Source organism: Pan troglodytes, chromosome 20 (genome assembly GCF_028858775.2).
Source record: "Pan troglodytes isolate AG18354 chromosome 20, NHGRI_mPanTro3-v2.0_pri, whole genome shotgun sequence".
Lineage (NCBI taxonomy): Eukaryota > Metazoa > Chordata > Mammalia > Primates > Hominidae > Pan > Pan troglodytes.
The window spans coordinates 22552898-22624986 of NC_072418.2; the positions used below are offsets into that span (position 1 = coordinate 22552898).

The 72089-nt window shown below is 42.2% G+C and overlaps 1 protein-coding gene across 3 annotated transcripts; it reads left to right on the forward strand.

Annotated features, from left to right (window-relative positions):
- The first annotated feature begins 4008 nt into the window (after nucleotides 1-4008).
- ZNF93 (zinc finger protein 93) lies at nucleotides 4009-38391 on the forward strand. Of its 3 annotated transcripts, XM_063801427.1 has the most exons (5): nucleotides 4027-4226; nucleotides 18405-18531; nucleotides 19687-19782; nucleotides 35993-37522; nucleotides 37612-37831. In XM_063801427.1, the coding sequence occupies exons 1-5, from the start codon at nucleotides 4224-4226 to the stop codon at nucleotides 37710-37712; spliced, it is 1857 nt and encodes a 618-aa protein (XP_063657497.1). In that variant the 5' UTR covers nucleotides 4027-4223; the 3' UTR covers nucleotides 37713-37831. The 3 variants fall into 3 exon arrangements, with proteins under 3 accessions (XP_063657495.1, XP_063657497.1, XP_063657496.1); XM_063801425.1 differs by having other exon boundaries at nucleotides 4009-4226; nucleotides 35993-38391; XM_063801426.1 differs by lacking the exon at nucleotides 4027-4226 and adding an exon at nucleotides 17865-17953 and having other exon boundaries at nucleotides 35993-38391.
- The last annotated feature ends 33698 nt before the right edge of the window (nucleotides 38392-72089 follow it).

The window sequence follows — 72089 nt, forward strand, 5'->3', positions numbered from 1 at the left end:
CCTGGCAAGAAACTCAGATGAGAAATGCTGTATATCAAAATAGATTAGCCCTCGACTACTTGCCAGCAGCTGAAGGAGGGGTCTGCAGGAAATTTAACCTTACTAATTGCTGCCTACACATAGATAATCAAGGGCCAGTTGTTGAAGACATAGTTAGAGATATGACAAAACTGGCACACGTGCCCATGCAAGTGTGGCATGGATTTGATCCTGGGGCCATGTTTAGAAAATGGTTCCCAGCGCTAAGAGGATTTAAAACTCTTATAATAAAAGTTATAATAGTAATAGGAACCTGCTTACCACTCCCTTGTTTGCTACCTGTACTTCTTCAGATGATAAAAAGCTTCATCGTTACCTTGGTTCACCAAAATGCTTCAGCAGAAGTGTAATATATGAATCACTATCGATCTGTCTTGCAAGAAAACATAGGTAGTAAAAATAAAAGTGAGAACTCCCACTATTGAGTGAGAGTCTCAAAGTGGGGGAATAAGGGAGGAGACCACCCCTCATATTGTCTTATGCCCAATTTCTGCTTCCAAAGAAAGAAAAAGTAAAAACTAAAAGGCAGAAATGAAATCCACAAGCAGACAGCCCAGCGCCACACCCTGGGCCTGGTAGTTAAAGATCAACCCCTGACCTAATCGGTTATGTTATCTACAGATTACAGACATTGTATAGAAATGCACTGTGAAAATCCCTATCCTGTTTTGTTCTGATCTAACTACCGGTGCATGCAGCCCCCAGTCATGTACCCCCTGCTTGCTCATTCAATCATGACCCTCTCACACACATCCCCTTAGAGTTGTGAACCTTTAAAAGGGACAGGAATTGCTCACTTGGGGAGCTCAGCTCTTGAGACAGGAGTTTTGCCAATGCCCCTGGCTGAATAAACCCCTTCCTTCTTTAACTCGGTGTCTGAGGAGTTTTGTCTGTGGCTCGTCCTGCTACACCCTCTCCAGGATCATGGGCCATAGTTCCAGGGGAGAACCCTACCAAACTAAAGCTAAGAAAATTTACCTATCTTCCATCTGTTCTGTTACTCCTTCTCCTTTTCCCCTTCTATTGCTAATCCTCTCGTTATTAATGTAACTAGGTTGGGCTCACCCCAAACTATTTCCTTTAGTGCTTGCCTCATTATGCCCTGTGAAAATCTCCAGAGTCAAAAACAGCTCTCAGCCTCAGAGAAATATCTCTGTCACTTTTGGACAAGAGGCTCCCACTAACACGACTCCTGTTCTTTAACAAATGTAAAAAAAACAGGCCTGCCACAGCTGGAATGATGTTTTATAAACAATCGAATATCAGGGCTGGACCTCATCAACAAGTGGTTGTATGTCCTTAAAGCCATATATTTGCTTTGCTAAAGGAAACACTCCTTCCAATTGCCAGTTTAACCGATGTAATCTGGTGCAAATTTCTATTCTCACCCCCACTTCTATGGATCCTAACCCCACTTTGATTTGAGCTGCTTCTATGGCATAAGACCCAACTTGGCTGGCACAAATCTCATAGGGTCTTTCAAAATGCGTCTAATCATCCCTCATGCTCTTCGCTCCCTTCCCTCTCTTCTAAGCTCTTTTCTAACCAGACTGTCATATCTTCTATGCCCAGTGATAAGACTAAAATAGATATTGTAAAAGTAACTAATTTAAGGCAAACTCTAACAATTAAAACAAGATACCAAGATACAAATGCCTGGTTAAAATGGATCAAATATTCTGTGCACACATTAAGCAAAAGCAATTGTTATGCTTGTGCACAGAATTTGTGCCAGAGGCCCAAATTGTCCCTTTCCCACTCAGATGATCTTCTAGTTGACCAGGCATAAACTGTATAGTAGCTCTTTTCCAAGACCCCACAGCCTAGGGTAATAAATCCTGCTGAGCTCTCTCTCTGCTATTTCTTAAAGTCCAGCACCCTGTGGGTCAGGCCCCAAGAGCCATCCAGCCTCCATCTCCTAGCGTCAATTTTACCTCGTGTCTCTCACGACAAGGGGAAAACTTGGCATTTCTTGGAGACCTAATGGGATACAGTGAGCTTAAGCCTTTCCAAGATCTTACCAGTCAGTCTGCCCTTGTTCATCTTTGAGCAAATATATGGTGGTATTGTGGTGGACCCTTACTGGACACTCTGCCAAGTAACTGGAACGGCACTTGCACTGTTGTCCAGTTGGCTATCCCTTTCACTCTGGCATTTCATCGACTAGAAAAAGAAAAACCACAACACTGTAAAATAAGAGAAGCCCCTTATGTGTCTTTTGACTTTCAAGTTTATTTAGACACAACTGGAGTCCCACAGGTGGTACCTGATGAATTCAAAGCCCAAGATCAAATAGCTGCAGGATTTAAATCAATATTTCCACGGGTAACTATTAATAAAAATGTAGATTAGATAGATGAATCACATCTATTATAATCAATATTGGTTTATTAATTACACCAGAAATGCTGTCAAAGAAATAGCCGACCAATTAAGGCCTACTAGCCAGATAACTTAGAAAAACAAAATGGCCCTGGACATAATATTAGCAGAAAAAGGTGGAGTTTGTGTTATGATTAAAACTCAATGTTGTACCTTCATCCGAAACAATACTGCCCCCAATAGGAACATAAGAAGGGCCTTACATGAACTTACCACTTTATCCAATGAATTAGCTAAAAATTCTGGGGTCAATAACACGTTTTCAGAATGGCTAGAGAGGTGGTTCAGTAAATGAAAAAAATCATAGCCTCAATTCTTACTTCTCTTATAGTTGTAATAGGTGTACTAATTCTTGTTGGGTGTTGTGTCATACCATGCATCTGTGGGCTAGTACAAAGACTTATAAAAACGACACTTACGAAAACCTCCCTTAGTTCTCCTCCACCTTATTCAGATAAACTTTTCCTTTTAAAAGATCAAGTCAAACAACAAAGTAAAGGTATGTTTAAAAAGTTTTAAAAAGCGTGTGGTCGCGGTGGCTCACGCCTGTAATCCCAGCACTTTGAGAGGCTGATGTGGGCGGATCACCCGAGGTCAGAAGTTAGAGACCAGCCTGACAAATATGAAGAAGCCCCATCTATACTAAAGATACAAAATTAGCTGGTCGTGGTGGCACATGCCTGTACTCCCAGCTACTTGGGAGGCTGAGGCAGAAGAATTGCTTGAACCTGGGAGGCAAATGTTGTAGTGAGCCAAAATCGTGCCATTGCACTCCAGCCTAAGCAACGAGAGCAAAACTCCATCTCAAAAAAAAAGTTTTTTTTTAATTATAAAAATTAAAAGGGGGAAATTGTAAAATACAATAAATTCCTCTTCAAAGGTTTAGTCTTAACTTTCTGGTTCTTTGTTCTCAAACTCAACTTTCTTGTTCTCCATGCCTCCTTGCCCCTAGTTACTGTAACAACCTTCCTTCCCAACAGCTCTAATCAATAATTCACATCTGTTCCCTTGATTACTCACTCTGCAGCCTTCCCACCCTTCAAAACCACACGTCCCACCACTGTGACTTATACATGCCCCTTCCCTTCCTTATTTGGAAAAATATTTACAAATAGCCAATCGGGTCAGTTTAGATTGTGGGGTCCGACCCTAGCCCATGGGGGAGTAACACAGAGGAAGAGACTTTACGTTAAAAATAAAGACCCCTTCCCTCCTTTGTTCAGGGTGCTCTTGCGATCGTGATTAATGCAAACAAAAACCTTTTGCAGAAGTAAATTGCCTTACTAAAAAAACTTTTGCCTGAGTACTGGTTTCACTTTGCGACACCGAACACTTTACTTCCAACAGTATTATTAATATGACAACAAAATACTTCTGTTCACCTTTTCAATACATTCAAAAAGAGAGAGTAAAAAAGAGAATGTTCCCATGCTCTGGGGTGGACGTGGCTCAGCTCAGGGAGGAAGCCCTGCTGAAAAGGCTGCAGCTTAGGCTGTTACTCTTCTTCACTCAGCCCAGCATGTGATCACATCTTCTGTCACTCAGGTCCTGAGGGGGCGGGGCCTTAAGAATTATCCAATCAGGGACGCTGGGCTGGAAACGTCCAATCAGGCAAGCAGCCGGACCGAACAGGGCGGCTTCTGGTTTGGCGGGTCCTTTGTCTCTCGGTGCAGCCGGAGCTCCAGGTCTCCTCTTCAGTACTCTGTGTCCTGTGCTCCTACAGGCCCAGCCTCTGTGGCCCTGTGACCTGCAGGTATTGGGAGATCCACAGCTAAGACACCAGGACCCCGGGAAGCCTAGAAATGGTGAGAGTGCCGGTCCGACATCCCAAGCGACGGGGAGGGGCTGGTTGGAACCGGTGGAAAGTGACGGTGGCGGGACTCAGGTATCCCCGTAGTCAGCTCCACTATCTGCGCCGGAGTTCTTGCGCAGCTCGGCCTCGGTTCCCTTCAGCCATAAGATGGCGGCTGCGCTCATAGCGCAGCCCCCGGGCGTCCTGTCTCTTCACTGTGCGGTGACTGTGCCCTGGCTTGGAGCCCTCGCTGGGCAGCTCCGCACTCGCAGCGCCGCTTCTCTCCCAGATTGTGCAGAGACCACGGGAGAGTCGTCAGGGGAGAATCCTGACTCGGAGTGCGGGTTCACGAATGGGAAGAGCTTTAGTGGGTTGGGTTCACAGTTTCTCTTTTCTCCTATTAAAAATTTATGGGGCTGGGCAAGGTGGCTCACTCCTGTAATCGCAGCACTTTGGGAGGCCGAGGCGGGCGGATCACTTGAGGAGTTGTTAGGGCAATTTAAGTTCCTCTTCAGAGACTCAACTTCCTGGTCATAAGTTGTAAAAATTGTAAATCAACCCTACCCCTTCTTTTTCCCCATTCTCCTTTTCTCAAAACATCGCGCGTTTACCCTATTTGGAAAAAGTTTGTGTCTAGCCCAACCAGGATCAGCTTAGATTGTGCGGTGGGACCCCAGCCAACATGGGAAGGACACAAAAACCGGAACTGCGTTAGGGTTAAATTCCCCTTCCTGGCCCAGCGCGGTGGCTGATGCCTGTAATCCCAGCACTTTGTGAGGTCGTGGCGGATGGATCACAAGGTCAGGAGTTCTAGGCCAGCCTGGCCAACATGGTGAAAGCCCATCTCTACTAAAAATACAAAAATTAGCCGGGATTGGTGGCAGGCGTCTGTAATCCCAGCTACTTGGGAGGCTGACGCACGAGAATTGCTTGAACCTGGGAGGCGAGGTGCAGTGAGCCGAGAGCTTGCCATTGTACTCCAGCCTTGGTGACAGAGTGAGACTCCGTCTAAAAAAAAAAAATAGACATCTTAAAATTTCCTTCCCTTATGTAAATACTGTGTTTGAGTAATTTCACGGATTTTTCAAACACTTAGTTTCAAAAACCAAGTGAATAACTATGACATGACAAAGCTTGAACCTAGTGACTCCAAGCTAAGGCTAATATTAAGCCTAAAACAGAAGGTTTTTTTTTTTTTTGGACAGAGTTTTGCGTTTTGCTTTTGTTGCCCAGGTGGAGTACAGTGGCGCAATCATGGCTCACTGAAATCTCCACCTCCTGGGTTCAAGCGATTCTCCTGCCTCAGCCTCTCAAGTAGCTGGGATTACAGGCATGCACCATCATGCCTGGCTGATTTTGTGTTTTTAGTAGAGACGGGTTTTCTCCATGTTGGTCAGGCTGGTCTCGAGCTCCCGGCCTCAGGTGATCTGCCTGCCTTGGCCTCCTGAAGTGCTGGGATTACAGGCATGAGCCACAGGGCCCAGCCAACAGGACTTTATAAAGTCCTATTTAGCTTTTTCTGGGGAGCCTGCCCTGCAGATGTCCCAGCCTGTTCACCGCAGCCATGGAAGGAGGCGTTATTCTGAGAGAAGGTACAGAGCCCCAGAAAGCTGGGGCCCCACAAGCAGATGCAGTTAAGGTTAAGATGAAAGGAAACTGGGAGGATCTTTTTTTTTTTTTTTTTTTTTTTTTAGACGGAGTCTCGCTCTGTCGCCCAGGCTGGAGAGCGGTGGCGCGATCTCGACTCACTGCAAGCTCCGCCTCCCGGGTTCAGGCCATTCTCCTGCCTCAGCCTCCGGAGTAGCTGGGACTACAGGCACCCACCACCACGCCCGGCTAATTAAAAAAATTTTTTTTTAGTAGAGACGGGGTTTCACCGTGTGAGCCAGGATGGTCTCGATCTCATGACCTCATGGTCCACCCGCCTCGGCCTCCCAAAGTGCTGGGATTACAGGCGTGAGCCACCGCGCCCGGCCTTTGGGAGGATCTTACTGACGATGAAGTTGTTATTGTTTTGAGGAACATTTTAGACTTTGTAAAATAAAAACGTTAATTTATGTAAAAAATGAATTTCAAGAAAGTATTACAACAGGAGGAAGTACCAACTAACTCTAAGATCTTTATGGCTTGCAAAAATGTAGGCAGAAAAGGGCTTTTCTCCCTAGGGAGGAGCAAACAAGATTAGAAAGGAGGTGGGAGGGGAATGGCAAATGGAGGGTGAAAAAGTCAGATTTTACATCAGAGAATGTCTTACCCTGAAATCACCATGTTCTTAGGAGGGATGTAAAGTGGGGCTGTATGTTGACTCAGAGTGAGGGTAGCTCAAAGTTCAGGAGCCTGAGGGAGGGAGATAAACCTAAGTAAAGTTTGATTAGGAAATATTTTATTTTAGGCTTGGCCCGGTGGCTTATGCCTTTGGGAGGCCAGCACTGGGATTACCAGTGCTGGTAATCCCAGCACTTTGGGAGGCCAAGGCGGACAGGTCACGAGGTCAGGAGATCGAGACCATCCTGGCCAACGTGGTGAAACTCCATCGTTACTAAAAATACAAAAATTAACTCAGCGTGTTGGCGCGCACCTGTATTCCCAGCTACTCAGGAGGCTTAGGCAGGAGAATCGCTAGAACCCGAGAAGCAGGGGTTGCAGTGAGCCAGATCAAGCCACAGCACTCCAGCCTGGCGACAGAGCAAGACTCTGAAAACAAACAAAAAAATATTTCAGGCCTGGCGGGTGGCTCACACCTGTAATCCGAGCACTTTGGGAGGCAGAGGCAGGCGGATCACCTGAGGTTAGGAGTTCAAGACCAGCCTGGCCAACGTGGTGGAACCCTGTGTCTACTACAAATACAAAAACTAGGCGGGCGCTTGTAATCCTAGAAACTTGGGAGGCTGAGGCAGGAGAATTGCTCGAACCCTGCAGGCAGAGGTTGCAGTGAACCGAGATTGCGCCGCTGCACTCCAGCCTGGGCAACAGAGCGAGATTCTGGCTGGAAAAAAAAAAAAAGGAAATATTTTATTTTGACCACTGAAAACAAATACAGCTGATTTTTTTTTTTTTTTTTTTAATGAGAAATAGGAGAAAATGTGCAGAGTGTGTGTCTGGCTGTGTGATAGGTAAGAAAAGAGAGCACTAAGTCATAAGGGAAAGAGTGTTTTTCTATAAACTGTTTCTGGAGCACACAAAGGACGGCGAATTGTATTAATCACAAATATTTTCCAGGATTATCTATGTGTTTCATCTTTCCTCATCTCTTTTCTTTGTTCTATGCATTTCTTCCTTTTGGCTTTTCCTGGGCTGCATCTTATATATGAAACCAGTAAACATAACTACAGTGTTTTGCTGAGTTCTGTGAGTAGCTCTACCAAATTGTTGAGTTTCATGGAGGTGATAGGAGTCCCCAATTTTTAAACAGTAGCTCAGAAGCATAGATGGGCCCATGGTGTTTGTGTCTGGCATCTGCAGTGAGGACAATGTTGTGGGACTGAGCCCTGAATCAGGGTCTGTGCTGACTCTGGGTGGTGTCAGAATTCAAATGTTAGACAATGAGTTGGTGTTGGAGAATTGTTTGATGTTCAGCAAACTACAGATTTGGTGCCAGAAAAAAGATATCATGGAGCCCTGGCCTGGAATAAAACTCTGGGTGTTTGGGAATGGGAGGCTCTGGTCTCCTCTACACAGGCTGTCACGCTGCCCATTGTCCTGCAATTCCAGGTCTTCTCCCAGGGTGAGAGATGACTGAAAACTTAGAGAAAAGGAGCTCTGATGACAGACTCCCTTTTCTCACAGCTGCCACCACAGGATTCCCACCCACTCACAAAAACACACACACTAGACATTGACATGTCCACACTTCTCCCTGAACTACGCACTACCCTCAGGAACCTCACCGTGGCATTTTTGATCTGTGTTTTTTTCGAAGAACCCACAAGTGTCTACAGGTCCCCTGGCATATCCCCACCCCCAGACACTGAATCTGCACCAGCAACCTGTTTTCTCCACCAACCTAGGGTCTGGACCACCTGTTCATAATCTCACCTGCCTGCATTCGCACGGAAATAAATCAGGGTACAGCCCCACCTGGGCCACTATCTGTAGCAAAAATCAGTCCTTTCACCTACATTGTGCTCTCTCTCACTCAGGGATTTTTTTTTTCTTTTAGCTTTTATTTTTGGTTTGAGGTACCCATGTGGGTTTGTTATACAGCTGAAATTATGGGGATTTGGTGTGCAGATTATTTTTTCACTGAGGTACTAAACATAGCACCAAACAGGTATATTTTCTGATCCTCTTACTCCTCCCACCCTCCACCCTCAACTAGGCCTCAGTGTCTGTTGTTTTTCTCTTTGTGTTTATGTGTTCTTATTATTTAGCTCTCCCTTGTAAATAACAACATGCATTTGGTTTTCTATTTCTGCATTAGTTTTCTAAGAATAATGGTCTCCAGCTTCATCAATGTTATTGCAAAGAACATGATTTTTTTTTTAAATGGCCACAGAGTATTCCATGATGTTTATGTACCATATTTTGTTTTTACTAAATCTTTTATTTTTGGTCTCACTTATGGCCCAGGCTAGAGTGCCATGGCATGATATTGGCTTACTTTAGCCTCAGCCTCCCAGGCTCAAGGAATTCTCTCCTACCTCATCCTCCCAAGTAGCTGAAACTACACATATGCATTACCACACCTGGCCAGTTTTTTTTTTTTTTCCTTGGAGACAGAATTTTGCCATGTTGCCAGGCTGGTCTCAAACTTCTGAGCTCAGGCAATCCACCAGCCTCAGCCTCCCAAAGTGCTGGGATTACAGGCATGAGCCACCGCATCTGACCATACTGTATTTTCTTTATTCATTCTACCATTGATAGGCATTTATGGCCTGTCCATGTCTTTGCTGTTGTGAGTAGTGCTGCAATGAACATGAATGTGGATGTGTCTTTATAATATAATAATTTATATTTCTTTGGCCTGACAGGGTATATACCCAATTATAAGGTTTCTGGGTCAAATGATAATTCTGTTACTAGTTCTGTGAGGAATCGCCACACTGCTTTTTACAGTTGTTGAACTAATTTACACTCCCACCAGCGGAGTATAAGCATCTCCTTTCTCCTTTCTCTGCAACCTTGCCAGTATCTGTTACCTTTTGACTTTTTAAAAATAGCCATTCTGACTGGTGTGCGGTGGTATCTCATTGTGGTTTTTCTTTAATTTCTGTAATGATTAGTGATGAACTTTTTTTTCATATGCTTGTTAGTCACATGTATGCCTGCTTTTGAAAAGCATCTGTTCATGGTTTTTTTTTTTTGCCTACTTTTTAATGAGGTTGTTTGGTTATTCTTGTAAAATTGTTTAAGTTCTTAATAAATTCTGGACATTAGACCTTTGTCAGAGACAAAGTTTGCAAATATTTTCTTTTATTTGGTAGGTTGTCTGTTTACTCAGTTTCTTTTGCTGTGAAAACCTCTTTAGTTTAAATAGGTCCCATTTGTCAATTTTTGCTTTTGTTACAGTTGCTTTTCGTAGCTTCATGGTGAAGTCTTTGCCAGTTTCTGTGTCTAGAATGGTATTTTCTAGTTATCTTTCAGGGTTTCTTATAATTTCAAGTTTTTCATTTAAGTGTTTAATTTGTCCTGAGTTGATTTTTGTATATGATGTAATGAAGGGGTCCAGTTTCAGTCTTCTACATAGTGCTAGGTAGTTATTTGAGCACCATTTATGAAATAAGTAATTCTTCCCACATTTCTCTTGTCAGCTTTGGCAAAAATCTGATGGTTGTAGGAGGGTGTCATTATTTCTGGGCTCTCTATTCTGTTGGTCTTGTGCACTCATGGAATTTTTAAAAACATCTTTTTCTCTTCTGCTTTTTCCCCCATAAAGATTCTTTCAAGTGCATCTAGTGTGCAAAATTGAGGTGTCCAAGAGTTCAAAAATTCTTTAAAAAGTTCCCCCCAAAATTTTGCTATTCTCTCTTCTCCTTAGGGTTTTAGATTATATATAGATGTTTTTTCTGCTTTTTAAAACATATATGTAAATCATATTAACAGCTAAATAAACTTTTTGTAATTTTTTCTGACCCCAGATTGTCTTTATCTAGTACTTCAGATTTATTGCTTTGTTTTGGCTTCTGAAAAGTTTATTTTTTCCATTTTTAGTCCTTCAAAGTAGACACAGATTTGTTTAGATAAAAGCTCATTTTAGGAGCACACAGAAGCTTAGCACAAAAATAGGATTAAATTTAGCAATACCGAATGATAAAGACTAAAAGATACTAAGTTCCATTGACAGAAACCTGATTATTCAAGTTAATTATCAAATATTTGCCGGCTGAAGTGCTTATACTGCAAAAGCAAAAACAGTTCAGTGTGTAAACTGAACAGTGGAGTCTGTAGTTGTGCCTTGCTTTCTATTTATTACTTCAGAACAATTAGCATAGTTATGTGTAGTATTTGCAGACAACCTGCATTCATATAAATTTAACAGCATTTTCTTTCTTTTTTTTTTTTTTGAGACAGAGTCTCACTCTGTTGCCCAGGCTGCAGTGCAGTGGCATGATCTCAGCTCACTGCAACTGCTGCCTCCTGGGTTCAAGTGATTCTCCTGCCTCAGCCTCCCGAGTAACTGGCATGCATCACCACACCTGGCTAAGCTTTTGTATTTTTAGCAGAGATGGAGTCTTACCATGTTCGCCAGCTTGATCTTGAACTCCTGACCTCAGGTGATTCACCCACCACAGCTTCCCAAAGTGCTGGAATTACAGGTGTGAGCCATAAACAGTATATTCTACAATAGTATGAATATAAAGCTGCAATACTTACTTTGAATGAATCACTTAAATGGTTATTTTAATATTGTTATTTATACTTTTGAAATATAAAGTGTTTGAAGTATAGTTGCAATTTTTTCAAATGCTACATACATTACTACTAGTACATTAAAATATTCATACTTATTTATATCTAATATCCAAAGAAAATTTACTACCAAAGTGTTACAGTTAGTCTGACATGTTTGTTACTTTATTCAATAGGGGTCATTATGGGTAAACACAATTTTAGTATCTTTTGTTTCACTAAATTGGAACGCTGCTATTACAGGACAAATAAAGACAGGTGATGTGGCCACCAAAAACCATAATAGCTCTTCAGTTAACTGTGTTACAAGCTCTAATATGTTCCACTGTATGAACACAGTCAGATTCTATTTCTTCATGAAAAAGTGTTGTTGGAAGTTGACGGATGATTTCCATATAGAACCCCCATTCAATGGCTAGAAAATGAGACTGCAGCAGAGATGGAAAAGAAACTTTATAAAATTTTTCTGAAAATCTGCCCTCTTGCTTCATAATGCTCATGTTTCTCATACTGAGAGTAGCTGTGCACTTTGGGTGTTTAGAAATAAATTGCTTTTAGGGGCGTATTTTCTGGCTGATGATCAATCTTATATCTAATCTGAGCTTTTTCTTAAGATCTTTTTACCTTTTTTCTTTCAAAATAATCTTGCTGGCCGGGCGCAGTGGCTCACGCCTCTAATCCTAGCACTTTGGGAGGCCGAGGTGGACAGATCACCTGAGGTCAGGAGTTCGAGACCAGCCTGACCAACATGGAGAAACCCCTTCTTTACTAAAAATACAAAAATTAGCCAGGCATGGTGGCACATGCCTGTAATCCCAGCTACTCCAGAGGCTGAGGCAGGAGGATGGCTTGAACCCAGGAGGCGGAGGTTGCTGTGAGCCGAGATCACACCATTGCACTCTAGCCTGGGCAACAACAGTGAAACTCTGTCTCAAAAAAAAAAAAAAAAAAAAAAAATCTTGCTCAGATGGAGATTTGGTTTTCTCTCTAATGCTTTGGGTGTCTGTTTCAGAAATCCTATTAGTATCCCGTGGTGTCTGAATGAGGTGGGCTGTCATAGTGAGAACTTTTGAAGATATGTCTATCTGGACTCATGCTGAAAATTCAGAAGTATTTTTTCCATGTCATCATTATAAGTAGAAACTGAGGCTGAAACACTGCTTACATTCTGATTATTGTGAAGGTGAAATTCTATCCATGACGCCTGCAGGCTCTCCTCCTGCAGCTCAGACGTCACTCTCTGATGTGATACTAGAGTGCTGCTGTGGCAAATGGGGTTCACATAAAATGTGAGCTGTGCTCTGGGCTGTGCCTCAGTGGCAGATGGTAGCGGTAAAGAGAGGACACTAGCAACTAGGAGAAAGTAAACAGGAGTGCTGTAGCCCAGTGCCAGGGAGTACAGAGCCACTGCTCTAAAATGTAAACAGCCAAAAAGATAGAACACTATTCAGCCATTTTTGTAGCAGAGTGAAAGCCTAGCTTCACCTGGCTTCAAGCTGCTAAACCAACTCCTGTTATGATGATGTGAAAAGTTTATTTGTCATTGAATATAAGCAATTAGTATACACAGATGGCCTCTTCAATATCCAGGTGAATTTAGGATGAACTATATATGACATGGTGCTGAAAATTATTCTACTTGTGGACTAATTATGATGACCATCTTTCTGACTTTGCAGTCTCTTAAGCAGATTGATGATGATGTATGTCACATTCAAGTTTAATTGTGTAATAAGACCATTTTCTTTCTGTTCTATTATTGTGGAGTTTCTCTGAAAATAGAGAAAATTTTTAATTATTGTTTCCACAGAGTGTCTAGAATTACCAGACATGATATAAACACATAAGGTGCCAACCAGAATTTACTGTAGAGGGGACTTTCCCTCTCAGACTTTGAGTCAGCCCATACTTGCGCAGCAAAATGCATGCTGTCCGTTAAATATGCACGTGGAATTTTGTCTCTGCCTATTTGGTATTGATAGTTCCTCTACTGTCACTTATAGAGAGGCTAGACCCAATTTCTACAAACTTCACAGGGCAGCAATTAATTAATCATTTAACCTTTTTCAGTGACTCTTGTATCTTCAGATTTGAAACTGATTCAGAAACTATGGAGCCCAGAAACCCAATCAGAGTAACATGTGTGCACTGAGTAGACAGAGACATGAGAATCTCCACATTCCCCTTCCTCCTCTTGCTAAGTGCTCACAAATGTACAGGTAAACACCTGTGGCTACTCCAGTCGTTCAGGCCCTAAACTTGAAGCTCCAAATTTTGAATCCAGGTCTTGAGATTTGGGGAAAAAAAAACTTACCTAAGAAATGCAAGTCCCTTTGGTTATCAAACTCAGACATTAAAATGAAAGTACTGTTATGTCTTTCTCCCCCCTTTGAACTATGTATTCATCTCTTGAAACTGTTCACTATTGCCACAAGTACTTATAAATTAAACTAATAATGCCACATTAGACACTATATCCCATACCCTAAACCATAATAATATATATGTAATCAATAATCGATGTTATTTCTGTAAATAAATAAAAATTTCTGACAATCAACTTTGTATCAGCCCACTCTCTGTCCCTGTCTTGTTGTCTTTACAAATTGTCTTGTAACTGCTGGTAATCAAAATGTAGATTCCAGGCAACTTGAATCTTTGCTCCCAGGTTATAATCCTTAAGCTTGACCCAAGTAAACTATCTACTTATATTCATGTTCTTTCAGCTTTTTTTTTTTTTCATGTAGACTTACCATTTAGAATGTGCTAGAGTAGTCTCTATGAGGGGATCTCTCCTTTGATTGTATTCCACTTGCTGTAACACCAAAGGATGCAGAGCCAGGTGGATCCTACCTGGAATCTGCAGACAAGGTCTGGCCTCTGCCTGGGATTTACAAGAAAGGACCAGAACTTGGATTGAGAATGTACAGAAAATGAACAAAAGTCATTTTCTGCATTGTGAATGTAAACATAGACATCTTACAGCCCCCATTTGGGAATGTGGCTCTTTGAGATTTTCACATCTTGTTCATTGACCTGCTACAGTTATGTGAGGGGCTCCAGGAGAAATAGACTCAGATGGCAGAATCTGTAAGTGTAAATAAGCATCTTAGGAGTGAGAGATCGAGGCCACAAAGTATCCAGAGCCATGACCACAATTATATTTAGCTGTAAAATGTAATACTAGAGTAGAGTATTTTTGATCTTTCTCTTACCCAAGAGCTAGCAAATCAGAATGGGTGATCCAGGTTCTGGAGCTCCACCAGGGCAGTTCCATTTTCTATTTAGAGTTAGCCTGAGTCTCTCCAGCCTGGCTTATCATTGGGCCATGAGGCCTGGGTCACTGGGAATCTCTCACAATCACCCAGGTGTCTTTGAGGCATCTGAGGATGTCCAGAGCAGAATTTTGTCAGGCTGACAAGAGTGGTTAATTCTGCTTCTGTCTCAGTGTAAGAGAAATGAGTCATCCTGTGTTTGTTCATTCCCTCATACAAGAGATATCTTTGGTTGGTACCCCGATGACAGCTTCTCCAGTTTCCTGGTACTTGGATAATAAGGAGAAGATCTGGAGACCCAGATAGATAAACTAGCTCCTTCCACTTCATATGGGCATTAAAAAAATACATGAAGCAGTCATAGTTCCTACAATCCAGAAACTTTTAGTCTAGACTAGCTACTGGATAAGTAATTGAAGTGTGCATCATATGGTTGGTATAATAAATAGATGTGTTAAAAATCTTGGGCTTTAGACCACTTTCTTTATATTGTTGTGACTTCTGATGTCTACACCTGAAGGGAGATTTGTGAACAAAATAATTGTTATAAATTCTTTTTTTTTTTTGAGATGGTGTTTCACTCTGTCACCTGGTCTGGCGTGCAGTGGCACGATCTCGGCTCACTGTAAACTCTGCCGCCCGGGTTCAGGTGACTTTCCCTTCTCAGCCTCCCGAGTAGCTGGGATTACAGTTGCCTGCCACTGCACCTAGCTAATTTTTGTATTTTTACTAGAGGCAGGGTTTCATCATCTGGATCAGGCTGGTCTTTAACTGCTGACCTCGTTCTGCACCCGCCTTGGTCTCCCAAAGTCTTGAGATTACAAGCATGACCCACCGCGCTTGGCCGTATATTTTCTATTTCTTTTACCTTGCTAACTGTAGATATTTATTTTCTAATAAAATTACCCTAGAAAACCTTAAGGGATTTGTTTAAGTTGCATACTAGTATATAGTATAAAGTTGTCAGGGCAGTGACTAGAAAAGATAAAAACTACAGAAACTCTGGGATTGAAGTTTCTTTTAGGTAAGCTTAGAAACAAAACAAAACTGGAAGTTTCCTAGTTGCGTAGAGAACAGAATTCTACATCGGGTTCTCACCCTGCCCCAGACGTGTTCAGATTCATCCTTTTTGGAGACCTTAGTTAGGTCTGAACCTACCCTGGAGTATTGCCTCACAGAACTCGTTAAAGGAGATCAGAGTTTTGGCTGCTGAATCCTGCTGCCTTTCTAGAGCTGGTGCTCACAATTTCTTGAAATTCAAAAGCAGATAAATCGGGAAAAAAAAGTATGTATTGTAAGGTGTTTGTTTTTAAATTTTTTATTAAAACCAGTGCTTGCAGAGACATTGTATTTAGCAACTTGTTTTCTATTCCTGTAGATCCAGTAGTTGCTGCACAAGTCAAAAAAGTAAATATAAACAATGAAATTTTCTCTAGATTACATTAAACTCTTCTGTATCTCTTTCATCTGTCTATATTTAGCTTTTATTCTATACAATTTTTTAAAAAATTTGATGACAGAGAAACAGAAGAAAAAATAAAAATGGGCCCTTTATCTAAATCCTGAAAATTAAGAAACATTTAGTACGAGCTCCCCGGGTGTTAAGAGAATTAAATCATATAATGTGTTATGCCCAGCACCGTGCTCTGTATCATACTCTAGCACATAGTGCCTGTTTAATAAACATTGCATTAGTACCTGTGTACATCTTCTTTTTAAAATACAGACTTATTCAGATATTGCTGTCTTCTGTTTCCTCTGTAAATTTTAAAGAGCCAGCAAAAAATATAAAACTTTTAAATGGAATGGGCTGTCCTTATTTTTACTAGAAGTATTTGGTTATTGCAAGAGTGCTAAGTGTAAGGGACCCTGTGCTGTTCCTGCTTTCTCTAACTAATGCTCATAATGAGCCAGTGGGGAGCAACATCAGCATTGGCAGGGGACTTGTTTAAAACACTCATTCATAAACCCTCTTCAAACATGCAGAATCACATTACAGAATGTGCGGCCACAATTATCAGGTGATTTATAAGCTCGTTAAAGCTTGAGAGGCAATGCTTAGCTTAGTGGTTATCAGCCCAGGCTTCTCATTAGGATCACATGGCCAATTTGCTGAAATCTCTTGTGCCCTCCCCACAGCTTCTGTTTATTGTTGTGGGTGGAAGCATCCATGTTTTTTTAATGAAGTGCCTCATGTGACTCTAAGGTGATTCCAGAATCAAGTATAAGGGCTTTAAAATATATTCATGAGAGTTAAATTCCACCTGTGCACTAGAGGGTGGTCACAGGGCCTATTCTATTTGGGTTTGGTAGGGACAGGTAAGTGTGGTACATATTTCCATTACTGTAGCAAAAGTTGCTGGTGTCTATGGCAGGGGAGGGCACCTGAGGACAGGAAAGGAGAAACTTATATTTTTATCTTCATGGAGCAGTTCATTGTTCCCGAATCTCTTCTGTTTTAAAGGACAGAAATGGGTGGCTTTTTCTGTCTTTTTCTGCCAGAAGATGTCATGGTAGCAGGTAAACATGTGGTACACCTTTAAAGGCATATTCTCCAGATGCAGGTGTAATTTGTACAGAGAATCTCATCTGAGAAGAAACTCCAGGGAAGGAGGAGAAAGAAAAAAAAATGGCTTTTCTTCAGGTAAACGTGTCAGATGAAGAGCTGTGTCCACTCTGCCTCCTGGACTGCCATGCGTTTAGTACTCACAAACCTTTACTTCTCTACTTTTGTTTTTCCTCCGTGAGTTTGATTTAACTACTTCTTAAAATTCCTATGATAGTCAAGGGTCTTTGAAAAATATTTCTTTTTTATATCCCACAGACTTCTCTACATTCTGTTTGTCATAGCTTCTTATATGCCATGCAGAATTATCAGCAAGAATTTATGATCCACAATATTAAAAATATTCCCTTTGTGGCTGTTGAACACAGAAAGATGTGGATACTCAAGATTCCTATTGGGGAAAACTGTGGTCCTTAGTAAATATGGTAAAGTAAAAGCCTCCACTCGTGTTCCATTAGCTGTATGCAGAAGATAATTCAGAAAATGCTTATTTAAATGGGATAGAATTTATTACCCAGAATGTTCTGAAAAAAATTATTAGGAGATACTTGCTCTCTAGGGTGCTAAATGAAGCCTATTTAAAATTACTACTAAAAATTACAGAACATAGGAGTTAACTGTATTTTGGAGTTTGCATAAAACTGATGTTTCTTTATGGTTAAATTCAGATTATAATTTACGTTATTTGGGAGGAATATTTCAACAGTGATACTGTGTTCTGTGTGCATTAACACATCAGAAAAATTTGTCCTAGTGCAGTTAATGGTTAATGATTCACTTGGTGAAGTAGCTCTCTCTCACAGATTTTTTCACTATAGTTAATTATTTTTCTCTTCATTATTAAGCATCCTTATCCAGCGGATTTGCATAAACCATCACATTTAATCTGTCAGTTGTCCTTTTTTCTTTTTTTTCTACATAGTTTTCTATGGAAAATGAAGGCTGTTATCTTTGTTTACAGGCCACAAAAACTTGGAAAAACACAGGCTCTTCCACTTACTGGATGTTTGACAAAATATCCTTCTCGGGCCAAAAACATTGACATTTTTGGTGAGCTTGTTAGAAATTCAAAAAATCAGACTTCATTCCAGATCTTCTGGGAAAAAACCCCCGCATAACAAGGTCTTCAGCTTATTGTACATATTAAAATTTGAGAGGTGACTTCTAACTCAACATGTCTTTTCCATATGAAACATATTCACATCTCATTCTGTATGATGTAAATATAGCACTCAAAAATGTACATGTTCATGCCCTTAATTTTATACTTTATTATCTAGAAAAATATCATATATGAACTGATGTTGTGGATCTAATGCTGCCCTTTTTTTCTCAGAGAATACATTAGAGAATATTTCTGTGTTGAAGATTATTTTATTGGATAATTTTAGTCAGTCCTATAAGTCAGAACCACTTCTCTTTACTCTCTCATTTCACCTGAAGTCAAATTAAAAATTCCACCCATGGCCACTTGGTGAAAATGTGTGTGTGTGTTTTTCAGGGACCATTGCAATTTAGAGATGTGGCCATAGAATTCTCTCTGGAGGAGTGGCATTGCCTGGACACTGCACAGCGGAATCTATATAGGAATGTGATGTTAGAGAACTACAGTAACCTGGTCTTCCTTGGTGAGGATAACTTGAGTACATAATTCATAATACACCCTAAAGGTTTTATTTCTCTTTTTTGTAGAATGTTTTTTAGTAATTTATTCTTTGCATAAAGGAGTTTCAGATCCATTTTTTCCAGAAAATCTTCAGAATTTGTTCATTTAGAAAAGAATTTCTTCAGTGCCTCTCGCCTGTAAATCCCAGCACTTTGGGAGGCTATGGTGGAGGAGATTGCCTGAGGCGAGGAGTTCGAGACCAGCCTGGCCAACATGGTCAAACCCCATCTCTACTAAAAATACAAAAAATTAGCCAGGTGTTGTGGCATGCGGCTGTAATCCCAGCTACTTGGGAGGGTGAGGCAGGAGAATTGCTTGAACCCAGGACACGGAGGTTGCAATGAGCCGAGATCGCGCCGTTGCACTCCAGCCTGGATGACAGAGCAAGATTACTTCTCGAGAAAAAAACAAAAATTTCTTCAAGATGTTTCATCTTAATCCAATCTTTCCACATTCCTGAGTTGAGCTGTATTCTTCACTCTAAATTAGTGGTAATTACAGAAATTTACTGACGTAAAATATTGTAGCCCCCACCTGAAAATCTAAATGCCACCACCAATTTTTGATTCAGTGGTACCAGGTAGTAAAATTAAGAAACCTACAAATTGGAAGTATTTTCTTTTTCCTTTTTTTTTTTTTTTTGAGACGGAGTCTTGCTCTGTCACCCAGGCTGGAGTGCAGTGGAATGATCTTGGCTTACTGCAACCTCCGACTCCCAGGTTCAAGCAATTCTCCTGACTCAATCTCCCGAGTAGCTGGGACTACAGGCATGCGTTACCATGCTCTGCTAATGTTTGTATTTTTAGTAGAGATGGGGTTTCACCATGTTGGCCAGTCTGGTCTCCAACTCCTGACTTCGTGATCCGCCCGCCTTGGCCTCCCCCGATCTCGTGATCCACCTGCTTTGGCCTCCCAAATTGCTGGGATCACAGGCGTGAGCCACTGCACCCGGCAAATTTGAAAGTATTGTTTAAATATCTATAAATTTCTGTTATAAATTTGTATTTTGGTATTAATTTACTAGAATATTTTATCACATCGTCTTTGCTGAGCACATTACTAGCTTGTAATTGGAGAATATGAGCAAGATTCACGTTATTTATTCTTAACAAAACAGGTATTGTTGTCTCTAAGCCAGACCTGATCGCCCATCTGGAGCAAGGAAAAAAACCTTTGACTATGAAGAGACATGAGATGGTAGCCAACCCCTCAGGTAGGTGTGAGTGAAAATGAATACAACAGACAACACAGTAAGAGGTCCCAAGGCTAAAGAGAAAGCCAGTCCTTAAAATGTGATTCGGGAAGCTGTGTTCCAAAGGAAATAGTTCCTGGGCAGCTGTTTTTTGTTTTTGTTTCTGTTTTTTAATTTTGTTCTCACAAAGGGACATCTTCCGTTTTATGCTTTTAAATTCTCTAAGGATTCTACTTTTGTTTTGGTGAGCTTCCTTCAAGTTCTCAGTGAGAGCCACAGTCCTCTTGATGGCATATAAGCGATTACACAATCTGGCTGCTTTTCCATTCTTTTGGGGACACAAAAATATTTGCATGATTTTGAAAAACTAAAACTACTTTTTAGTTCTATTTTTGCATCAGGTCTAAAATGTGTGAGAGTAGTTTCTGTTGCATTTTTTTGTTCATTTTTCTTTATAGTCCATTCTATTTTTATTACTACATAGTTTTTAAGTATAGTTTGCAATTATACATATGATATGCTTCTGCTTTGTTCTTTTTCCTCAAGATTGCTTTGGCTATTCACACTTTTATTGTAGTTTCATGTAAATTTTAGAATTGTATTTTCCATTACTGTGAAAAAAATACCACTGCAATTTTGATAGGAAGTTTATTGAATCTGTAGATTACTTTGGATAATATGACACTTTAATAATACTTATTCTTTCAAGTTATAGACATAAAATATTTTAAAATTTATTTGGATCTTCTAATTTTTTTATTGTAAAGATTTTTTATCTCCTTAGTTAATTTTTTTCCCAGTAGTTTTTTTTAATGCTACATTAAATAAGATTTTTCTTCCTCTATTTTGTCAAATAGTTTCTTTTAAGTGCATGAAACCATTCATATACTTGTGTGTTAATTTTCTATTTTGGTAATTTACTATTTACTGAGTGTATTTATTAGTTTAGACAGCTTTTTAAATTTTTTTTATTTTTTGACAGTTTCGCTCTTGTTGCCCAGGTTGGAGTGCAGTGGCGCGATCTCAGCTCACCACCACCACGCCTGGCTAATTTTGTATTTTTAGTAGAGATGGGGTTTCACCATGTTGGTCAGAGTGGTCTCAAACTCCCGACCTCAGGTGATCCACCCGCCTTGGCCTTTCAATGTGCTGGGATTACAGGCATGAGCCACCATGCCTAGCTAGACAGTTTTTAATATACTGTTTATGGTTTTTAAAATATGAGATTATATGATCTACAAACAGCAACTTTTTACTTATTTTTCTTCAATTTCAGTGACTTTCTTTCCTTCCTTCCTTCCTTCTTTCTTTTTTTTCTTTTTTTTTAATTATACTTTAAGTCCTAGTGTAGATGTGCACATTGTGCAGGTTTGTTACACATGTATACATGTGCCATGTTGGTGTGCTGCACCCATTAAGTCGTCATTTACATTAGGTATATCTCCTAATGCTATCCCTCCCCCATCCCCCCACCCCACAACAGGCCCCAGTGTGTGATGTTCTCCTTCCTGTGTCCAAGTGTTTTCATTGTTCAATTCCCACCTATGAATGAGAACATGCAGTGTTTGGTTTTTTGTCCTTGCGATAGTTTGCTGAGAATGATGGTTTCCAGCTTCATCCATGTCCCTACAAAGGACATGAACTCATCATTTTTTATGGCTGCATACTATTCCATGGTGTATATGTGCCACATTTTCTTAATCCAGTCTATCATTGTTGTACATTTGGGTTGGTTCCAAGTCTCTGCTATTGTGAATAGTGCTGCAATAAACATACGTGTGCATGTGTCTTTATAGCAGCATGATTTATAATCCTTTGGGTATATACCCAGCAATGGGATGGCTGGGTCCAATGGTATTTCTAGTTCTAGATCCCTGAGGAATCGCCACACTGACTTCCACAATGGTTGAACTAGTTTACAGTTCCACCAACAGTGTAAAAGTGTTCGTATTTCTCCACATCCTCTCCAGCACCTGTTGTTTCCTGACTTTTTAATGATCGCCATTCTAACTGGAGTGAGATGGTATCTCATTGTGGTTTTGATTTGCATTTCTCTGATGGCCAGTGATGATGAGCATTTTTTCATGTGTCTTTTGGCTGTATAAATGTCTTCTTTTGAGAAGTGTCTATTAATATCCTTTGCCCACTTTTTGATGGGGTTGTTTTTTTCTTGTAAATTTGTTTGAGTTCTTTGTAGATTCTGGATATTAGCCCTTTGTCAGATGAGTAGATTGCAAAAATTTTCTCCCATTTTGTAGGTTGCCTGTTCACTCTGATGGTAGTTTTTTTTTTGCTGTGCAGAAGCTCTTTAGTTTAATTAGATCCCATTTGTCAATTTTGGCTTTTGTTGCCATTGCTTTTGTTGTTTTAGATGTGAAGTCCTTGCCTGCCTATGTCCTGAATGGTATTGCCTAGGTTTTCTTCTAGGGTTTTTATGGTTTTAGGTCTAACACTTAAGTCTTTAATCCATCTTGAATTAATTTTTGTATAAGGTGTAAGGAAGGGATCCAGTTCCAGCTTTCTACATGTGGCTAGCCAGTTTTCCCAACACCATTTGTTAAATAGGGAATCCTTTCCCCATTTCTTGTTTTTGTCAGGTTTGTCAAAGATCAGATAGTTGTAGATGTGTGGCATTATTTCTGAGGGCTCTGTTCTGTTCCATTGGTCTATATCTCTGTTTTGGTACCAGTACCATGCTGTTTTGGTTACTGTAGCCTTGTAGTATAGTTTGAAGTCAGGTAGCATGATGCCTCCAGCTTTGTTCTTTTGGCTTAGGATTGACTTGGTAATGTGGGCTCTTTTTTGGTTCCATATGAACTTTAAAGTAGTTTTTTCCAATTCTGTGAAGAAAGTCATTGGTAGCTTGATGGGGATGGCATTGAATCTATAAATTACCTTGGGCAGTATGGCCATTTTCATGATATTGATTCTTCCTACCCATGAGCATGGAATGTTCTTCCATGTGTTTGTATCCTCTTTTATTTTGTTGAGCAGTGGTTTGTAGTTCTCCTTGAAAAGATCCTTCACATCCCTTTTAAGTTGGATTCCTAGGTATTTTATTCTCTTTGAAGCAATTGTGAATGGGAGTTCACTCATGATTTGGCTCTGTGTTTGTCTGTTATTGGTGTATAAGAATGCTTGTGATTTTTGCACATTGATTTTGTATCCTGAGACTTTGCTGAAGTTGCTTATCAGCTTGAGATTTTGGGCTGAGACAATGGGGTTTTCTAGATATACGATCATGTCATCTGCAAACAGTGACAATTTGACTTCCTCTTTTCCTAATTGAATACCCTTTATTTCCTTCTCCTGCCTGATTGCCCTGGCTGGAACTTCCAACACTATGTTGAGTAGGATTGGTGAGAGAGGGCATCCCTGTCTTGTGCCAGTTTTCAAAGGGAATGCTTCCAGTTTTTGCCCATTCAGTATGATATTGGCTGTGGGTTTGTCATAAATAGCTCTTATTATTTTGAGATACATCCCATCAATACCTAATTTATTGAGAGTTTTTAGCATGAAGGGCTGTTGAATTTTGTCAAAGGCCTTTTCCGCAGCTATTGAGATAATCATGTGGTTTTTGTTGTTGGTTCTGTTTATATGCTGGATTATGTTTATTGATTTGTGTATGTTGAACCAGCCTGGCATCCCAGGGATGAAGCCCACTTGATCATGGTGGATAAGCTTTTTGATGTGTTGCTGGATTCGGTTTGCCAGCTTATTGAGGATTTTTGCATCGATGTTCATCAGGGATATTGGTCTAAAATTCTCTTTTTTTGTTGTGTCTCTGCCAGGCTTTGGTATCAGGATGATGCTGGCCTCATAAAATGAGTTAGGGAGGATTCCCTCTTTTTCTATTGATTGGGATAGTTTTAGAAGGAATGGTACCAGTTCCTCCTTGTACCTCTGGTAGAATTCAGCTGTGAATCCATCTGGTCCTGGACTTTTTTTGGTTGGCAAGCTATTATTGCCTCAATTTCAGAGCCTGTTATTGGTCTGTTCAGAGATTCAAGTTCTTCCTGGTTTAGTCTTGGGAGGGTGTATGTGTTGAGGAATTTATCCATTTCTTCTAGATTTTCTAGTTTATTTGCGTAGAGGTGTTTATGGTATTCTCTGATGGTAGTTTGTATTTCTGTGGGATGGGTGGTGATATCCCCTTTATCATTTTTTATTGCGTCTATTTGATTCTTCTCTCTTTTCTTCATTAGTCTTGCTAGCGGTCTATCAATTTTGTTGATCTTTTCAAAAAACCAGCTCCTGGATTCATTGATTTTTTGAAGAGTTTTTTTGTGTCTCTATCTCCTTCAGTTCTGCTCTGATCTTAGTTATTTCTTGCCTTCTTCTAGCTTTTGAATGTGTTTGCTCTTGCTTCTCTAGTTCTTTTAATTGTGATGTTAGGGTGTCAATTTTAGATCTTTCCTGCTTTCTCTTGTGGGCATTTAGTGCTATAAATTTCCCTCTACACACTGCTTTAAATGTGTCCCAGAGATTCTGGTATGTTTTGTCTTTGTTCTCATTGGTTTCAAAGAACATGTTTATTTCTGCCTTCATTTCATTATGTACCCAGTAGTCATTCAGGAGCAGGTTGTTCAGTTTCCGTGTAGTTGAGCGGTTTTGAGTGAGTTTCTTAATCCTGAGTTCTAGTTTGATTGCACTGTGGTCTGAGAGGCAGTTTGTTATAATTTCTGTTCTTCTACATTTGCTGAGGAGTGCTTTACTTCCAACTATGTGGTCAATTTTGGAATAAGTGCAGTGTGGTGCTGAGAAGAATGTATATTCTGTTGATTTGGGGTGGAGAGTTCTGTGGATGTCTGTTAGGTCTGCTTGGTGCAGAGCTGAGTTCAATTCCTGGATATCCTCGTTAACTTTTTGTCTCATTGATCTGTCTAATGTTGATAATGGGGTGTTAAAGTCTCCCATTATTACTGTGTGGGAGTCTTAAGTCTCTTTGTAAGTCTCTAAGGACTTGCTTTATGAATCTGGGTGCTCCTGTATTGGGTGCATATATATTTAGGATAGTTAGCTCTTCTTGTTGAATTGATCCCTTTACCATTATGTAATGGCCTTCTTTGTCTCTTTTGATCTTTGTTGGTTTAAAGTCTGTTTTATCAGAGACTAGGATTGCAACCGCTGCCTTTTTTTGTTTTCCATTTGCTTGGTAGATCTTCCTCCATCCCTTTATTTTGAGCCTATGTGTGTCTCTGCATGTGAGATGGGTTTCCTGAATACAGCACACTGATGGGTCTTGACTCTATCCAATTTGCCAGTCTTTGTCTTTTAATTGGAGCATTTAGCCCATTGACATTTAAGGTTAATATTGTTATGTGTGAGTTTGATCCTGTCATTATGATGTTAGCTGGTTATTTTTGCTCATTAGTTGATGCAGTTTCTTCTTAGCCTCGATGGTCTTTACTATTTGGCATGTTTTTGCAGTGGCTGGTACCAGTTGTTCCTTTCCATGTTTAGTGCTTCCTTCAGGAGCTCTTGTAGAGCAGGCCTGGTGGTGACAAAATCTCTCAGCATTTGCTTGTCTGTAAAGGATTTTATTTCTCCTTCACTGATGAAGCTTAGTTTGGCTGGGTATGAAATTCTGGGTTAAAAATTCTTTTCTTTAAGAATGTTGAATATTGGCCCCCACTCTCTTCTGGCTTGTAGAGTTTCTGCCGAGAGGTCAGCTGTTAGTTTGATGGGCTTCCCTTTGTGGGTAACCTGACCTTTCTCTCTGGCTGCCCTTTTTTCCTTCATTTCAACTTTGGTGAATCTGACAATTATGTGTCTTGGAGTTGCTCTTCTTGAGGAGTATCTTTGTGGCATTCTCTGTATTTCCTGAATTTGAATGTTGGGCTGCCTTGCTAGATTGGGGAAGTTCTCCTGGATAATATCCTGCAGAGTGTTTTCCAGCTTGGTTCCATTCTCCCCATCACTTTCAGGTACACTAATCAGATGTAGATTTGGTCTTTTCACATAGTCTCATATTTCTTGGAGGCTTTGTTCATTTCTTTTTATTCTTTTTTCTCTAAACTTCTCTTCTCGCTTCATTTCATTCATTTGATCATCCATCACTGATACCCTTTCTTCCAGTTGATCAAATCAGCTACTGATGCTTATGCATTTGTCACATAGTTCTCGTGCCATGGTTTTCAGCTCCATCAGGTCCTTTAAGGACTTCTCTGCATTGGTTCCTTTAGTTAGCCATTCGTCTAATCTTTTTTCAAGGTTTTTAACTTCTTTGCCATGGGTTCGAACTTCCTCCTTTAGCTTGGAGAAGTTTGATCGTCTGAAGCCTTCTCTTAACTCATCAAAGTCATTCTCCATTCAGCTTTGTTCCGTTGCTGGTGAGGAGCTGTGTTCCTTTGGAGGGGGAGAGGCACTCTGATTTTTATAATTTTCAGTTTTTCTGCTCTGTTTTTCCCCATCTTTGTGGTTTTATCTACCTTTGGTCTTTGATGATGGTGACATACAGATGGGGTTTTGGTGTGGATGTCCTTTCTGTTTGTTAGTTTTCCTTCTAACAGTCAGGACCCTCAGCTGCAGGTCCGTTGGAGTTTGCTGGAGGTCCACTCCAGACCCTGTTTGCCAGGGTATCAGCAGCGGAGGCTGCAGAACAGCGAATATTGGTGAACAGCAAATGTTGCTGCTCCAGAGATCATTCCTCTGGAAGTTTCATCTCAGAGGGGTACCCGGCCGTATGAGGTGTCAATCTGCTCCTACTTGGGGGTGCCTTCCAGTTAGGCTACTCAGGGGTCAGGGACCCACTTGAATAGGCAGTCTGTTTGTTCTCAGATCTCAAGCTCCATGCTGGGAGAACCACTACTGTCTTCCAAGCTGTCAGAGGTTTCTCCTGCAATTTTGTTCGGCTATGCCCTGCCCCCAGAGGTGGAGTCTACAGAGGCAGGCAGGCCTCCTTGAGCTGTGGTGGGCTCCACGCAGTTCGAGCTTCCTGGCTGCTTTGTTTACCTACTCAAGCCTCAGCAATGGCAGGCGCCCCTCCCCCAGCCTCGCTGGTGCCTTAAAGTTTGATCTCAGACTGCTGTGCTAGCAATGAGGGTGTAGGACCCTCTGAGCCAGGCATGGGATATAATCTCCTGGTGTGCCATTTGCTAAGACTGTCAGAAAAGTGCAGTATTAGGGTGGGAGTGACCCAATTTTCCAGGTGCTGTCTGTCACCCCTTTCCTTGGCTAGGAAAGAGAATTCCCTGATCCCTTGCACTTCCCAGGTGAGGTGATGCCTCGCCCTGCTTCGGCTCACACTTGGTGTGCTGCACCCATTGTCCTGCACCCCTTGTCCGACAATTCCCAGTGAGATGAACCCGGTACCTCAGTTGGAGATGCAGAAATCATCCGTCTTCTGTGTCGCTCACACTGGGAGCTGTTGACTGCAGCTGTTCCTATTTGGCCATCTTGGAACTGTCCCCTCCCTCCCTCCCTCCCTCCCTTCCTTCCTTCCTTCCTTCCTTCCTTCCTTCCTTCCTGTTTTTTGGTGGGATTTCAGTCTTGTTGCCCAGGCTGGAGTGCAATGGCATGATTTCGGCTCACTGCAACCTTTGCTTCCTGGGTTCAAGCAATTGTCCTGCCTCAGCCTCCAGAGTAGCTTGGATTACAGGTGTTTGCCACAATGCCTGGCTAATTTTTTGTAATTTTTTAGTAGAGATGAGGTTTCACCATGTTGGTAAGGCTGGTCTGAAACTCCTGACCTTAGATGATCCGCCCATCTCTGCCTCCCAAAGTGCTGGGATTACAGCCGTGAGCCACCGCACCCAGCTGGATTTTTTTTAGTTCTGTGAATAATTTTCTGTCACATACTTCTAGTGCTACATTCAAATAGATGTATTGCCAATGGACACAATATAGTTTTGTATTGGTGTCTGAATATGATGGAGCAAACACCTCTTCAAGTTTTCATAAACCGATTTTTGAAGCATTTCCTCAGGTAACTGTGTGGGTTTCTTTTTTTCTTTCTTTTTTTTTTTTTCTCTTTTTTTGAGGCGGGGTTTCATTCCTGTTGCCCAGGCTGAAGTGCAATGGTGCAATCTAGGCTCACTGCAACCTCCACCTCCTGGGTTCAAGAGATTCTCCTGCCTCAGCCTCCCAAGTAGCTGGAATTACAGGCATGTGCCACCACACCCGGGTGATTTTGTATTTTTAGTAGAGAAGGGGTTTCTCCATATTGGTCAGGCTGGTCTCCCAACTCCTGACCTCAGGCGATCCACCTGCCTCAGCCTCCCAAAGTGCTGGAATTACAGGCATGAGGCACCCCGCCTGGCCCAACTGTGTGGATTTCTATGTAGACAGAACTGACCATAAACTGTGGTTCAGGCAACTGAAATTGAATCATTGATTTGCTTCAGGGAACACAGTAAAAGCGAAGGTCTGTAGGCCTGCCTACATGGCTGTACATGGATGCCTTTATTCAAGTCTCTGGAATGGCACGACCTCTCCCAGACTGTGGCTGGGATGAGTTTGGGATGGTTACAGAGTAAGTTCAGAATTCTCAGTGAGACCAAGTTGGCTGAACTCTATCCTGGGCTGTAGCCAAGAACAGGGGTCCTGTAGTTTCCCACCTGCATGAGGGCCTCCCTTCTGAATAGAACACTTCTCAATCTTCAGCTTTAACTGCATTTCACAACTCCCTCCCTGGATCTCAAATTTCTGTTAGAGGCACTTATTTTGGAGATGTCATCTTGCTCCATAATCCAGGCTGGTCTCAAAATCCTGACCTGAAGCAGTTCTCAAACCTTAATGTACCATGGAGCTGTCATTACAGTTGTGAACCATAATGCCTGGTTTTCTCACAAAGGCATGTTTGTCAAGGATGGTTGAGATCTTTTTTGCTGTAAGGGGATATGAAAATAGGGCACTTTTAATCTTTTCATCTTACTGATGTCACTCTCCCTGTAGATTTTTACTTTCTATTTTCTACTTCAAATTTGTCTGTAATTTGAGATTCAGATATTTAGGACAATATGCTAGAATTTGCATGGTATGCCTCAAGTAAATTAGATAATTAGTAGGCACTCCATATTTACGAAAATAGTTACTTGTAAATTTCAGTTTGCTGCAGGCAAAAAGGAATTAAAGGATTTTCATCTACTTACTTTAGCCTATATCTAAATAATAATATACTTTATTTTCTAATATTTGTTTTACATATCAGAGGGTCTAACCCTATTCTGCAAAATATATATTTTCTTTATTTAAAAATGTAAGACTACTCTTTGCTTCTAAAATTGGATTACAGCAGTTTCATTTTGTGTAAGAATAGCATATATTTAAAACAAAAGTAACTCTAGGTTCTTTTAAATGCTAATTTATTAAGTTTCTTATTAGAATCTTCTATTTATAATTATACGGCATATTCTCTGAAATTTTACTGCCATACAGTGCATACCAATGATTCAAAATACCTGCACTTCATGAGTACAAACTAAAAGCTAAATATTGCAGTTACCTAGAATTTTTTTTTTTTTTTTTTTTGATGGAGTCAATCTCTGTCATCCAGGCTAGTGTGCAGTGGTGCGGTCTTGGCTCACTGCAACCTCCACCTCCAGGTTCAAGCCATTCTCGTGCCTCAGTCTCCCAAGTAGATGGGATTACAGGCATGTGTCCCCACACCCAGCTAAATTTTGTATTATTAGTAGAGACGGGGCTTCACTACATTGGCCAGGCAGGTCTTGAACTCCTGACCTCAGGTGATCCACTCGCCTTGGCCTCCCAAAGTGCTGAGATAACAGACATGAGCCACTGCACCCAGCCTGACAATTATTTTTTTTGTGATACATCAATGTTGCATACTAGATTTTATGAGGAAACATTTCTATTATTGTTTCAAAGTTCCATATTAGTGTGTTTTCTCAGTGTAGGGTTTTTTTTTTTTCCGAGACAGAGTCTCACTCTGTCGCACAGGCTGGAGCGCAGTGGCGTGATCTTGCCTCACTGCAACCTCTGCCTCCGGGGTTCAAGGGATTGTGGTTCGTGCCTCAGCCTCCCAAAGTGCTAAGATTACAGGTGTGAGCCACTGCACCCAGCCTCATTGTAGGTGTCTTAACATTAGTTTCTTGTGTTTTTTGGTTTTACTTATGTATTATAATTTTAGGCAATTTGTAATTCTCTTGGTACACTTTAAGTCAATTTGAGGTTTAATTAAGAGATAAATTATGCATGTCTATCAATCAGATTATATATGTATATGTGTATATCTATAAATATGACTCCAATTTTAGTTATGGCTTATATTAGCTGATTTTAGATGGTAGTTTTATCTTGTCTAAGTGAGAGTCATGGAGATAGTCTTATTTTCACCATGTGTTTAATGATTAATGTATATTTCTTTTTGTGAAAGAAACACTTTTGTGATTTGAAGGTAATTTTCAAAAAGATTTATAATTCTGTATTTTTTTCAGTTTTTCTTTAAAAACATTGTTTTAAAAACACATAACATAAAATTTACCATCTTAAATTTATTGAAGTTTATATTTCAGGGCCAGGTGTGGTTGTGGTGCTCATGTGTAATCCCAGGATTTTGGGAGGTGAAGCCAAGAGGATCCCTGGAGCCCAAAAGTTTGAGAACAGCCTGGGCAACATATGGAGACCCCTCTCTATGAAAAAAATTTAATAATAGCCAGGCATGGTGGTGTGCAGCTGTGGTCCCAACTACTTGGGAGATTGAAGGGAGTCAAAATTGTGCCACTACACTCCAGCTTGGGTGACAGAGTGAGACCCTATCTCAAAAAAAGCTGTTCATTTCAGGCATGTTAAGTATATTCACGTTGTTATGCAAAAGACTTCTAGAAACTTAACATCTTGTAAAACTTAAATTCAATGTCCATTAAGTAACAACTGCTCATTTTACCCTCTCTCCATACCTTGAGAGACAAGCCTTCTACTTTCTGTTTTTATGATTTTGACTACTTAAGATATCTCATAAGTGGAATCATACAGTATCCATAATTTTGTTACTGGATTAATTCAGGTGACATAATATTCACAAGGTTCATCTAAAAAGGTGACAAGATTATTCTCTTTAAGATGGAATAATATTCCATTGTATGTATATGTTACATTTTTTAATATGTTTATAAGTCAAGAGACATCTAGGGTGCTTCAGCCTATTGGCTTTTGTGAATACTGATTACAATAAACATGGATTTGCTTTGCTGCCCAGGCTAAAGTGCAGTGGTGCAATCTCAGCTCTCTGCAACCTCTGCCTTCTGGTTCAAGCAATTCTCGTACCTCAGCCTCCCAAGTAGCTGGGATTACATGTGCATGCCACATCGCCAAGCTAATTTTTGTATTTTTAGTAGAGATGGTGTTTTACCATGTTGGCCAGGCTAGTCTCGAACTTCTGACCTCAGGTATCTGCCCACCTCACCCTCCCCAGTTGCTAGGATTACAGGCTTGAGACACTGCACCTGGCCTGTGTTAACATGTTTTGGATATAGATTTATGAATACTTTTTTCCATTTCTGTATTTTTATGTCTAAGTAGTTTATTTAAAATATGTTTTTGTATCATTCAAGAAAATAAGCCAACTTTATCAGTGTTGATAATCAGTTCTTGAAGAGATTATTTTTCTCTATTTTGTAAACATGGCAACTTTGTGGAAAATCATTTGATCATATACAAAATGGTTCATTTCTGAGCTCTCTATTCTGTTCTTTCATCTGTTTATGTTTGTGTCAGTATCATATTGTTTATGTTACTGTAGCTTTTAACTGTAGGTTGTATTGATATCTTTGAAAAATGAAATTTTTGACCCCTGAGCAAGAATATATTGAAGAGTGTGTTTCATATTCACATATTTTTGAATTTGCCAGTTTGACTTTTGCTTTTTAATTTCTAGTTTTATTCAGGTTTTATTAGAAAACACCCAGTGCATAATTTTAGTGTTTTTAAATTGATTTGTTGTTATTGTTTTGAGACAAGATCTTACTGTCACCCAGGCTGCAGTGCAGTGGCAGAATTTTAGCTTATTGTAGCCTCAACCTCCTGGGCTCAAGTGATTGTTCTTTCACCTCAGTTTTTTGAGTAGGTAGGACTGTAGACATGCACTACCATGTAAGGCTAATTGTTTGCTTTTTTGTAGTGTTAGGATCTCACTATGTTTCCCAGGCTGGTCTCAAACTTTTGACACCAATGGATCTACCAAAGTGTTAGGATTATAGGCAAGAGCCATGGCACCCAATCAGTATTTTTAAATTTAATAAAACTTGTTATGTGTCCTAACAGAATATACCAGATGCAAATAAGAATATTGTGTATTATCTTGGTTTTGACTGGAGAGTTTTGTGTGTGTCTGTGAAGCCTAGTTGGTCTATAATATGGTTTGGATGTCTATGTTGTCCAAATCTCATGCTGCAATATAAATCCTCAATGTTGGCTGTGGGACCTGGTGGGACACGTTTGGGTCATTGGGGGCAAATTTCTCATGAATGGCTTGGTACATCCTCTCGGTAACCAAAAAGTTTACACTCTATCAATTCAAATAAGAGCTGGTTCATTAAAAGAACGTGGCTTCTTCACCTCATACTTGCTCAGTCTCTTACCATATAATATGTCCAGTTACTCTTTACCTTCCACCTTCATTTTAAGCTTTCTGAAATCCTCACCAGAAGCAGATGCTGGCACACACTTCTTATACACTCTGCCAAGCTGTGAGCCAAATAAACAATTTTTCTTTATAAATTATGCACTCTCAAGTATTTCTCTATATGCAAAAGAATCAAAATAGTCTATAATGTTGTCTAAGTTTTTTGGTTGTTATTTTTTACCTGAATTTTCTATTATTGCAAACTGGGTCTTGATGTCTACAATCATTATGTTGCTATGTATATCTCGCTTCACTTTTATCAATATTTGCTTTATATATTTTGGAGCTCTGATGTTATGTACACATATACATATAGATAGATAAATATTTTAGTTATACATTCCTGCTAAATCAACTCACTTTACCATCATATAATGTAGGCACCAGCCCCACAGGATTAGTGGGTTTTTCTCCCTGTGTGCAGAGATAAGAGATTGTAGAAATAAAGACACAAGACAAAGAGATAAAAGACAGCTGGGCCCGGGGACCACTACCACCAAGACGCGGAGACCGATAGTGGCCCCGAATGTCTGGCTGCGGTGTTATTTATTGAATACAAAGCAAAAGGGGCATGATAAAGAGTGTGAGTCATCTCCAGTGATAGGTAAGGTCACGTGGGTCACGTGTCCACTGGACAGGGGGCCCTTCCCTGCCTGGCAGCCAAGGCAGAGAGAGAGAGGGAGAGAGAGAGACAGCCTATGCCATTATTTCTGCATATCAGAGACTTTTAGTACTTTCACTAATTTTGCTACTCTTGTCTAAAAGGCAGAGCCAGGTGTACAGGATGGAACCTGAAAGCGGACTAGGAGCGTGACCACTGAAGCACAGCATCACAGGGAGATGGTTAGGCCTCCGGATAACTGCAGGCAGGCCTGACTGATGTCAGGCCCTCCACAAGAGGTGGAGGAGTAGAGTCTTCTCTAAACTCCCCCAGGGAAAGGGAGACTCCCTTTCCCGGTCCGCTAAGTAGCAGGTGTTTTTCCTTGACACTGAGGCTACTGCTAGACCGTGGTCTGCTAGGCAACGGGCATCTTCCCAGACACTGGCATTACCGCTAGACCAAGGAGCCCTCTGGTGGCCTTGTCTGGGCATAACAGAAGGCTCGCACTCTTGTCTTCTGGTCACTTCTCACTATGTCCCCTCAGCTTCTATCTCTGTATGGCCTGGCTTTTCCTAGGTTGTGATTATAGATCAAGGATTATTATAATATTGGAATAAAAAGTAATTGCTACCAACTAATGATTAATGATATATATAATCATATCTAAGATCTATATCTGGTATAACTATTCTTATCTTATATTTTATTATGCTGGAACAGCTCATGTCCTCGGTCTCCTGCCTCGGCACCTGGGTGGCTTGCTGCCCACAATATAATATCAGTTTTTGTCTTGTAGAAGTACTTGATTTAAAGCATATTATGTCCAATATAATTACGACCACCTTACTCAATTGTGGTTACTATTTTCATGGAATATACATTTTTTTCATTCTGTTACTTTCTGCCTATTTGACTCAATGCTAAAGTAAGTCCCTTGTAGGCAGCATACTATATGCTTTTTAAAAAAAACCACTTAGGCATTCTATATCTTTTTCTTTATATAATTTTATTTATATATATATTTATGTTTTTATTTATTTATTTATTTATTTTATTTGGTTTGTCTTTGAGATGGAGTTTCACTCTTGTTGCCCAGGCTGGAGTGCAGTGGCATGATCTCAGCTCACTGCAACCTTCACCTCCCAGTTTCAAGTGATTCTCCTGCCTCAGCCTCCTGAGTAGCTGGGATTACAGGTGCATGCCACCATGCCCAGCTAATTTTTTGTAATTTCAGTAGAGACGGGATTTCACTGTGATGGCCAGGCTTGTCTTGAACTCCTGAATTCAGGTGATCTTCCTGCCTCAGCCTCCCAAAGTGTTGGTATTACTAGCATGAGCCACTGCACCCAGCCTCATTTATTTCTGAGATAGTGTCTCACTCTGTCAACCAGCTTATTTGTATTTTTTGTAGAGACAGAGGTTTGCCATGTTGCCCAGGCTGATCTTGAACTTTTGGGATCAAGTGATCAGCCCATCTTGACCTTCCAAAGTCCTATGATTACATTTCATTTTATTTAGTAGTTTAATCTATATTTAAAATGATTGGTTAAAGAAATGAAGTTGTTATTACCACTAATATTGTTATTGTTTTATGTGTTTCTAGTAGTTATATTTTTCTCATTTCCTGTTTTACTTACTTAATTTTCATTTAATTTTGTACTGGCATGCTTTGATTATATTTTACTTTCTTTTGCATACTTCGTATAAATAATATCTTTGTAATCATCTCAAAAACTGGAGATTACATACATCTTAAAGTTAAAACAATATATTTTAATCTCATAACAACTTCAATTGAATAAAAACTATGCCTCTATATTTTCCAGTTTGTTATTGATATAAAAATTATTTTATATGGTGTATCTACAGGTGCACGCCTGTTATCCCAGCACTTTGGGAGGCCGAGGTGGGTGGATCCCGAGGTCAGGAGATCGAGACCATCTGGCCAACATGGTGAAATCCCATCTCTACTAAAATACAAAAAATTAGCCAGGCATGGTGGCCCATGCCTGTAGTACCAGCTACTCAGGAGGTTGAGGCAGGGGAATCACTAGAACCCAGGAGGCACTCCAGCCTGGGAGACAGAGTGAGACTCCATCTCAAAATATATATATATTTCCAAATATTCAGTTTGGTCTTATTATATTGACATTGTTATGCAACATATCACTAGAGTGTTTTTTATCTTGCAAAGCTAAATCTCAATACACAGTAAATAACTACCAATTCTTTGTATTTTGTGGTTCTTTTCAAACACCACTCTGTTTTCTGTTTCTAAGAGTATAACTGCTTTATATATCTCATCCAATCTCTGTCTTTTTGCAGCTGGGCCATTTTATTTTGCATAATGTCATCAATATTTATCTTAATAGTTGTTACAGTATTTTCTGCTTTTTGAAAACTGAGTGATAATTCCTGTACTTTTGTGTCTACTGAATGATTTGGTGACACAAATTTGGATTACTTTTACCTATTGGCTTGCAGTAACAATGCTACAATAATTATGTGAAAGTTAATGTAATATATGTGCTGCATTCTGTTTTATTAGTCTACTTTTTCACCTTTATACTCATACCAAATTATTTTAATTCTGTAGCTTTTTTATGTGTTTTGAGATCAGAAATGGTATTGCCTCTAACATTGTTCCTGTTTTTGAAGATTGCTGGGTACTTTATTGTCTGTCTGGATTCCATATACTTTTAAATTTGTTGTTTTTATTTCTTTGAAAATGCAATGAGTCATTTGAAAAACATTGCATTAAATCTGTAGATTAAATTGAGCAGTAAAGACATCTTCAAAATATTAATTGTTTTTCAATTGTTTGTTTTTGAGATGGAGTTAAATTTACCTGCCTTACCAGTTACATTTGTGCCATTTTGGTTTGTATGTTTTTGTTACATTTATATGTTCAGGAAGACATTACAGCTTGTGGTATTTTACTATGTCATCTTAGTTATGTAGTTTGTATAATTTTATAGGTTAGATTTGTAAAGTATATTTATCTGAGTCTAGCAATTGAAGTAATGTGTTTTTATTGTTTCTTTCAGTTATATGTTCTCATTTTGCCCAAGACCTTTGGCCAGAGCAGAACATAAAAGATTCTTTCCAAAAAGTGATACTGAGAAGATATGAAAAACGTGGACATGGAAATTTACAGTTAATAAAAAGGTGTGAAAGTGTGGATGAGTGTAAGGTGCACACAGGAGGTTATAATGGACTTAACCAATGTAGTACAACTACCCAGAGCAAAGTATTTCAATGTGATAAATATGGGAAAGTCTTTCATAAATTTTCAAATTCAAACAGACATAATATAAGACATACTGAAAAAAAACCTTTCAAATGCATAGAATGTGGCAAAGCTTTTAACCAGTTCTCAACCCTTATAACACATAAGAAAATTCATACTGGAGAGAAACCCTACATTTGTGAAGAATGTGGCAAAGCCTTTAAGTACTCCTCTGCCCTTAATACACATAAGAGAATTCATACTGGAGAGAAACCATACAAGTGTGATAAATGTGACAAAGCCTTTATTGCATCCTCAACCCTTAGTAAACATGAGATCATTCATACTGGAAAGAAACCCTACAAATGTGAAGAATGTGGCAAAGCTTTTAACCAATCCTCGACACTTACTAAACATAAGAAAATTCATACTGGAGAGAAACCCTACAAATGTGAAGAATGTGGCAAAGCTTTTAACCAATCTTCAACACTTACTAAACATAAGAAAATTCATACTGGAGAGAAGCCCTACGTTTGTGAAGAATGTGGCAAAGCCTTTAAGTACTCCCGTATCCTTACTACACATAAGAGAATTCATACTGGAGAGAAACCATACAAGTGTAATAAATGTGGCAAAGCCTTTATTGCATCCTCAACCCTTAGTAGACATGAGTTCATTCATATGGGAAAGAAACATTACAAATGTGAAGAATGTGGCAAAGCCTTCATTTGGTCCTCAGTCCTAACTAGACATAAGAGAGTTCATACTGGAGAGAAGCCCTACAAATGTGAAGAATGTGGCAAAGCCTTTAAGTACTCCTCTACCCTTAGTTCACATAAGAGAAGTCATACTGGAGAGAAACCCTACAAATGTGAAGAATGTGGCAAAGCCTTTGTTGCATCCTCAACCCTTAGTAAACATGAGATCATTCATACTGGAAAGAAACCCTACAAATGTGAAGAATGTGGCAAAGCTTTTAACCAGTCCTCATCCCTTACTAAACATAAGAAAATTCATACTGGAGAGAAACCCTACAAATGTGAAGAATGTGGCAAAGCTTTTAACCAATCCTCATCCCTTACTAAACATAAGAAAATTCATACTGGAGAAAAACCCTACAAATGTGAAGAATGTGGCAAAGCTTTTAACCAGTCCTCAACCCTTATTAAACATAAGAAAATTCATACTAGAGAGAAACCCTATAAATGTGAAGAATGTGGCAAAGCTTTTCACCTATCCACACACCTTACTACACATAAGATACTTCATACTGGAGAGAAACCTTATAGATGTAGAGAATGTGGCAAAGCTTTTAACCATTCTGCAACCCTTTCTTCACATAAGAAAATTCATTCTGGAGAGAAACAAACCATACAAGTGTGATAAATGTGGCAAAGCCTTTATTTCACCCTCAAGCCTTAGTAGACATGAGATAATTCATACTGGGGAGAAACCCTAGAAATGTGAAGAATGTGGCAAAGCCTTCAAGTGGTCCTCACACCTTACTATACACTGAGAGTTCTGAACTTACTCTGTAACCATCCCAAACTCCTCCCAGGCACAGTCTGGCAGAGGTCCTGCCATTTCGGAGACCTGGAGGAAGTGGCCCATTTACAGCCATGTAGGCAGGCCTGCAGACCTTGGCCTTTACTACGGTACCTGAAGTGGTTCAATGACTCACTTTCAGTTACCTGAGCCACAGCTTAAGGTCAGTTCTGCCTATATAGAAACCCACACAGTTAACCTGAGGAAATGCTCTCTGGTACTCACTGAAAGCCATACTCATCCACATCCTGATACAAGGCCCACCATATGCAGACCTGACTGCCAAAACATGCCCTAGTGTCTGCCCTACAGAGCAAAGTCCTGAAGGATATTTAGTCTGTCCAAAACTAAAATGAAGATTTCAACTCCCCAACCCCCTCTAACAAGCCAGCTAAAGGTGGACTATAGTGCAGACCCAGCAACCTTGTGACCAAGCTAAAACCCCTCATCACTACAAATTCAGAGGGCATCTCATCACCCTAAGAAGATCTTTACCTTCTAAAATCAGTTTATGAAAACTTGAAAAGGTGTTTGCTCCATCAAATTCAGACACTAGTACAAAACTATATTGTGCCCATTGTCTGGTTCTATTTTAATGTAGCACTGGAAGTGTGTGGCAGAAGAATTAGTCAAAGAAATAAAAATAGCCATTGAAATTGAAGAAAAATAAAATGTTGCTGTTTGTAGATCATACAATCTTATATTTGAAAAACCTTAAACAGTACATTAAAACCCGTCTAAACTAATAAATACACTCAGTAAATTAACAAAATATAAAATCAACATACATGTATATGTACGATTTTATACACTTAAACTATCTAATTAAACAGAGGAACACACTGGGCACTTTGGCTCACGCCTGTAATCCCAGCACTTTGGGAGGCCGAGGCGGGTGAATGATCTGAGGTCAGGAGTTTGAGATCAGCCTGGCCAACATGTTGAAATCCCATCTCTACTAAAAATACAAAAATTAGCTGGGCATGGTGGCTAGTACCTGCAGTCCAAGCTAGTTTGGAGGCTGAGGGAGGAGAATTGCTTGAATTTGGGAAGTGGAGGTTGTCGTGAGCAGAGATCGTGCCATTGCACTCCAGCCTGGGCAACAGTGCCAGACTCCATCTGAAAAACAAAAAAAAAAAAATCGTATTTACTATAGCATTAAATAATAAATGTCTGGCCAGGCCTGGTGGCTCATGCCTGTAATGTCAGCACTTTTGGAGGCCAAGGTGGGCGGATCACAAGGTCAGGTGATCGAGACCATCTTGGCCATGGTGAAACCCCATCTCAACTAAAATATAAAAAATTAGCTGGGCATGGTGGTGCATGTCTGTAATTTCAGCTAATTAGGACTGAGGCAGGAGAATCGCTAGAACCCAGGGAGGTGGAGGTTTCAGTGAACTGAGATCATGACACTGCACTTCAGCCTGGAGAAAGAGCAAGACATTTTCTCAAAAAATAAATACATAAATCTCTGAGAAAATAACCAAAAAGGTAAGAAATCTTTACAATAAAAATATCAATAAAAAATTAGAGAAAATCCAAATAAATATAAAACATTTTATCTCTGGGTTGAAAGTAAATATCATTAAAGTGCCGTATTATCCAAAGTTATCTACAGATTCAAGAAACTTCTATCAAAACTTGCGGTGATATTTCTTTCGCAATAATGGAAAATACTATTTTAAAATTTATGTGAAACTAAAAATTTGAATAGCCAAAGCAATCTTGAGGAAAAAAACAGAAGGATATCATACTTATAATGTCAAGCTGTATTTCAAGACTATTCTAATAAAAACCGAATGGATTGTGCAAAAAAATGAGCAAAAATGCAACAGAAACTAACACATATTTCAGACATGATGAAAAAAACTTAAAAAATAGTTTATCAAAATCATGCAGATATTTGTGTGTCCCCAAAACAATAGAAAAGTAGCCAGATTGTGCAGTCTCTTATATACCATGAAGAGGACTTTGGCTCTCACTGTGAACTTGAAGGAAGTTCACTGAAAGAAAAGTAGAATCCTTAGAGAATTTAAAAGCATGAGACAGAAGATGCCCCTTTGTGAGAGCAAAACTTAGAAACAAAAAAAAAAACAGCTGCTCAGGAAATATTTCCTTTGGAATACAACTTCCCAAATTAGATTTTAAGAACTGGTTTTCTCTTTGACTTTGAGACTTCTTACCTGTATTTTCCGTTGTATTCATTTTCACTCATACCTACCTGGGGGGTTGGCAATCATGTCTCTTCAGAGCCAAAGGTTTTTTTCCTTGCTCCAGATGAGTGATCAGGTCTGGCTTAGAGACAACAATACTGTTGTATTAAGAATAAATAACAGCCGCCCCGTCCGGGAGGGAGGTGAGGGGGTCAGCCCCCCGCCCGGCCAGCCGCCCCGTCCGGGAGGGAGGTTGGGGGGGTCATCCCCCCGCCCGGCCAGCCGCCTCGTCCGGGAGGTGAGGGGCGCCTCTGCCCGGCCGCCCCTACTGGGAAGTGAGGAGCCCCTCTGCCCGGCCACCACCCCGTCTGGGAGGTGTGCCCAACAGCTCATTGAGAACGGGCCATGATGACAATGGCGGTTTTGTGGAATAGAAAGTGGGGAAAGGTGGGGAAAAGATTGAGAAATCGATGGTTGCCGTGTCTGTGTGGAAAGAAGTAGACATGGGAGACTTTTCATTTTGTTCTTTACTAAGAAAAATTCTTCTGCCTTGGGATCCTGTTGATCTGTGACCTTACCCCCCAACCCTGTGCTCTCTGAAACATGTGCTGTGTCCACTCAGGGTTAAATGGATTAAGGGCAGTGCAAGATGTGCTTTGTTAAACAGATGCTTGAAGGCAGCATGCTCGTTAAGAGTCATCACCACTCCCTAATCTCAAGTACCCAGGGACACAAACACTGCGGAAGGCCGCAGGGCCCTCTGCCTAGGAAAACCAGAGACCTTTGTTCACTTGTTTATCTGCTGACCTTCCCTCCACTATTGTCCTATGACCCTGCCAAATCCCCCTCTGTGAGAAACACCCAAGAATGATCAATAAAAAAAAAAAGAAAAAAAAAAAGAATAACATGAATCGTGCTCATATTCTCCAATTACAAGCTAGTAATGTGTTCAGTAGAGAGGATGTGATAAAATATTCTAGTAAATTAATTACAAAATACTAATCTGTAACATTTCTAAATATTTAGAAAATGCTTTCAATTTGTAGGTTTCTTAATTTTAATATCTAATACTACTGAATCAAAAATTGGTGGTGGCAATTAGATTTTCAGGTGGGGGCAAGAATACTTTGTCACTAAATTTTTGGAATTACCACTAATTTAGAGTGAATTATACAGCTCAAATCAGGAATGTGGAAAGTTTGGATTAAGATGAAACATCTTGAAGAGACTTTTCTGCATGAGCAAATTTTGAAGATTTTCTGAAAAAAGGGGATCTGAAACTCTTTTATGCAAAGAATAGATTACTAAAAAGTTCTACATAAAAGAGAAATAAAACCTTTAGGGTATATTATGAATTATGTCTTAAAGTTATCCTCAACAAGAAAGACCATATTTCCGTAGTTCTCTAACATCACATTCGTATACAACTTCCGCTGTACAGTGTCCAGGCAATGCCACTCCTCCAGAGATAATTCTATGGCCACATCTCTAAATTGCAATGGTCCCTGAAGAACACACACATTTTTACCAAGTGGCCAAGGGTGGAATTTTTAATTTGACTTAAGGTGAAATGAGAGAGTAAAGAGAAGTGGTTCTGACTTATAGCACTGACTAAAATTATCCAATAAAATAATTTTCAACACAGAAATATTATTCTCTATGATAAAAAAGCACCATAAGATCCAGAACAACAGTTCATATATTTTATTTTTCTAGATAATAAAGTATAAAATTAAGGGCATGAACACGAACATGTACATTTTTGAGTGCTATATTTACATCATACGGAATGAGTTGTGAATATTTTTCCAATGGAAAAGACATTCACTTAGAAGGCATTTCTCAAATTTATTATGTACAATAAGCTGAAGACCTTATGCAGGTTTTTTTTTTTCCAAGAAGATCTGGAGTAAGTCTGATTTACGTATTTATTTCCTTTTCTTTTTTATTTGAGACGGAGTTTCATACTTGTTGCCCAGGCTTCTGTGCAGTGGCATGATCTTGGCTCACGGCAGTGTCCCCCTCCTGGGTTCAAGCAATTCTCCTGCCTCAGCCTCCTGAGTAGTTGAGATTACAGGCATGTGCCACCACGCCCAGCTATTTTTGTATTTTTAGTAGAGACAGGGTATTCTCCATGTTGGTCAGGCTGGTCTCAAACTCCCAACCTCAGGTGATGTATCTGCCTGCCTTGGCCTCCCAAAATGCTGTGATTACAGGCATGAGCCAGGGCTCACCGCTGATTTTTTGAATTTCTAACAAGCTTACCAGTAATGCTAACGTTTTTGGCCTAATAAGGATATTTTGTCAAACATCCAGTAAGTGGTAGAGCCTGTGTTTTCCCAGTTTTTCTAGCCTGTAAACAAAGATAAGAGCCTTCATTTTCTAAAGAAAAATATGTAGAAAAAATAAAAGGAGAACTGCCAGATTAAATGTGATCACTTGTGTAGAGCAGCTGCATAAAGATACTTAATTATGAAGAGAAAAATAGTTATCTCTATAGTGAAAAAAATCTATCAGCTATTTCACCAAGTGAATCATTAACCATTAACTGCACTAGGACAAATTTTTATGATGTGCTAATGCACACAGAAGAACACAGCATCACTGTTGAAATATTCCTCCCCGAAACAGTAAACTATAGTCTGAATTTAGCCATAAACAACAGTTTATGCAAACTTCAAAATACAGGTAACTCCTATGTTCTGTAATTTTTAGTAGGAATTTTAAGTAGGCTTCATTTAGCACCCTAGAGAGCAAGTATCTCCTAATAATTTTTTTCAGAACTTTCTGGGTAATAAATGCCATTCCATTTAAATAAGCATTTTCTTAATCCTCCTTTGCATAGAGCTAATGGAACACACAGATGGAGCCTCAACATTACATGTTCTCCATCTTTACTAAGGACCACAGTTTTCCCCAACAGAAACCTTGAGCATCCACATCTTTTCATGTTCAATAGCCACAAAGGGAACATTTTTAATATTGCAGGTCATAAATTCTTGCTGAGAATTCTGCATGGCATATAAGAAGCTATGACGTACAGAATGTAGAGAAGTCTGTGGGACATAGGACAGAAACGTTTTCCAGAGACCCTTGACTATCATAAGAATTTTAAGAAGTAGTTAAACCAAACTCATTACGGAGGAAAAACACAAGTAGAGAAGTAAGGGTTTGTGAGTACTAAATGCATACATGGCAGTCCAGGAGGCAGAGTGGACACAGCTCTTCATCTGACACATGTTTACCTGAAGAAAAGCCATTTGTTTCTTTCTCCTCCTCCTCTGGAATTCCTTCTCAGATGAGATTCTCTGGACAAGTTACACCTGCATCTGGAGAATATGCCTTTAAAGGTGTCAGTACCACATTTACCTGCTAGTATGACATCAACTGGAGAAAAAGAAAAATTCACTTATTTCTGTCTTTTAAACAGAATAGATTCAGAAATAATGAGCTGCTCCATGAAGACAAAAATATAAGCTTCTCCTTTCCTGTCCTCAGGTGCCCTCCGCTGCCAGAGACTCCAGCAATTTCTGCTACAGCAATGGAAATATGCGCCACACTGATCTGTCCCTACCAAACCCAAACAGAACAGGCCCTGTGACCACCCTTTAGTGCAAAGGTGGAACTTAACTCTCGAAAATGTATTTTGAAGCCCTCATACTTGATTCTGGTCTCACCTTAGAGTCACATGAGGCCCTTCATTAAAACAACATGGATCCTTCCACCCAGAACAATAAACAGAAGCTGTGGGGAGGCCACAAGTATAAATCACTTGGTAATTTTGGCCCCACATTATGTAAGGTGATTCTGCAGGTTTGAAAAGGGTTTATGAAAGAGTGTTTTAAACAAGTCCCCAATCAATGCTGATGTTGCTCCCCCTTGGCTCATTATTAGCATTAGAGAAAGCAGGCAGAGCACAGGGTCCCTTACACTTAACACCCTTCTCACAACCAAATACTTGTCGTGCAAATAAGGACAACCCATCTCCATCCTAAAGTTTTATATTCTTTGCTGGCTCTTTAAGTTTATAGAGGAAACAGAAGGCCGCAATGTTTGAATAAGTCTGGGTTTAAAAAACAACATGTACACATGTACTACTGCAATGTTTATTAAGCAAGTACTGTGTGCTCAAGAGTATGATACAGACCACAGTGCTGGGCATAACACATTATGTGATTTAATTCTCATAATACCCTGGGAGCTAGTACTAAGGGTTTAGGAATTTTCAGGATTTAGATAAAGGGCCCGGCATTTTTATTCTTCTGTTTCTCTGTCATCAAATTTTTAAAAAAGTTGTAAGAAATAAAAGCTAAATATAGACAGATAGAAAAGATATAGAAAGGATGAGTTTAATGCAGTTTAGAGAAAATTTTATTCTGTTTATGTTTACTTTTTTGTTACTTGGGGAGCAATTACTGGATCTGCAGGAATAGAAAACAAGTTGCTAAATAGAATGTCTCTGCAAGCACTGGTTTTAATAGAAAACTTAAAAGCTAAGACTCTATAATACATACTTTATTTTTCCCATTCATCTGCTTTTGGGTTTCAGGAAATTGTGAGCACCAGCTCTAGAAAGGCAGCAGGATTCACCAGCCAAAACTCTTGATCTCTACTAATCAGTTCTGTGAGGCAAGACTCCAGGGTATGGTCAGACCTAAATAAGGCCTTCAAAAAGAATATATGTAAACAAGTCTGGGGCAGTGTGAGGCCCCTATGTAGAATTCTGTTCTCTATGTCACTGGGGTACTACCAGCTTTGTTTCTTCTAAGTGTCCTAAAAGAAACTTAAATCCAACAGTTTCTGTAATTTAAATATTTTCTAGCCACTGCCCTGTCAACTTTATACTATATACTAATATGCAATTTAAACAAATCCCTTAAGGTTTTCTAGGGTAATTTTATTGGAAAATAAATACCGTACACTTAACAAGTGAAAGAAATAGAAATTATACAGCCGGATGCGGTGGCTCACGCCCATAATCCCAGCACTTTGGGAGGCTGAGGCAGGTGGATCACAAGGTCAGGAGTACAGGACCAGCCTGATGAGATGGTGAAACCTCGTCTCTACCAAAAGTACAAAAATTTGCCAGGTGCAGTGGCATGTGCCAGTAATCCCAGCTACTCGGGAGGCTGTGTCAGGAGAATCACTTGAACCTGGACAGCAGAGGTTGCAGTGAGCTGAGATCATGCCACTGAACTCCAGCCTGGGACACAGTGAGACTCCATCTGGACATCCTCAAATGCCTCAAAGACACCTAGGTGATTGTGAGAGAATTCCCAGTGATCTGGGGCTGATGGCCCAATAATAAGCCAGGCTGGAGACTTAGGCTGATTCTACATAGAAAATGGAAGTGCCCTAGTGGAGCTCCTGAACCTGGATCACCTGTTCTGATTTTCTAGCTCTTGAAAGAAAGAACAAAAATACTCTACTCCAGTATCACATTTTACAGGTAAATGTAGTTGTGGTCATGGCTCTGGATACTTTGGGGCCTTGATCTCTTACTCCTAAGATGCTTATTTACACTTACAGATTCTGCCCTCAGATTCTGTTTCCTTCTGGAGCCTCTCATATAACTGTAGCAGGTCAATGAACAAGATGTGAAAAATCTCCAAGAGCCGCACTCCCAAATGGAGGCTATGTCTATGTTTACATTTCACAACGCAGAAAATGTCTTTTGTTTGTTTCTGTACATTCTCAATCAAAAGTCCGGCCCTGTTTTGTAAATCCAAGGCAGAGGCCAGACCTTATTGGCAGATTCTAGGCAGGATCCACCTGGCTTTGCATCCTTTGGTGTTACAGAAAGTGAAGCACAATCAAAGGAGAGATCCCCTCATAGAGTCTGCTCTAGCACATTCTAAATGATAAATCTACATGAAAAAAAGAGAAAAAGCTGACACAACATGAATATAAGTTGACACTTTATTTTGGTCAAGCTTAAGAATTATAACCTGGGAGCAAAGATTCAAGTTGCCTGGAATCTACAGTTTGATTAGCAGCAGTTACAAGAGGATTTGTAATGACAACAAGAGAGGGACAGAGAGTGGGCTGATACAAAGTTGATTGTTAGAAATTTTTATTTATTTACAGAAATAACTGATTATTGATGAGATATATATTGTATATATATGGTTATGGTTTAGGGTACGGGATATAGTGTCCAATGTGGCATTATTAGTTTATAGCTACTTGGGGCAATAGTGTACAGTTTCGAGAGATGAATACATAGTTCAAATGGGGAAGATAGGCGTAACTACACTTGCATTTTAATGTCTCTCTGAGTTTGATAACCAAAGGACTTGCATTTTCCAGATAAAAGTTTTTTATTTCCCAAATCTCAAGACCTGGATTCAAAATTTGGAGCTGCAGATTTCGAACCTGAATGACTGGAGTAGCAGCGGGTGTTAACTGCAGATTTGTGAGCATTTCAGCAAGAGGAGGAAGGGGAAAGTGGAGATTCTGTCTACATGTCTACTCAATGCACACATGTTACTCTGATTGGGTTTTTGGGCCCCATGGTGTCTGAATCAGTTTCAGGTATGAAGATACAATGATTGATTGGTGCCCCGTGGAGTTTGTAGAAATCTGGACCTAACCTCTCTAGAAGTGACTGTAGAGGATTATAGATACCATATAGGCAGAGACACAATTCTGCCTGCATATTTAGGGGACAGTGTGCACTTTGTAGCACAGGTGTGAGTTGACTGGAAGGCTGAGAGGGAAAGTCCCCTCTAGAGTAAATTCTGGTTTTCACCTTATGTGTTTATATCATGTCTGCTAATTCTAGACCATGCTTGGAAACAATAATTAAAAGAAAAATTTTCTCCAGCCTCAGAGAAACTCCACAATAATAAAATAGAAAGAAAACATTTTATTACACAATTGAACTTGAATGTGACATGCATCATAGTCAATCTGCTTAAGAGACTGCAAAGACAGAAGGATGGTCACCAAAATTAGTCCACAAGTAGAAGAATTTCCAGCACCATGTCATACATAGTTCATCCTAAATTCATCTGGAGATTGAAGAGGCCATCTGTATATGCTAATTGCTTATATTCAATGACAAATAAACTTTTCCTATCTTCATAACAGGAGGTAGTTTAGCAGCTTGAAGCCAGGTGCCTGCTGAAGGTAGGTTTTCACTCTGCTACAAAAATGGTTGAATAGGGTTCTATCTTGATTTGGCTATTTACATTTTAGAGCAGTGTCTCTGCACTCCCTGGCACTGGGCTACAGCATTCCTGCTTACTTTCTCCTGGTTACTAGTGTCCTCTGTTGACTTCTACAATTTGCTACTGAGGCACAGCCCAGAGCACAGCTCACATTTTATATGAACCCCATTTGCCACAGCAGCACTCTAGTGTCACATCAGAGAGTGAGGCCTGAGCTGCAGGAGGAGAGCCTGCAGGCCTCCTGGGTAGATTTACACCTTCACAATAATGGGAATGTGAGCAGTGTTTCAGCCCCAGTTTCTATTTATAATGGTGAAATGGAAAAAATACTACCGAATTCCCAGGATGAGTCCAGATAGAGATGTTAGGGACAAGCTGCCCCAGGAAAATGCAGCTGACCCTTACCCTGAATACTCTGCAGCTGCATTCCTAAGCCCTTATCTAGGTGCCACAGTAGAATTTGCAGTCATGGTACATCATGCAAACCCTAATTACAGCCATATGGGCAGCATGGGGGGAGGTCATAGGAAATATGAACAAACCTTAATTACATATTCCTGTAAACTCCTGTTTTTCAGCTAGCTGCCGCCATAAATGTCACAAGATGAGGTGTTGCAAGTTCGTGGTAAACTGATAAACTGCCTTTGTGCCTGTTCCTAACTGATAAACTATCTAGCGGCAAAGTTAACTCCCTTAAGCCCCTCTCATCTCACATAAACCCCTCACTTTGTAAGCTCAGGGCTACCTCCTCTGATTGCTGTGGACCAGCCCGGTAGGTTAATAAACTTACTTGCCTGACTTTGGGTCTACTTATCCTTTCTCTCGGCCAACCTTACATTTTGGTGTCAAAACCTGGGAAGAGGTAGACTCTGGCCGGGCGTCCCTAGAGGACTTTCTGTCACTCTCTCTCTCACACTCTCCCTCCTCCCAGGCTTGCTGGTCATTGTGCGCTGGAGCCTAGGTGCCTTTCCCCCTCTCCTGCCGCCCCCTGCTAGCCACCCTCCCCTTCCCAAACCTGCTGAAGACCCAAAGGATCTCCTAGACTCTCCCATTGTTGGTGACTTCATTCACCTTCAGAGCCTCCAAAGGGGTAAGAGAGAGTCTTGCCATTTACCCGGAACCCTTGACTGTCTCTGCATTCCCAAAAGACCCAGCGCTGAGCCAAGGGCTTTCCTCAGCCTCCAGTCCTCTGGTTTCTCCATTTCAGAAGGCAGCTACCTCCTACATTCCGGACAGGGCTTGTGGGACAGGGGACGCCCTCACCCGCCATCCTTGTCAACTGGCAGTCTCTTCTTCCTCTACCCCCCTCCTCTATTTACCATGGGAGCTTCTCATTCTACCCCTCCTAAAACCACCCCCCTTGGGTATCTTTTGCACAACCTCAATGCTCTCAGCCTCCATTCAGGGGTCCATCCTAAGAGGCTTATTTTCTACCGTAATACTGCCTGGCCTCAATACAAATTGGACAATGGCTCCCAATCACCCGAAAATGGCACTTTTGATTTCAACGTGCTTACAGACTTAGACAACTTTTGCCACCGCAATGGGAAATGGTCTGAGATTCCTTATGTTCAGGCTTTCTTCACTCTCCGTAGCCACCCTTCTCTCTGCCAGTCCTGTTCTACTTTCCAAATCCTCCTTGCCTGCTCTAAACCTGATTTGCCTCCTACCACCCTCCCTACGACCCCAGCCGATGACTCATCCCCTACTACCCTCCCCATCGCCCCAGCTGATGACTCCTCTTCCTTTGACCCCGCCAATTTTCCCCCTCCCCATCAACATCATGATCCTCTGCCAGAGCATCATGATCCTCCTCTGTATGCCCCCACTCTGGCTCTACTTCTTTCTCCCCCTCTCTCCAACAACCCTCCTTCTGACTCTGAGTCCTCCCCATCACCACCCCTTACCCACTCTCAGGCCAAGCAGCCAGCTCCCTTGTTGCCCCTTTGGGAAGCAGCAGGGGCCAAAGGGATCCTCTGTGTCCACATCCCCTTCTCCCTTTCTGATCTCTTCCAAGTTGAAAAATGTCTCGGATTTTTCTCCTCCGATCCTGATACCTGTATCAAAGAATGTACGTATCTTACCCAGTCTTAGGAACTCACTTGGCATGATCTCTATATTATCCTGTCTTTTACCCTCCTTCTGGAAAAGAAGGATAGAGTGTGGCTTGCAGCCCCGGCACGTGCTGATGATCTCCATCAGCAAGATTTTACCAAGCCCATAGGAGCAGCTGCAGTACCCTGGCAGGAGCCTCCTTGGGAGTACCAACCCACAGACCCCAGCCTGGCATCCCATAATCATATGATTACTTGCCTCATTGCAGGCCTAAACAAGGCTGCCCATAAGGCTGTAAACTTTAAAAAGCTCAAAGAAATCTCCCAAAAGATCAATGAAAACCTTGCCCAATTTTTTTTCCTGTCTTATGGAGGCTGTCCAAAAATATACCCATGTTGATCCTGCCTCCTGAGAAGGTGCTATTGTTCTTCATACCCATTTTATCTTCCAATCTGCCCCCAATATTTGGCACAAACTTAAAAAGGCTGAAGATGGCCCTGAAACCCCCAACAAGACCTCCCTAATCTGGCTTTCAAAGTCTTCGATAACAGGGATGAGCAAAATAAATTAGATAAAGCCCAAAGAGATCTTGCTAAATACCAGCTTCTAGCAGTGGCTATCTGCCAACCTAGCCATAGTACCCAAGGGCACAAAACACCCAATAGCATTAACTCTCCCAGGCCTTTTTAAAAGTGCAGCAAAGAAGGCCACTGGGCATGAGCATGCCCTAATCCATGAATGCCAAAAAGCCCTTGCCCAGTCTGCCAGCAGACAGGCCACTGGAAGTCTGACTGTCCTGTTAACAGGCAGACAGAAAAGCCTGTACTGCAAAACCACCACCCTTTTGGAGAGACAAAAGGTGAAGTATCACTTGCATTCCCACAGCTCCTTAGTCTAGCCACTGAAGACTGACGAGGCCCAGGGCCCCTGGCCCCATCTGCCATCACTGCATCAGAGCCCAGGGTAACTCTACTAGCAGCAGGTAAGCCGATCTCTTTTTTAAATCAATACTGGGGCCACCTACTCAACTATACCTGAATTCTCAGGACCAACTCATCCCTCCCAGGTCTCAGTTGTAGGGGTTAATGGACTCATCTCGAGTCCACGCACCACCAAGCCTCTTACCTGTTCCCTATTTCATACCGTTTTCTCACACCCTTTTCTTATCATGCCCTGTTGCCCTAACCCCATCCTAGGCAGAAACCTTCTAACCAAATTAAAGGCTTCCATTACCTTCCTCTGTTCCCCACAACCAGACTCTCACCTACTCTTTTCTGCTACTGAACCAGCCCTGGGCCCCTCTCCCCAGTATCCACTCTCCTCTTCTCTGGTTAATACAACAGTGTGGGATACTACTACCCCTTCCCTAGCTACACACCATGATCCTATCAAAATCCAGCTAAAAGACGCCTCCAAATTCCCTAACATCTCTCAATATCCCATCTCGGTAGCTCATCAAAAAGGCTTACAGCCCATCATAAACAAACTCCTTTTGCGCAGCCTTCTCAGTCCAACTCATTCTCCATATAATACCCCCATAATTCCTGTTAAGAAGGCAAATGGCTCCCATCAACTAGTCCAAGACCTCTAGGCTATCAATCAGGCAGTCCTTCCCATCCACCCAATAGTTCCCAACCCTTATACACTCCTTTCCCTTATCCCTTCCAACACAACCTACTACACTGCCATCGATCTGAAAGATGCCTTTTTTGCTATTCCCTTTCACCCTGACTCCCGAGATCTTCTTACTTTCACCTGGACTGACCCTGAAACCCTCCAGTCTCAACAACTTACTTGGAAAGTCCTCCCTCAAGGCTTTAGAGATAGTCCCCATTTCTTTGGGCAAGCTCCGGCCCAAGACCTCACATCCCTAAACCTCTCCCCTTGCTGGCTCCTTCAGTACGTGGACGACCTCCTCCTCTGCAGCCCCTCCCTAAAAGACTCTCAAACCCACACTACTGCCCTTCTAAACTTCCTTGCTGATAAAGAATATAGGGTTTCCCCCTCTAAGGCACAACTCTCCACCCCAACAGTAACTTACTTAGGAGTCCAACTCTCCCTCGGAGCCCAAGCCATGACCCCAGCACGGGAGATAGACAGTCTACCTCCACCCTCCTCCAAAAGTGAAATCCTTTCTTTCTTGGAACTAGCAAGCTTCTTCAGAATATGGATCCCTAATTTTGCCCTCCTAGCCTGCCCTCTTTATGAGGCAGCCAAAGGCCCTCCAAATGAGCCCCTAAATCCTTCACACAACATAATCCCCAGCTTCCTCAAACTAAAGGCAGCTCTTGTAACTGCTCCTGCTCTATCTTTGCCCAACATCTCTCAGCCTTTCACCCTCTACACAGCTGAAAACCATGGAATAGCCCTTGGCGTCCTCGGTCAACAAAAAGGAAGTCCTCCTTCCTTCACTCCTGTAGCTTACCTTTCTAAACAACTAAACAACACCATCTGAGGATGGCCAGCCTGCCTCAGAGTCCTAGCAGCAGCCACCATGCTAGCCTTGGAAAGCAAAAAACTAACATTCAGCCAAGACATCACCATATATAGCCCACATAATCTACAAGATCTTCTCTCCTCCCAAGTACTGAGCACCTTTTCTCCTTCCCACATCCAACGACTCCATGCTCTTTTTCTTGAGAATCCTGAATTCTGCCTCTCCAAAAATGCTCCCCTCAGTCCTGCATCTCTACTTCCAGTATCTTCCTCTTCTCCCATCCACTCCTGTACTGAAATCCTTGATCACCTGCTGCATCATTTTCCCAATATCTCCCCGGAACCTCTTCTTGATCCTGATGACCAGCTATTTATAGATGGCTCCTCCTCCAAGTCAGTCAATTCCAATAAAATTGCTGGATATGCTTGACAGAGTAGTTAAAGCTAAGCCCCTACCCCCTGGAACCTCCTCCCAAAAGGCAGAACTCATAGCTCTCACTAGGGCCCTAACCCTTTCAAAAGGCAAACGGGTCAACATTTTTACAGACTCTAATTATACTGATCACATTCTTCATTCTCGCGCCACCATCTGGCAGAAAAGAGATTCCTTACTGCCAAAGGAACCCCCATTACAAACGGCCCCCTTATTTACCAGCTCCTCCAGGCTGCATGCCTCCCAACTTAGGCAGGGGTTATATACTGTCAGGGACGTGAAACAGTACGAGACAAAATATCAAAAGGGAATAGAAAAGCCAACGAGGCTGCAAAAGAAGACTCCCTCTCATCAGCCCCTGCCGCTGTCCTCCTTGTTACCCCAGCAATCCAACCCAGGTACTCCCCGACCAAGAAGGCTTTGCTACTACAGCAAGAAGCCTCCTTTCAAGGGGACTGGATAATCAAAAGTCAAAAGCTCATCCTCCCCCAAGAACAAACCAAATAAATTCTAACATCTCTTCACCAATCCTCCCATATCGGTGCACACTTCCTGTACCTACTCCTTTGCCCTTATTTCTCCTCCCCCCACCTATTCATCTCACTAAGACACATAACCTCAAACTGTCATATATGCTGTGTTACTTCCTCCCAAGGGGCCCTCCGCTCTCCTCCTATTCCTACACATCAGCTCAGAGGAACACTCCCAGGGGAGGACTGACAGGTAGACTTCACCCACATGCCTCCCGTCAAGAAGACAAAATTTCTTCTTACTCTTATAGACACCTTCTCTGGGTGGGTAGAGGCATTACCTACCTCTTCAGAAAAGGCCACAGTAGTCTCTCAAATCCTTACAACAGAAATCATCCCTATATTTGGTCTCCCTCACTCCATACAATCAGACAATGGCCCTAGCTTCATCTCCCAGATCATCCAACAGGTTTTTCAGTCCCTTGGCGTCCAGAGGTGCTTCCGTATCCCATAATGGCCCCAGTCATCCAGAAAAGTCAGAAGGGCAAATGGGATCCTTCAGGCTCAGTTAACCAAACTCAAGTTTAAAGTGCAAAAACCATGGACCTCCCTTTTGCCCATAGCACTAGCCTGCATCAGAGCAAGTCCGAAATCGCCCGTCTTCCTTAGCCCATTTGAGTTAATGTATGGACGCCCTTTCCTCTTACAAAACAGGCCTCCTCTCGACTCCCAGCTAGGAGAATATCTCCCAACCTTCTCCCTTATCCGTCATCTCCTCTCTGAACGATCAAGCCCTCCCAAAACCCCACAAAGGCCCCACTGACTGGACTCTCCTACCAGGACAGTATGTCTTCCTAAAAACTCTTAACCCAACAAGGCTAAAACCGAGGTGGGAAGGCCCTTTTCAAATTATCCTTACAACCCCCACTGCAGCCAAACTCAGGACATGCCTCTTGGTACCATCTTTCCAGACTAAAAAGGGCTCCTGCAGTACCTACCGAACCACAGACTGTCCTCCACCAATCCTCCAGCACCCTCCCTGGTCCAACCAAACTCTGCCTGACGCCCATCCCTGAAGAAGGCCCACGAGCGGTAACTCTTTTACATATCACTTCTGCCCTGCTACAGATGCCAAGGTCCTCGTGACAAGGAACAGCCTCACTCTACAGCATACCAAATATTAGAATCCCTCTCTCCCCATTTCCACATGAGGAAAAGTCTTAACCCACCTATACCTTGCCCATCTGCAAGGAGAATTTGACCATCCATGGGACGCTATCAGCCACCTCATAGACACCCTAGAAGAAGCCACCTCCCTGTATGGATCCTACCAGCTCCTCTCTCCAACAACAGATTCTGATTCTTCCTCAGATTCCTAATTCTTTTGACAGCCAGCCCCATGGCCTCTACCTCCTCAGGGTCCCTTCTCACTTCTGCAAGTCTCGAATGATCTCTCAACCTCACTCACTTTTTGTTACTGCGCTCCAATTCAACATTTGCTTCCAGTTTCTGGACCTGTTTTTGCCTTTCCTCTACTGCCTACTCAGCTATCCCAATTTCTTAGCCCTGGGACCATGTTCCCATTCACTTCTCTTACAACATCCAAAAGGGACCTGCCTTTGTAGACAGAGCCCTCACTCTCACTGGAAACTATCCCACTGCCCTCACTGACAGAGCTACCAAGCTTCTCTTCAATCTATATTGCCAACTATGATGACTCAAAACTCCCATACCCCACCATCCAAGGTCTCATAACTCTCCATACCACAAGACTTGGCCAAGCCCCCTTATGCATCACCTCTTCCAATGGACACGTACACGTAGGCACCCTCCTTCCCTCTGCCTGTAACTCAACCCGAACCATCTCTCACCCTTCCTCCCATATCTCACTCTGAGTGGATTATTCAGTCTCCCCTGAAGTCAATGGTCTCTTTACTCAGCCCTTCTGCATTTCCTCCCTCCCACCTCTCAAACATGGAAACCCCTTCCTTGGACAGGAGTGCTCAAAGGGGTCTCTGTCTCTTTCTCACTCTGGGTTGCTGAAGCTGAGCCAAGTCCCTCCAAGTGGGGAACCTACAAACTGCAACACCTACTCTCAATCCACCTGTCTGTTTGCATAAATACCTCAGGCATCTTCTTTCTCTGAGGGTCCACAACATACTTCTGTCTCCCTACTAACTGGACAGGCACTTGCGCCCTAGTCTACCTTACTCCCAACATTAACATTGTCCTTTCAAACCAGGAACTCCCTGTTCCAGCTACAATACATGCCCACTCAAAAAGAACAATACAGTTGATTCCCTATTCACAATAGCAAAGACATGGACAGGCCCTAAATGCCTATCAATGGATAAAGGAAATATGGTATGGTCAGATGCGGTGGCTCATGCCTGTAATCCCAGCACTCTGGGAGGCTGAGGCAGGTGGATTGCCTGAGCTTAGAAGTTTGAGACCAGCCTGGGCAACAGGGCAAAATCCTGTCTCCATGCAAAATACAAAAAGAGAAATTGGCCAGGTGTGGTAAAGCATATGTGTAGTCCCCCCCCCCCCACAAAGTACTTAGGAGGATGAGGTAGGAGACAATTGCTTGAGCCTGGGAGGTTGAGGCTAAAGTAAGCCAATATCCTGCTATGACACTCTAGCTTGGGCAATAAGTGTGACCCTGTCTCCAAAAATAAAATAAAATAAAAGATTTAGTAAAAACAAAATATGGTACATAAACATCATGGAATACTCTGTGGTCATTAAAAAAGTGATCATGTCCTTTGCAAAAACATCAGTGAACCTGGAGACCATTATTCTTAGAAAACTAACGGAGAGCCTGGGCATGGTGGCTCATGCCTGTAATCCCAGCGCTTTGGGAGGGAGGTGGGCAAATCACCTGCAGTCGGGAGTTTGAGACCAGCCTGACCAACATGGAAAAAGCCCATCACTACTAAAAATACAAAATCAGCAGGGCATGGTGGCATGCACCTCTAATCCCAGCTACTAGGGAGGCTGAGGCAGGAGAATCGCTTGAACCTGGGAGACAAAGGTTGCAGTGAGCCAAGATTGCACCATTGCACTCCAGTCTGGGCAAAAAGAGTAAAACTCCATCTCAAAAAACAAAACAAAAAACAACAAAAAAAGAGAAAACTAATACAGAAACAGAAAACCAAATGCATGTTATTATTTATAAGTAATAGCTAAATAATAAGAACACATGAACACAAAGAGAAGAACAACAGACACTGAGGCCTAGTTGAGGGTGGAGGGTGGGAGGAGTAAGAGGATGAGAAAACAGACCTGTTTGGTGCTACGGGTAGTATCTCAGTGACAAAATAATCTGCACACCAAACCCCCATGACATAATTTTAGCTGTAAAACAAAGACACATGTATATCCCGAACCAAAAATAAAAGCTAAAAGAAAAAATATCCCTGGATGGCAGAGTGCAATGTAGCTGAAAGGACTGATTTTCACTACAGATAGTGGCCCAGGTGGGGCTGTACTGATTTATTTCTGTGTGAATGCAGGCAGATGAGATCATGAACAGGTGGCCCAGAAGCTTAGGTTGGTGGAGAAAACAAGTTGCTGCTGCAGATTCAGTGTCTGAGGGTGGGGATATGCCAGAAGACTTGTAGACACTTGTGGGTTCTTGGCAAGAAACACTAGGATCAAAAATGCAGTGGTGAAGTTCCTGAGGGTGGTGCCTAGTCCTGGGAGGAGTGTGGACACGTCAGTATCTAGTGTGTGTGTGTTTGTGAGTGGGTGGAAATCCTGTGGTGGCAGATGCAAGACAGGGGTGTCTGTTCTTAGAGGTCCTTTTCTCTAAGTTTTCAGTCTTCTGTCACCCTGGGAGAAGACCTGGAATCACAGGAAAATGGGCAGTGTGACAGCCTGTGTACAGGAGAGCAGAGCCTCCCATTTCCAGAAACCCAGAGTTTTACTCCAGGCCAGGCCTCCATAATATCTTTTTTTCTGGCACCAAATCTGTAGTTTGCTGAGCATCAAACTATTCTCCAACACCAACTCATTGTCTAACATTTGAATTCTGACACCACCCAGAGTCAGCACAGACCCTGATTCAGGGCTCAGTCCCACAACACTGTCCTCACTGCAGATGCCAGCCACAAACCCCACGGGCCCATCTATGCTCCGGAGCCACTATTTAAAAACTGGGGACTCCCATCGCCTCCCTGAAGTTCAATAATTTGGTAGAGCTACTCACAGAACTCAGGAAAACACTGTAGTTATGTTTACTGTTTTAATATATAAGATGCAGCCCACGAAAAGCCAAGTGGAAGAAATGCATAGAACAAAGAAAAGAGATGGGGGAAGATGAAACACATAGATAATCCTGGAAAATATTTGTGATTAATACAATTCTCCATCCTTTGTGTGCTCCAGAAACAGTTTATGGAAAGAAAAACTCTTCCCATTATGACTTAGATAGTCCTCTGTTTTACCTATCACACAGCCAGACACACACTCTGCAGATTTTCTCCTTTTTCTCATTAGAAAAATCAGCTGAATTTGTCTTCAGTGATCAAAATTATTATTTTTTTAATGGAGTCTCGCTTTGTTGCCCAGGCTGGAGTACAGTGGCTTGATCTCGGCTCACTGCAATGGCTGCCTCCTGGGTTCAACCAATTCTCCTTCCTCAGCCTCCCGAGCATCTGGGATTACAGGTGCCCACTGTGACACCTGGCTAATTTTTGTATTTTTAGTAGACACAAGGTTTCACCATATTGGCCAGGCTGTCTCGAACTCCTGACCTCAGGTGATCCGCCTGCCTCGGCCTCCCAAAGTGCTGGGATTACAGGCATGAGCCACCTCACTTGGCCTAAAATAAAATATTTCTTAATCAAATTTAAGCTTATCTCCCTCCCTTGGGCTCCTGAACTTTGAGCTACCCTCAGTCTGAGTCAACATACAACCCCATTTTATGTCCCTCCTAAGAGCATGCTGATTTCAGGGTAACACATTCTCTGATCTAAAATCTGACTTTTTCACCCTCCATTTGCCATTCCCCTCCCACCTACTTTCTAATCTTGTTTGCTCCTCCCTAGGAAAGAAAGCCCTTTTCAGCCTACATCTTTGCAAGCCACAAAGACCTTCCTTATAGTTAGTTGGTACTTCCTCCTGTTGCAATAATTTTTTGGAATTTTTTTTTTTACATAAATCTAACATTTTTATTTTACACAGTCTAAAAAATGCCTCAAAACAGTAACAACTTCATCATCAGTAAGAACCTCCCAGTTTCCTTTCACCTTAATCTTAACTGCATCTGCCTGTGGGGCCCCAGCTTTCCAGGGCTCTGTAGCTTCTCTCAGAATAAAGGATCCTTCCATGGCTGGGGTGAGCAGGCTGGGACATCTGCAGTGGAGACTCCCCAGAAAAAACTAACTGGGCCTTTAATAACCTTCTATTGGCCAGGCTCGGTGGCTCACGCCTGTAATCACAGCACTTTGGGAGGTCGAGGTGGGCGGATCACCTAAGGTCGGGAGTTCGAGACCAGCCTGACCAACATGGACAAATCCCGTCTCTACTAAAAACACAAAATTAGCCGGGCGTGATGGTGCATGCCTGTAATTCCAGCTACTCCAGAGGTTGAGGTAGGAGAATTGCTTTAACGTGGGAGGCAGAGGCTGTGGTGAGCCAGATCACACCATTGCACTCCAGCCTGGGTAACAACAGCGCAACTCCATCACACAGACACACACACACACACACACACACCAAAAACAAAAAACAGAACAAAACAAACAACCCTCTGTTGCAGGCTTAATATTAGCCTTAGCTTGGAATCGCTAGGTTCAAGCTTTAATTTCCATGTCAGAGTTATTCACTTTGTTTTTGAAAGTAAGTGTTTGAAAATTCCAGTGAAATTACTCAAACACAGTGTTTATATAAGGGAAGGAAATTTTAAGATGCTTACTTTTTTTTTTTTTTGAGATAGAGTCTTGCTCTTTTGACTGGGCTGAAGTGCAATGGCATGATCTCAGCTCACTGCAACCTAAGTTTCCTGGGTTCAAGCAATTGTTGTGCCTCAGCCTCTTAAGTAGCTGGGATTACAGGTGCTTGCCACCATATCTAGCTAATTTTTGTATTTTTAGTAGAGACTCGGTTTCACCATGTTGGCCAGGCTGGTCTACAACTCCTGAACTCGTGATCCACTCGCCTCAGCCTGAGAGTGCTGAGATTACAGGCGTGAGCCTCCGGGGGTCCGACGCACAATCCCGGTTGGCTTACCCTTAAACTTTTTCCAAATAGGGTAAACTCGTGATTTTGCGAGAAAAGGAGAAGGGGAAAGAAGAAGGGATAGGGTTGATTTACAGCTTTTACAACTTATGACCAGGAAGTTAAGTCTTTGAAGAGGAACTTAGTTGTCCCAACAACTCCTTACCTCAAGTGATCCACCCACCTTGGCCTCCCAAAATGCTGGGATTACAGGCGTAAGCCACCTAGGCTGGCCCCATAAATTTTTTTTTTTTTTTTTTTTTTTTTTTTTTTTTTTTGAGACGGAGTCTCGCTGTGTCTCCCAGGTTGGAGTGCAGTGGCGCGATCTCGGCTCACTGCAAGCTCCGCCTCCCAGGTTCATGCCATTCTCCTGCCTCAGCCTCCCAAGTAGCTGGGACTACAGGCGCCCGCCAACACGCCCGGCTAATTTTTTGTATTTTTAGTAGAAACGGGGTTTCACCGTGTTAGCCAGGATGGTCTCGATCTCCTGACCTCGTGATCCGCCCGTCTCGGCCTCCCAAAGTGCTGGGATTACAGGCGTGAGCCACCGCGCCCGGCCCCCATAAATTTTTAATAGGAGAAAAGAGAAACTGTCAACCCCATGGTCCAAAGCTCTTCCCATTCATGGACCCGCACCCCGAGTCAGGATTCTCCCCTGACCACCCTCCCGTGGTCCCTGCACAATCTGGGAGAGACGCCGCACTGCAGGCGCAGAGCTGCCCAGACAGGGCTCCAGGCCAGGGCACAGTCGCTGCACAGGGAAGAGGCAGGACACCCAGGTGTGGGGAAAAGGAAGAGAGATCAGATCGTTACTGTGTCTATGTAGAAAAAGGAAGACAAAATAAACTCCATTTTGATCTCTAGTAAGAAAAATTGTTCTGCCTTGAGATGCTGTTAATCTGTAACTTTCCTCCCTACCCTGTGCTCACAAAAACATGTGCTGTGTCGACTCAAGGTTTAATGGATCTAGGGCTGTGCAGGATGTGCTTTGTTAAAAATGTGATTGCACGCAGAATGCTTGGTGAAAGTCATCACCATTCTCCATTCTCTATTAACCAGAGACACAATGCGCTGCGGAAGGCAGCAGGGACCCCTGCCCAAGAAAGCCTGGGTATTACACAGGTTTCCACTGACTGAGATAGCCTGAGATATGGCCTCATGGGAAGGGAAAGACCTTACAGCCCCCCAGCCCAACACCAGTAAAGGGTCTGTGCTGAGGAGGATTAGTGAAGACGAAGGCCTCTATGCGGTTAAGAGGAAGGCATCTGTCTCCTGCACGCCTCTGGGAATGGAATGACTTGGTGTAAAACCGACCATACATTCTAATCTGAGACAGAAGAAAACTGCCATATGGCTGGAGGCGAGACATGGTGGCGGCAATACTGCCCTGCTACTCTTTACCACACTGAGATGTTTATGTAAAGTTAAACATAAATCTAGCCTACGCGCACATCCAGGCACAGCACCTTCCCTTAAACTTATATATGACACAGAGTCTTTCGCTTACGTTTTTCTGCTGACCCTCTCCCCACATTCACCCTATAGTTATGCCACATTCCCCTCGCCGAGATAGTAAAGATAGTGATCAATAAATACTGAGGGAACTCAGAGACCAGCGCGGGCGCAGGTCCTCAGTTGCTGAGCGCCATCCCCTGGGCCCACTTTTCTTCCTCTGTACTTTGTCTCCATGTCTTATTTCTTTTCTCAGTCTCTCATCTCCACCTTGCGAGAAATACCCATGGGTGTGGAGGGGCAGGCCCCCTTCACCCGGGATTCTGGCTGTCAGCACAGCTGCCGTCTTATGGCTGAAGGGGACTGAGGCCAAGCTGGGCAAGGAGAACTCGGGGCGCAGATTGTGGAGATTACTGTGGGGAGGCCTGAGTCCCGCCACAGCCACATCACCCCGGTTCCCACTAGCCCCTCCCTCACTCTCAGGATGTCGGACTGGCACTGTCACTGTTTCTAGGCTTCCAGGGGGTCCTGGAGTCTCAGCTGTGGATCTCCCAAAACCTGCAGGTCAGAGGGACACAGAGCCTGGGCCTCTAGGAGCAGACAACACAGAGTAGTGAAGACCAGACCTGGAGCTCCGGCTGCAGCGAGAGACAAAGGCCCCACCAAACCCAGAAGTCGTCCTGTTCGCTCCAGCTTCATGCCTGATTTGACGATTTCCTGCCCAGCGTCCCTGACTGGATAATGCTTAAGGCTCCGCCCATTCAGGCCCTGAGTGACAGAAGATGTCATCAGTTGCTGGGCTGAGTGAAGAAAGACTGACAACCTAAGCTGCAGCCTTTTCAGGCAGGGTTTCCTCCCTGAGCTGAGCCAAGCCCACCCCAGAGCTTGGGGAAATTCTCTCTCTTCTTTACTCTCTCTTTTTGAATTTATTCAAAAGGTGAACGGAAGTATTTTGCTTTCATATTAATAATACATAAAAATTTTGTTCAAGAGAAAATCAACTTTTACTTTGGTAGTACTGTATTTTGAATACTAAAGCTAATTTTAATAAACCTTATAAATAAATCAAATTTGTCATTTTTGACCTCTCAAGATTTACATATATATTTTGTAATCTCTTGTAATTTTTAAAATTTTTTTCTATTTTGTTTTTACCTATATTCTTTTTATTATTTCAATTCAAAACAACCTTTAAGTAATTTCAAACTGTTATAGGAGGATGAGGCAGGAGAATCAATTGAACCCAGGAGGCAGAGGTTGTGTAATGGTCCAAGGAGTTCACCTTGCCCTTTGCCTAGACAGAGCCAATTCATCAAGATGGGGGAATTTGTGGAGGAAAAGTTAAATATTAAATTTGAACTTAATTGAACATGGACACAAACAATAGTCAACAAGTCATGGAACAGGTTGTGTGAGCCCCTTGAGGCATTCATCCAGCGCTGTTTTGGAAAATCTCTATTTTAATCTATTCCTATACATTACTTATTGAAAAACAATAGACAATCGCAAAAAAAGTTGACCTTCATGTGTTTCTTGAGCCCAGTCGTGAAGGGCCCTCGTGACTGGGCCTCATGCCAAACAACTCGTTACAAAAAGAGCTAGGATCCCAGACTGCACCGAAGTTTTGTGAGACCTCTCCTTGTCTGTGCACGGATGGCTGGATGACTCTGGAGCCCAGGCTGTTGCTTCCCAGTCTGGTGGTGAACCCTCCATAGTCCAATGAGTGTGTTGTCCAACTCTGGAGCCCAGCCTGTTGCTTCCTGGTCTGGTGGTGAGTCTCCATAGTCTGGTGTGGAGGCAAATTGAAATATTAAATTTGAACTAATTGAACGTGGACACAAACAATGGTCACCAAGTCCTGGCACAGGTTGTGTGAGCCCATTCAGGGGTTCATCCAGTGCTGTTTAGGAGAAATCTCTATTTCAATCTATTCCTATACATTCGTTATTGAGAAACAATAGACAATCACAAAAACAAGTTGACCTTTTTGTGTTCCTTGAGCCCAGTCGTGAAGGGCCCTCATGACTAAGCCTCATGCCAAAAAACTTGTTACAAAAGAGCTAGGGTCCCAGACTGCACTGAAGCTTCATGAGACCTCTCCTCTTCTGTGCACAGGTGAGAGGCCGACTCTGGAGCCCAGGTTGTTTCTTCCCAGTCTGGCGGTGAATCCTCCATAGCCTGGTGAGTGTAAATATATATATCTCTTTTCCATTCTCCTCTTCCCATCACAATTTGCTTATTATATCAATCTGCTTATTATATTGATTTGGCTATTATATCATTTGCCCATTATATCATTTGTTTATTATATCTGTGTAGGGTCCAGCCCCATAGGGTTGGTGGGTTTTTCTCCCTGTGTGCAGAGATGAGAGAGTGTAGAAATAAAGACACAAGACAAAGAGATAAAAGAAAAGACAGCTGGGCCCGGGGGACAACTACTACCAAGATGCGGAGACCGGTGGTGGCCCCGAATGCCAGGCTGCACTGATATTTATTGGATACAAGACAAAGGGGCAGGGTAAGGAGTGTGAGCCATCTCCAATGATAGGTAAGGTCATAAGAATCACGTGTCCTTTGGACAGGGGGCACTTTCCTGCCTGGCAGCCAAGGCAGAGAGAGAGAGGTGAGAGAGAGACAGCTTATGCCATTATTTCTGCTTATCAGAGACTTTTAGTACTTTCACTAATTTGCTACTGTTATCTAAAAGGCAGAGCCAGGTGTACAGGATGGAACATGAAAGCAGACTAGGAGCGTGACCACTGAAGCACAGCATCACAGGGAGACGGTTAGGCCTCCAGACAACTGCGGGCAGGCCTGACTGATGTCAGGCCCTCCGCAAGAGGTGGAGGAGTAGAGTCTTCTCTAAACTCCCCCAGTCTGCTAAGTAGCAGGTGTTTTTCCTTGACACTGACTTTACCGCTAGACCACGGTCCGCTCGGCAACGGGCATCTTCCCAGACGCTGGCATTACCCGCTAGACCAAGGAGCCCTCTGGTGGCCTGTCTGGGCATAACAGAAGGCTCGCACTTGTCTTCTGGTCACTTCTCACTATGTCCCCTCAGCTCCTATCTCTGTATGGCCTGGCTTTTCCTAGGTTATGATTGTAGAGTGAGGATTACTATAATATTGGAATAAAGAATAATTGCTATAAACTAATGATTAATGATATTCATATCTAATCATATCTAAGATCTATATCTAGTATAACTATTCTTATTTTATATATTTTATTATACTGGAACAGCTCGTGCCATCAGTCTCTTGCCTTGGCACCTGGGTGGCTTGCCACCCACATATCTGCATTGCCATTTATGTGGTATAAGGCTTGTTACCCTTAAAAGTATTGTGTGTGTCTTTTCTTCTCCTCTTGCATGTTTCCCACCCAGAACATTTTTGGTGTCACAAACAGGATTTGAAAACAAAAGGTGCAGGTTTTGGCCAGAAGGACAGGGCTGGAGGCTTGGGGACTTCCCATATATCGGGATGGGAACTCCACCAGTTCTCCCCCATGGCAACCGAATGGTCAAGGGGAACTGGCCTTTGTGGGAATTGAGAATTAAATTAGTGCAATTTAAACCTTTGACTGTGCGGGAAGTGCTGCAGGAGATTCCAGTCAGCAAAGGAGATGCTGAGGGATCCCCTGGAGTGGATGGTGTTTGCTTACTGCTAATAAGTTAATGTATCAAGAGAGGGGCTGGTTGCTACAAGATATTTTAAGTTGGAAAAGAAAAATGCTAGTGTGAGTTCCAGACTGGCCCTGGCCCAATGCCAGGCCTATATCTTGACTGATCAGGCTCAAAGCTATCACCCTATTACTGAAAAAAGCAGCCGTCCGAATGGCTCGGTTAGGTTAAAACTGAAGAGCTAGTTTGCTGGGGCTTGGAGCAGGTAAAAACCCAGCTCCTATCTCCAGGATGGGAAATTAAACTTAGTAAAATTCAAGGACCTGCATAAACTGTAAAATTCCTTGGCATCCTATGGAATGCAGAGATATAGTCCATTTTACAAAAGGCTAAGGCTAAAATATTAGAATTTGCAAACCCTACCACTTAAAAGGAGGCCCAGACATTTATTGGCTGGTTTAGATTCTGGAGACATCATATCCCCCTCTTGGGTAACATTTTACAACCTCTGCATGCAGCCACTAGAAAACGCTATGACTTTCATTGGAGAGAGAAAGAGAGCATGGCTTCTGAACAAGCTAAACGAGTGGGTCAACTGGTCCTGGGTCTATGGCCCATACAGGATGGGCCAGGAGAACTGCAAGTGACTGTCCTAGATCAAAATGCTAATTGGAGCCTTAGGCAGAAACAAGGTGGGAAGAGGGTACCTTTCAGGTTTTGGGCTCAGAAACTGCCAGAGGCTGGAAAAGCTTACACCCCTTTCAAGAAGCAATTGTTAGCTTCTTATTGGGCTTTGCTAGAAACGGAACACCTCTGCTTCAACCATGATGTCTTTATGAGGCCCGAAATTCCTATTATGACTTCTCTCATGAGTTCCCCCAAAACCCACCAGATAGGGCATGCCCAAGAAAGTAGCATCATAAAATGGACATGGTACATACAAGACCAGGCTAAGCCAAAACCAAAGTGGGTATCACTTTTACATTAGGATGTACAAAACCTGCCAGCTCAGGAAATCATCGAGCAAGTCCTGCAGGTAGGGAAGGAAATCCCCTCACTCCCACCCAGTGGGGCAAATCCTTTGAAGAACTAAGCCCAGAGGATCAGAAACATGCTTGATTTACAGACGGATCCGCCAAATACATTGGTGGGACCTGATGCTGGAAGGCTGTGGCTTATAATCCTGTTAAAAACATAAACATTTCTGATGAAGGAAGGGGTGGGAGCAGCCAGTTAGCTGAACTAGTAGCCATCCTTGAGGTTATTCAGGAGGAAGCCAGAGGGATTTCTCACTTGTATACCAAATCTTGGTCAGTATCAAATGGTCTTACTCCCTGGAAGCCCCAATGACAATGAAACAAATGGTTAATTCAGAATAACGAGGTTTGGGGACAATACTTGGAAGATATCTCAATCCATCGCACACTGCCATTATCACTGTTTCACTGTTATCACTGTTTCAACAAGGTTTCACCATGTTGGCCAGGATGGTCTCGATCTCCTGATCTCGTGATCCGCCCACCTCAGCCTCCCAAAGTGCTGGGATTACAGGCGTGAGCCACCATGTGGGGGAAAGAAAGAGAGATCAGACTGTTACTGTGTCTATGTAGAAAAAGGAAGACATAAGAAACTCCATTTTGATCTGTACTAAGAAAAATTCTTCTGTCTTAAGATACTGTTAATCTGTAACCCCAGCCCCAACCCTGTGCCTGCAGAAACATGTGCTGTATTGACTCAAGATTTAATGTATTTAGGGCTGTACAGGATGTGCTTTGTTAAAAATGTCTTTGCAGACAGTATGCTTGGTAAAAGTCATCGCCATTCTCCAGTCTCCCGTACCCAGGGACACAATGCACTGTGGAAAGCCACAGGGACTTCTGCCCAAGAAAGCCTGGGTATCGTCCAAGGTTTCCCCCCACTGAGACAGCCTGAGATATGGCCTCATGGGAAGGGAAAGACCTTACCATCCCCCAGCCCGACACCCATAAAGGGTCTGTGCTGAGGAGGATTAGTGAAAGAGGAAGGCCTCTTTGCAGTTGAGGTAAGAGGAAGGCATCTGTCTCCTGCTCATCGCTGGGAATGGAATGTCTCGGTGTAAAACCCGATCGTACATTCTATTTACTGAAATAGGAGAAAATCACCTTATGGCTGGAGGTGAGACATGCTGGCGACAATACTGCTCTTTACAACACTGAGATGTTTGTGTAAAGTCAAACATAAATCTGTCCTACGTGTACATCAAGGCACAGCACCTTTCCTTAAATTTATTTATGACACAAAGTCCTTTGCTCACATGTTTTCCTGCTGACCCTCTCCCCACCATTACCCTGTAGTCGTACCACACCCCCCTCACTGAGATGAAAGAGACAGTGATCAATAAATACTGAGGGAACTCAGAGACCAGTGCCGGGTGCGGGTCCACCGTATGCTGAGCGCCGGTCCCCTGGGTCCACTTTTCTTCCTCTATACTTTGTCTCTGTGTCTTATTTCTTTTCTCAGTCTCTCATCTCCACCTTGTGAGAAACACCCACAGGTGTGGAGGGGCAGGCCCCCTTCACCACCATGTGCAGCCCTGTTTTCCATGTTGATGCCCATGCATCTCTGCTTTCTCTTGACAGACTATTTAATCAGCAGGAAGAAAAACAGCCCACAATTTCCACCATAATAGTAAATTGAATGTGGATGAATGGATTACAATGTGTTCAAGCCTTGCAAAGAGAGGCATTATAGTGTATGGTGGTGTAATTGATAGTGATTACCAGGGAGAGTTAAAGGTCATTTTATACAATAACACTCCAGATTCTTTTGCTATAAAACTAGATGCTGGTTACTCAATTTTTAGTGGTACCTTGTCAACAATTAACTCCTGAGGAAATCTCTGCCCCAACAGAGTCTACATACAGAACTGGGGGATTCAGATCCCCTGGTACAGGTAGCTTAAATCCTGGAGCCAAAATATGCATACAGCGTCCATCACATCTTGACCCTAAGGCTGGTGACCTTGTAGCTATGAAAGCAGGAAATGAAGGCATAGTACAATTTCCTAAAGATGAAAAATAAATCATGTTCCGCTCCATTTTTGTTATTACAGGGAATAACCTATCTACTAATGGTCAGCACCTGTGTCTTTGTGTCTGAGGCCAAGAATAAATTCATCAGCTGGGTAGCCACTGCTGCAACTGAAGCCATCCACAGTCAATGTTGGCTATATGTTGAGTTACCGGAGGCTGCCTGGGATGGGCTATCTTGAAGAATCGTCCCTGACAACATTTCTGAATGGCTATATTGTTACCAGTGTGGCCACAACAACAACACTTGCAATCCAACCTGGGCTTCCTTTCACCACACTAAGCAATCTATCTTTGCCAGGTCAGACAAAAGATGAACTCCACCCTCACCTTGCATCAAAAGTCTTGATATCTTGCCCAATAATCCTAGAATGGAATACACTGAAAACCTGCTGTGCTGGTGGCCGGATTCCATACAGGCTTCGCTTTGTCTGGAGGCCTTAAATGGCTCCTCTAATGTTTCTTTGGGGTTTCTTCAGACATTTGTCAACACATACTCCAAATCAACAACACTGCCCCCAATGTACCACAATCTCTTTCCTATTTTAATAACACATTAGTACACTATGATTACAGTAGCTCCATTGCTGTCCCCTGGGGGGCCCTCTGGGTATGCAGATCCTATGGGTTGCAATACTGTCCCTGCATTGGATGGGAAGATGCACTTGGGGGTGGACATTAATTCCATTCACTATCCAGGATAATACTCCCTTCCCCAGTAATCTAGATGCTTACAAACACCACTGGTTACAAATGTGCTGGACTCCCTGGTGGTGGTACCCTATCACAGTATTCTCCCCTGCCACCAGTACATTCCTCCTTCACCAACACATTAAAATATTTACCTTACATGTAGAAAAAGCTCTTAATGATAGTAGCACTGAACTTGTGTTGTTATCAGATGAATTTGCTCATCTGAGTACTGTTGTGTTGCAAAATCAAATGGCATTAAAAATGCTTACCGCAGCCCAAGGAGGGGTTTGCACGTTACTGCAAACTGAATGTTGTGTGTATATCTCTGGTAATTCTCACAATATGACTCTCCTTGGAAAGCCATGCTGAGTGTGGTTTTTATTAATTGTGCTTTTAATTCTCCTGTGTTACCCTGTATCTGTAATCTATATCAATTATGCCTTTTCCATGTATCTGAGAGGGTATTTTCCTACAATTGAGTATCCAATTGAGGCCAAATGTGGAGGAAAAGTTAAATATTAAATTTGAACTAAATTGAATGTGGACACAAATAATGGTCACCAAGTCCTGGCAGAGGTTGTGTGAGCCCCTTGAGGTGTTCATCCAGTGCTGTTTCAGAAAAAAATCTTTATTTCAATCTATTCCTATACGTTAGTTATTGAAAAACAATAGGCAATCCCAAAAACAAGTTGACCGTTTTGTGTTCCTTGAGCCCAGTCACAAAGGGCCCTTGTGACTGAGCCTCATGCCAAACAACTTGTTACAAAAAGAGCTAGGGTCCAAGACCGCACCAAGGCTTCAAGAGACCTCTCCTCGTTTGTGCATGGACGGGTGACCGCCTCCGGAGCCCAGGCTGTTTCTTCCTGCTGTGGTGACGAATCCTCCATAGTCTGGTGAGTGCGGTGTCTGACTCTGGAGCCCAGGCTGTCACTTCCCTGTCTGGTGACAAATCCTCCATAGTCTGATGAGTGTAAATATATATACATGTTTTTTCCCTTCTCCCCTTCCCATTGCAATTTGCTTATTATATCAATTTGCTTATTATATCAATTTGCTTATTATATGTGCATTGCCATTTACATGGAATAAAGCTTGTTTACCCTTGACGGTACTGTGTATGTGTCTTTTCTTCTCCCCTCATGCATTTCCTACACAGAACACCATATTTCTCAGAGGCTTTGTTTGTTCCTTTTAATTCTTTTTTCTGTAAACTTGTCTGCATGCCTCATTTCGGCAAGGTAGTCTTCAAACTCTGATATCCTTTCTTCTGCTTGGTCAATTTGGCTATTGATACTTTCGTATGCTTCACAAAGTTTTTGTGCTGTGTTTTTCAGCTCCATCAGGTCATTTATGTTCCTCTTTAAACTGGTTATTCTATTTAGCAGTTCCTCTAACCTTTTATCAAGGTTCTTAACTTCTTTGCATTGGGTTAGAACATGTTTAGCTCAGCGGAGTGTGCTGTCACACATCTTCTGAAGCCTACTTCTGTCACTTCATCCATCTCATCCTCTGTCCAGCTCTGCACCTTGCTGAAGAGACATTGTGATCATTTGGAGGAGAAGAGGCACTCTGGCCTTTCAGGGATTTTTGTCGATTCTTTCTCATCTTCATGAGTTTGTCTAGTTTCCATCTTTGAGACTGCTGACACTTGGATGAGTTTTTTTGTTCTGTTTTGTTTTGTTTTGAGATAGAGTCTCACTCTGTCTCCCAGTATGGAGTGCAGTGGCACGATCCGGGCTCACTGCAACCTCCGCCTCCCAGGTTCAATTGATTCTCATGTCTCAGGCTCACAAGTAGCTGGGACTACAGGCATGCACCACCACGGCAGTCTAAGTTTTGCATTTTTTAGTATAGACAGGGTTTCACTATGTTGGCCAGGCTGGTCTTGAATTGCTGACCTCAAGCAATCTGCCTGCCTCGGTCTCCCAAAGTGTTGGGATTACAGGTGTGAGCCACCATGCCCAGCCTTGGATGGGGTTTTTGTGGGTACGCTTTTGTTGTTGATGCTGTTGTTGTTTCTTTCTGTTTGTTTTTCTTTCAATAGTCAGGTCCCTCTTCTGTAGGGCTGCTGCAGTTTGCTGGGGGGTCACTTCAGGCCCTATTCATCTGGTTCACTCCTGTACCTGGAGATGTCACTCAAGAAGGTTCGAGAACAACAAAGAAGGGTGCCTGCTCCTTTCTCTGGGATCTCTGACCTCAAGAGGCACCAACCTGATGCCAGTAGGATCGCTCCTGTATAGAGTGTCTGACAACCCCTGCTGAAGGGTCACACCCAGTTGGGTGGCATGGGGAGCAAAACCCATCAAATGAAGCACTTTGACTGTTCCTTGGTGGAGGAGGGGCTTTTTGCTAGGGAAAATCCCACTCGTCTGGGCTGCCCGAATTCCTCAGAGCAAGCAGGAGGAAAGGCTAAGTCTGCTGATTCACAGAGGATGCAGCCTCTTCTCCCCCTAGGGGCTCAGGCCCAGGGAGATCAGAGTTCTGTCCCTGAGCCCCTGGCTGGAGCTGTTGGAGTTCCTGCTGGGAGGCCCTGCCCAGTGAGGAGGGATGGGTGAGGGTCAGGCCTGAAGAGACATTCTGGCTGCAGTCAGCCACAGCTGGTGTGTTGGCTGTGGGGGACACCTCTTGAGACCAAGCTGTCCAGCCTCCCTGGCTCTAGCAGGGGAAAAGTGTGGCCGGGAGCTATAGATATGGCTGCTGCCTTTCCCCACCCAGGGATCTTAGCCTGTTAGGCAGTTGTGAGTCCCCGTGCTGGCTGCTGTCCCTCCCCAAAGGAGCTCAAACAGCTTAGACAGCAGCAAGCCACAGCTGTGGTGCTGGTCGTCCCTCCGCTGGGAACTTAGCAGGCTTAAGCAGATTCTAGCTGAGAGGCTGTTGAGAATCTGCTCAGCTCCAGGGTTGTGTCAGGCACAGTAAGTTCCTCTTCAAAGGGTAACTTCCTTGTTCTTTGTTCTCAAAATCAACTTCCTTGTACCTTCCTGCTCCGAGCTACCTGCTCTTCCTGCCAGTAAACAACTCTTCCAGCCAGTCCCAATCTGTAACCCACATCTCTTCTTATTTGGAAGAAGTCCTCCTCACTCCTAGTTACCTGTTCTGTAAACAAACTTCCTGCCTTTCTCTATTTAGCCAATCCAGTTAGTTTAGATTGTGCACTCTGACTCCAGCCAATGGGGACAGGACACAGAAGTAGGGACTGCATTAGGGATAAAAACCCCTTCCCTCTCTTGTATGGTGTGCTCTCACAACAGCCAGAGACATGAGCAGCCCCTTCTGCGGAAGTAAATTTGCCTTGCTGAGAAATTCCTCGTTTGAGTGCTCATTTTCTTTGTGACTCCAAGCTGTTGTTTCCAACAGTTGGAACCTTAGGCTCCAGTGGCGTGGGTTCACAAGTTGAATCTTCTAATCCGTGGGATTCACAGTTCCATAGAAAAAGCGCAGTTTCCCAGACTGGGTAGCATGCTCACTCACTGCCCCCCTTGGCTGGGGTTGGGGGCTCCCCAGCCTCATTTGGCTGTCAGGTGGGCTGCCACACCACACTGCTTTTCCTTCCTCTCCATGGGTCACGCCAGCCACCTAGTCAGTTCTGATGAGAGAAACTGGATACCTCAGGTGCTGGTGCAAGATTCACATGCTATTATGGTTCTTTTCTATGGGATGCTGCTTCTAGTCAGCCATCTTGGCCCCACCCCCACCAATTTTTCTTTGAATGTCTGATAGAGTTCAGCAGTGAATTCATCTGATTTTGAACTTTTGTTTTTGCTTGGCAATTTGTTAAATTTTTATTTCAATCTCACTGCCTGTTATTAGTCTGTTCAGAGTTTGTTTTTTTAATCTAGGAGGATTGCACATTTCCAGGAATTTATTCATCTCCTTTAGATTTTCTAGTTTTTGCATGTAAATGTGTTCACAGTAGCCCTGAATGTGATCTTTTGTATTTCTGTGGCATCGGTTGCAATATCTTCCATTTCATTTCTAATGGAGCTTATTTGGATCTTCTCTCTTCTTTTCTTTGTTAATGCTGTTAATGGCCTATGAATTTTATTTATCTTTTCTAAGAGTTAGCTTTTCATTTCATTTATCTTTTGTATTTTTTTTTGTTTGTTTCAGTTCATTTAGTTCTGGTCTTTCTTTTCTTCTGCTATGTTTGGGTTTGACTTGTTCTTGTTTCTCCAGTTCCTTGAGGTGTTATCTTAGATTGTCTACTTCTGCTCTTTCAGACTTTTTGATGTAGGCATTTGATACTATGAACTTTCCTTTTAGCACTGCTTTTGCTGTATCCCAGATGTTTTGATAGGTTGTGTCACTATTATCTTTCAGTTCAAAGAATTTTTAATTTCTATCTTGATTTCATCCAACGATCATTCAAAAATGGGTTGATCTTAAGTTTAATGTTTTTTCCAAAATTTATTTATATGCTGGTTTTGATGGTTCATTTGGAGTTGATTTTCAATTTTATTACACTGTAGTCTGAGAGAGTAGTTGATACAGTTTTGATTGTCTTAAATTTATTGTGACTTGTTTTGTGGCCTATCATGTGTCTATCTTGGAGAATGTTCCATGTGCTGATGAATTAAATGTATATTCTGCAGTTGTT

Bases quoted from the DNA above. Each gene is read 5' to 3' on its own strand.
- ZNF93 (XM_063801427.1), top strand. The intron at 19,783-35,992 runs GTAGGTGTGAGT...TGTTTCTTTCAG, and splicing joins GATGGTAGCCAACCCCTCAG to TTATATGTTCTCATTTTGCC. The intron at 37,523-37,611 runs TTCATTCTGGAG...ACATGAGATAAT, and splicing joins CCTTTCTTCACATAAGAAAA to TCATACTGGGGAGAAACCCT.